A 72089-nucleotide genomic window follows, 5' to 3' on the forward strand; every position below is an offset into this window, starting at 1 on the left:
CAAAATAAAATTTATTGATAATTAAAAATTATACTGATAATAAAATTTAATGTAGTTTTTTAGACTTTGCTAGTTTTGATTTACAAATCAAGTTTTAGTTTATACGGAGTTAAACTTATGTTCATATGAAAGAGTTAATAATTAAGCAAAAGCTGAAAAACATTTAATGAAAAATTAAATGAGGAATCTATATATATATATATATATATATATATATATATATATATATATATATATATATATATATATATATATATATAATACATACGAAAATGTTTCAATAAGAATGCTTACACATGTAACTCCTAAGAGCTTAAAGCAATAAATTTATTTGTTTTTTTTAAAGAGAATTCATTTTAAATTATATAATAATTGTAATGTAATTATAATAATTAATTGCAATCATACTTTTTATAATTATAATTATAATAATGAAAATGATTAACAATGATTTATGATAATTATATATATTATATATTATACTCTTTTTTTTACTGTATACGTATTATACTTATTATTATTATTATTAAACTAATTTTTTATTAATGGATGCAAGTAGTACAAAAATTAATTGCCAATAATGAATATGAAATTGCTAAAAATATTTTATGCATAATTTTAAATAAACTTAAATGTAATTTTGATTTTCTTATTTTGCTCAATTCGTAATCTTGATATTTTTATTTTAAAATAAAAACATTTGGTCCATTTATTTTTAAAAATTCTACCATTTTAGTTTCATATTTCAAAATAAAGACATTTGGTCATTCTATTTTAAAAAATTCACAATTTTGATCCCATATTTTAAAAACTATCCATTTTAGTTCAATCTTCAATTTTATCCATATGTTTATTTCTTTGATTTCTTACATTATAATTAACTAAATTATTTTTTGATGATATATTAAATGAGTATGTTATGTCTAAAGTTCAACTATATCAAAATAAAAGAATTAAAATTTAGACAAAATTGAGGATTTGACTAAAATTGAAAATATTCTGAAATAAGATGATTAAATATATTTATTTTAAAATAGAGGAACAAAAATTATGGATTGAATAAAATATGAGGACTAAAATTGAATTTAATTCTTTTGAATAAATATCTTTGTTAACCTTTTTTGGTGTTCTTCACTATTTTTTGCTTGTGTTAAATTTACATTTATTTGCACACATAATAATTTATGCATAATTATTTGCATACAAATTAATTTTAAGATAATTTATGAACGATTATTTGCCTACAGAATAATTTAAAGGCAATTATGAAATTCAAAAATAAAAATTAATTTTTATAATATCTTCTAATTGAGCATAATTTTACAATAAACGTACATAATCATGAAATTGTTGGTATCTAATATATCTGTTTTTAATTCAAATCAAGTTGGAGAATAAAAGATGACCAAGGAATAAGAAATGACAAAAGAATGTATCTTCGAATATAATTTATCCTGGGATAAAAATATGTATCAATAATTAATTAAGTTAATATGTAAAAAGATTGATATAGATAGAAGAAATTTTAAAATTTAGAAATAAATAGAAATATCTTTTATTTGCATAATAAATTAACAAATAATTTAATTTTTATTTAATTAATTTATATGTTAAGATGCACAATTCTATTGTTTATGAAAAAACACATAATTCTATTGTGATAAAATAATAGTTTATATTTTTTTCTTAGGTGAAAGATCACATTGATACCCCCAACTTATTGTAATTAAGTAAAAAAATATTTTAAATATAAAATAAAAATATTCAACATGAAATAATCAATCATATATTTTTAAATATATTTAACTTAATTAATTTAAAATAATTAGGAGTAATATACATTTTAATTCAGATTAATTAATAACATTAATACATTTTGATACAAAGTTATAGCATATTCAAATTAAGATAAAATGTAACTAATTTATTGAGTGAACATAAATTTAATTCTTATTTTTATTATTTTTATATATTTCTTAAGATATAATAATTAATTGAATCTTCAACTGACTATTTATATTACACAATAATAATTAATAACTTAGAAATTGTTATATTTATGATACATTATTATATCTAGCACAAAAATGTTAATTTTAGTATATAATTCCAAATTTAAATTTTAAAATGTTTTATATCATTTTTCATAAATCAACATATATGTTACCTATGAAACGCGTCACATAAATTTAAGGTTTAATTTAAAAATATATAATTCAAAATGTCATTTTATAAATATTTTATTTTGATTTTTTATCATAACTAACAACTCAGATTGCAATGTTTTTTTTCCATGAATATATAAATTACTAACCTACTTAACATATAATTAATTAGTATTCCTCATATAATTAATTAGTATTTCTCTCATTGTATTTTTTTCAAAGTCTACCATATATATAACAACCATTAATAATATACAACAATAACCAATAACTAAATGGTTAGAATAAATAAGTAAAATTATAAATATTTATTATTATAATAGTATTAAAAAATATATTTTATAAAAATATTTAGAAAAAATATTTACCTGTGCATGGCACAGGTAATTTAGAAAAAATATTTTATAAAAATATTTAGAAAAAAATTATTATATATATATATATATAATTTTTTTCTACAGGGTGATGCCATATGATGGTTTCTTCTTTGTTCTCTCCAAAAAATAGTAAATATTTTTTTTTAATTCAAACAAATATAATCATGATAATTAACATGAACCATGTAAATTAGAACATTCGGATTTTATATTTATTCCATTTTTTTGAATTCCAATTTTGTGAATTTTCAGATTTTAATGGATATTAAATGCAATTAATTTATTTTTATTTGTTTTATTATTCTCTATTAAATACAATAAATTCAAACAATTTTATTACGATTACATTAAAAAAATAAATTTATCAACCCATTAAGTTTTAAAAAATGGTTTTTTTTTTTATCATAATAAATATAAAATAATTATTTAATTAGCCTAATTATATGTTTATTGATTATTCCGTTCAATTATTATCGAAAATAATTACAATTTAAACTTTCTGATGTTAAAAAATCAATTAATTAATACTTAAAAATATTTTTTTTTGCCTCAAAAGAAAGCATAAAACACATCATGAAAGTGAAAAAATTCTACTTAAGACAATATCCTTTATAATAATAATTTTTTAAAACATGTGTGCATATAAAAACACATTTAAATTAACATACCTATTAACATATATTTATTAAAATTTAAACTAAATAATTAATAATATATTAAAAAATTTAAACAATATATAAAATTATTCATATAAATTATAAAATATGAATTTAATACTTGGAAGGCAAAGCTACTAACTATATAAATGATAAAGAAGAATCCAGGTAACAACTGTTTGTTTGGGCTAGGCACTGTCTCAGTCTTTCTTTTTAATTAGGCATACATTCGTATCCAACACGGGGCCAACGTTACCTTCTACTATGCCGAGTGAGGTTACTCTAGTTTGGTAAAATTGTGAATAATTTTGTTTCATTGTTATTTTTTATTATTTGACATCGATGTTTAATTTGTTTTACATTTTTATTATGCATGTCGATTTTATATATTTAAAAGAGAAAGAAAAAAATTACCCAAATTTTTATTTAATGTAAATGGTTATAGTTATGCAAGTTCATTTTATTTTGGTGTTTAGAGTAGGTTGAGTCGATGTAATGTCAAAGGATGTTGCAACGTGTGTGAGTTGCGATTGTGATGGTAGCTATATGTATGACAATGTTTATTAGGAAGAAGTTTCATTAATAGCACCGGCCACAAGAATTCAAAGGAGTTTCCTATGTAGGTAATTCAAACTTCAAAATATCAACACTTTGGAAAATCAAGTGATTCAGGCATCACTAATTTTTAATATAAAATAAATTGTGTTAGAAGAAAAAAAAAATATTTTGAGTATCTCTAATAAAAAATTAATCATTATTTTTGATAAAACTACTTCATACCATTATCATGATTAGAAAAAAAAAAACACTTTGAAAATTAAGGGGATATCACTTTACCATTGAATACAAGGCAGAGGCTGAAAATTCAGTTGTGGATGCAATGTTGAGACGTTTTATGCTTCATTATTTACAGCGTTGAAAAACCCTCTTGGTAGATTAATTAGATTTCTTACAGACATTATAATGGGAAAATTTAAAGCTTCAATATTTGCAACAAATATATCAACCAATGCAGGATGGAGCAACTGATGACTCATTTTTTGTTTCCACAATGAAAAAGGTTGATAATGTATAAGGATTTTTTTTTTCTCTCTTGGAAAAAACTCAATGTACAAAAGTTGATAAAAAGTAATTTTATACTATCATTTAATAAAAAAATTATTATTATAAAAATTAACAAAATTATTATACATAATTGTTTACCAGAACTGAATCAATATTAATTAATTTTATATTTTAAATATTATATAATATTTTAAGTAATTTAAGTAATAAAATAATATAAATTATGCAGTAAGAAAATATAAAATTATAAATTAATATGAATGACTGTTTTATTATATATTTTATAAGATAAAAATAAAAACAATTGACAAAATAATGTATATCTATATATAATTCTTAAATTTTTATTTTTATCTATCTTAAAAATATTATAAATTACATTAAAAAAATAAGAACTAGAAAATTTTGGAAAATGTCACTTCAAACCGATTCTCTGCATTAAAGTTTTTACTAGTTTTCATTGACTTTAGACTAATTCGATCAGCTATTTACTAATCTTAAATCGACTTTTTTTTTTTTTTATAGAATTAACAAACTGAACACTAAACTAGATTCTAATTAGACTTGTCAAACTGGTTGTTGCGATTTGATTAAAACTGTGTATCATCATCCTTCGTAGAGAAGTACTTTTATCCCATTGAAAAAGGACACACGAATCAGCTAGGCTTTTTTTAACCAAAAATAAAATAAAATCAATGGTAGGTTCGTATACTGACACGATTCGGATCATTTATAGTTAACTTTCTCTTGGATTAAATCATAAATGTTCATTACATTTAACTGTCCACAACAATTTATTAATTTGTGTTATAATTGTTCGACTGGTCACAAGATTGATCCATTAATAAAGATTCACCAGTTGACATCAAAATTGTTCATTGTCAATTTGTCACTAGGTTTGGTCAATTATCCAATTTTTAAAAACATGAACTAATCTTCCAAAGAAATCAATTAATTTTCATCAAAATTAGAGTAAATTATAACAGCCTTCCCTTGACTTTTATCAAACTACACATAATATTATTATTTTTTTATTTTTCTACACTAACTTTTATTTAAGTTTGAAAATATTACAATATCACTCACTTATGTTTTTGAACTTTAAAAACATTAGATTGAAACGTCAAATTTTACACTAGCATTCTCTACAAGAAGGTAAATGTAATGATTTAAAAAATAAAATTACTTTGAATAATTACATGAAATCTCAAGAAATATTATTGTAATGTGCTCTTTAATGTACAATTGCGATTTATTTTCAAAGTAAAAAAAAAAAAACTCTTTAATATAGAGACTAAAATTGGATTCAATTGTAAGTTAATGTTTTTGGAATGTTAAACTTTTAAGATTATTCAAAATATGTATACCTACCTTACTACCTATATATATTTGACCATCTTCTACAAAGGAGGTCTTCCCTATACTCCGGAGATGCCAAAGCAAACGTGCGTCCAATAATGGAAATGTCGGTTAAGACTTAAGACTCCTAAAAAAGACTTGTGGACAATCCCCATGTTTAGCTAATTTTTAGGATTAAGAAATAGTAACAAGTTAGGCCTGGTTTTAAATTTCAGCCCCTAAAATAATATACTCTTTTTCAATTCAATTTTGGAGTACTATACTCCATAATTAATATGATATCAATCCATTCATTTCGATGTTGATCTACTTACAGCCTGCAAATGTCCAATCCTATAACTATTAGGAATGTGACCGAAGATTTTTCTTATAGAACATTAATTAATATTCCTCTTTTCCTTCAATTAGATTAGAATTGACATAGCCTTCAGGACCAATTATAATTTTGTCAAATGTGGCTGTTACGATTAGTGTTTCCATATTCGTTCCACTGGTGGCATGACGGAAAAGGAAAGAAGATACCGAATATGGCTCTAATTAACAAAGATAGCAGATAGGGATCTTATTATAAGCAATAGTCTTTTTATATATATATTTTTTCAATGACAGAAGATATATATAGGCTAATTAATCAGTGATTTATAATGCAGAGTTTAAAACGAGGAAAATGTGAATGGTTATAGTGAGGTGGCGATAAGACAGCAAGAACGTAACATGAAGATGAAGATTGAAGGGTATGTACCATGTGACTTTGTATATATCTATATTCTATGGATAGATATCCTCTAAATTCTGCTAGTTGAATCAGCAAACTATAGTGGAAGAACTCGTGGTTTGAGTATCACGACGCTTTACGTTCATGGAGGGACGCAAATCCTATAGTTCCAACTAACAACTTTTTTTTATTAAACAAAATTAAGTTATCAGCTAAAGAAGTATTTTTTTTTTAAAAAGAGAGAGTTGTTTTTCCTAAAATTAGTGAAAATAAAGTAAGCAATCTTAATTCTTGATGGCAAAATTAGTTATTGATATTTTAATCTGCCTAATTTGTTATGCATTTGAATGAATACTGATAATTATTTTTTCAGTAATGCTTATTTTAGAAAAGTCGAATACTTTAAAATTATTATTATAGAAAAATTAGAGTTTAATTTTTATATATTATCAATTAATTAAAAAATTAAATATAATCTGTAGAATAATTATTATAAAAATTAATTATTTTATCAAATAGAACAGTCATTCATTAAATAAAATTAAAAAATATTTTACATTATTAATATACCTTCTAATTAAATTCTAAACATTACTTGAAGTGCGTGATTATCCATCAACCGAGAGGAGTTTGCGTATGATTAGATAAATTTTTCCATAAGAGTATCTATAATATATAGTTATTTATCTTTTGTGACTCTTATAATATCACATAGATTTAATTCATTTAGAAAATCTATACAAAAATCCAATGCTAAGGTTACTAAAGTCAACCTTTACCTCAATTTTTCTCATTTTTATGTTGATTTTTGGCTTGAAAAGTATCTTTTTTATTAATAAAAAATAGTTAAGTAATTAAGCAGCTATGCATATATAATAAACTCCAAAAAAATGCTTCAACAATAATTTTTGTTAAGCAATGAATCTTATCTTTAAATAACTCAGGTAAGCAAATATGTTGTAGATACACTACTTAGTACTTACGGGAGGAAATAATAACATTTAAAATAATTTGAATTTTAAATCATAAAAAGGGAATTCATGAATGACATGTCAATTTTTTAAGGAATAATTAATAATTTAAAAGATTAAGTCAGTTTCTGACATTGTACATCAACTAATTTATAAAAATGTTTGAAAAATGTAACACGAAAAATAATCACCAATACGTGTTAAATCCTAGTTATGAAAAACTAATATTTAATTAAGCAGATAAGATGAGAACAAATTAACTCAACATTACATTACAAATATTATTATTATTATTATTGTTGTTGATGATGTATAAGGAAGAGGTAAGCTCTTAAATAAATCCCAATATTATAAATTTAAATTATTGTAGATTACTTTTGTGAATTATTATGAACTTGGGTGCTTTTATTAAATTAAGTAGTTCACTTTTTGGTGATTTTAGAAAGAAATGATAAGATGAGAAAAAAGTGAGAGAATAAACTTTTATATTGTTTGAGAAATGAGGAAAGTGAAAGAGAAGAGAGAAAAATTTGATGGAACCTACAAATCTCTCCCAAAATGAAGAGATTTGAGGTGAAAGAAGTGAAAAAAAAGTCTTGAGAGTCCCGTTAAGAATTAAAATAATATATTTATTACTTTATTTTAGGAGGACAGATCAAATTACACTACTGTAATTTTGATAATTATTATATTATTTTATAACTTTTAATTAAATAATATTTTTTTAAATTCACTATTGGATTGAAAGTTCTTTTCATATAGATCACATGCAAAATTTCATGTTAATATAAAATTATTTTTTCCTTAGCTCATATAGATTAAAATTAACTTAATATAAATATTTCAAAATATATTAAAATATTAATCATTTAATAATTTTTTTCTTGTTAAATTTTGATAAAATGTGACACAAAAAATATTGATGATATATAAATATAATTCAATAATTAATAAAAATCACATTATCTATCAAATTATAAAAATAATATAATACTTATTAAAGTTATACACTTCTACTTATATTTATACTAATGATCCATTTTCTTATTTTAATATAAGTATATCATAAGAGACAAATATGTCTTCATAACAAATATTCACTTTTCTTTTTCTTTTACTTCTTTCAATCTAGATAAGTAATTCTATTCATTTTCTCTTTTTTTATATTTATTTCCACTCCACTTTTTTCGTGTCAGTTTTTTTTTATTCAAACAAAGCATAATTAAATTACGCAATACTACAGGTGCCACATTTTTTAGTGATCAAAATATAGCAGACTTTGGGATGTGTTTAAAGAAGAATCAAGGTCATTTTGTCAAGGCAAAATTGATTTGTCTGTCACTAAGCCAATGGTGGTTAATACTTCAATGGCTGTGGGCTTGTTGAAAGCAATCCATAAGTAATAGAGTTGAGCTTGAAGCATGTATGTTTTGAGTTGATACTGTAAAACTGTGGTTGATAGCATTGTTCTTTTCTTAAATGAGGATTTTTTGAATTTGGTTGCATCAGTTTTCACTCTAAAAACCTCTTCAATAATACTAAGCCAAACTTCAAAATTAAATTTATAAGGCGACAAAAAAAAAGAAGTTTAGGGGCTCGTAACTCGTAAGTTTAGCTTGGGCTGCTATTTCTTTACCTAGTGATATAGTACATAACTACATATCTTCGATAGAATTGCAACTTTTCTTGAAATTCCAGTAAAAAAAAAATGAATTAAATTAGATGCGACATTTTTCATTAAAGAACACGTACGAGTCACGTACATGGCTTTTTTCTTTTGAAAAAAAAAAATCCTAAAAATTTATGAACCTCACATTCATATCCAAAAGTTGTCATCATTTAAAAAAAAAAAGATAAAATTGAAAGAATGTCTATATAACTTTTCAAAAATAAAATGGGAAAAGTTACAAAATCAGCAAACTAATTGTAAGGTGATCCACCAAAATTTTCTGTTCCATTAATTTGATTATTATTTTTTTGCGTTGATTTTTGAGATGAAAAAAATATGAATCTTATTTGGATAAATTTTTCATAACTCAAAAATAATTTATGTATAAGTTAATTTGTAGAAATTCTCTAAACATTATGAAAGAAACTTTTTAAAAAATCTTATTTAATTTCTCTAAAATTTTATTTTTACTTACCTATAAGTTAATATCAATTATTGAAGAAATTTTATTCATTTTACCTTTTTTTTCTTATAAATTCAAATTCATGAATAGTTTTTTCCCAAACAAGACCGTGATTTAATGTTAGTTTCATACGCCGGAAACAATCTTACTTGAAGTATGATCAAATATTAAAAACAATGTATTTATTTATTTTAGGTCTCCAGGAAGAAAGAAAAAAAGGAAAAAAATAAGCTATTTAGTTAAGGTATTTATGTAACTTTTATTATTAATCTATTTAGTATAGTAGTAACTGAATTGTGGTTTTTTCTTGATAATTTTTTTTGTAAAATCTTAATTTTTTTTGTTACTATTAGTTTTAAAAAAAATTCACCTCAAAATTTGCTTTAGGTTTAAAATTATGTTTGGCCTCTGTCATGATTTACAATTTATTAGGAGTTTCATGCTGAATAAAATAAAGTTAATATATTACTTGATGTGATATTAAGTCTTAGATTCTTCCACTTAATAGACTAATTTTTTTGAGTTAAACTATTATTATCTTGTGCTTAAGTTATAACAATTGTTGTCTTTATTGAGAGTTGGACTACAGAAAAAACTATCTAACTATAGTCTGGATTAAGTTCGCACATAATAAATTAGTCTTTTGGTTAAGCTCTTGTCTTGTGTTTAAGTCTTCATACATTCCCTTTTGATTAATCTTGTACCAAAAGTAAAAAACAAAATTTAAAAAATTACTTTTTCGTAAGTTTGTATGGAAGGCTGACAATTTGTTCATCTTCACGAGACATTTTGTACACATTTAAGTATTTGATTTATCAATCAAATTATACATATCAACAAAAAGAAACAATTATGAAATGTTAACAGAATAAAAAAATAGTAAGAGATTAAAAAGGAAGCCTGATGATTGAGAAAAGTGTAACAGACTTGAAAGACCAGAAACTATGTTACATGCTTATGCGTACAAAGAAGCCAACCCAAACATTATTATAATATCACACGAAAAAAAACCCAAAATCAACCCATTCTTCGTATGCATACACATAACAGCCTATCTACAAAGCAATAAAACCATGATAACATTCCGAAATCCTAAAAACTATTCAGCCTTCAACACTTTTCCTCTGCTGTGGACCCATTTGCATAGCTGGTTGTTTGGGTTTCTTAGGCTTGAACCAAAGTGCACATACCGCAAACGCTACAAAATTAATGAAACTAAGTATGGTAAGCAGTGCATAGAACAAGTCGAGCCTGCCCTTGTTTATGTTGTCTGCTAGCCACCCTTGGCCGTCTCTTGTCCCAGTAACTTTCTTAACAACCGAGACAAGGAAACTGCTGATGAAGAAACCGAGAGACAAAGTTGTGAGAAAGAGACCCGTGCTCATGGTTTTCATTCCTTTTGGCGACCTTGTTATGAAGAAATCAAGCTGGCCTGTGTATATGAATGCTTCACCAGAACCCACCAAGAAGAACTGTGGGATCAGGAGGAAAACGCTTATAGGCAGTGTTGTTGCTTGGTTTCCACCACTTACACTTTTTGCCGCGGATAACCGTTTCCTCTCGCACACTGAAGCAGCCGCCATTCCAAAAATGGAAAATACAAGCCCAATTGCTATCCTTTGTAGGTCTGTGAAACCTGGGACACATGAAAAAAATAAACATTAAATTTTGTGAGACAGGATACCAACATGCATGTTATTTGTTCAGTTCATTATATATAATGTATCAGCAGATATTAATGTTTTAGAATGTTAATTTTTTTAATAAAATTCAAAAAACTTATCGATTTTAGAGAATTCACATTCATAATAGACATAGAACTATTGTGCGTCAAATAACATTACTTTATATTTCCATTCAGTTGACTATATATTAATATATATGATCCAAAATGGTCAATCAGGCGTATGTTAAATATGTATGGGCTTCACATGCAGCTTTCTGCTTGTGCTAAATATAATAATAATAATATTACGATTAATCATGAAAAAATAATTTTATAATGTATAATGTCAACAATTATATAATATCAGAGGAAGTAAGTTTGCTTAGGGCATGGACGTACTTTGATCTCATGTAGTAGTTTCTGAAGTAACTAAATCTAATAATGCATGTGCTGTCTTGCATATATACCTGGTTTCCCGTTCCACTTTTTCCAAAGGGGCATGATGAGTCGGTCATACACAGCCAGAGTGATTAGTATTGCAGCCACAAAAAAGACTGTGAGAGAGCCAGCAGGGATTTGGAAACTCCCAATATTCCTTTCCATGGTGGAGGCTTGCTCAACTGAAAAGGTGATCATCTGTGCGTAAATGGTCCAAAATATGATGGTTGTGGCCCACACTGGCAGAAGTCTCACCATCATTTTCACCTCCTCTACCCTTGTTAGTGAGCATAATTTCCATGGGTTTGATTCAGAACCACATACATTTGTCTCAAAATCACCTTCTGCCACAATGGCAGCTTTCTCCAAGAAACTATACAATTAAAAAAAAAAAGTGTGAGGAAATTATTTAGACGTCACAATTTTGTTAAACCACGCAAAATTATTTGCTAGCTCCCACAAGGGTGAACAAAGATAATAATAAGCTTGATTAATTATTACCGGAACTGTTCGGTGTGCTCTATTCTTGAAGCCTCAGGAGTGTCCTCATACAAAGAACCAACATTGTATGGGAGTTGCCTCTTCCTTTTCTTTATTGATGCTGCTATAACTTGGAAAATGTGGACAATGGGGCTTCCCAAACTCCTCTTGTATCTGTATCTTTTAGTTCCTGATAAGAACACGATAATGGCTATGATCATAGAAACAGAACATATTCCATACGCCAAGCTGCGACTCACTTCATCTTGCAGATAGACAAGTACTGTGACAGCTGCCAGAGTTCCAAAACTGATGAAGAAGAAAAACCTGTTGAAGAAATAGGCCATTTGGGATTTCTCCTTCTCATCTTTCTCATCGAATTGGTCAGAACCAAATCCTGAAACACTGGACTTCAGGCCACCAGTTCCTAGTGCAATAAGGTACAGTGACAAGTACAAGATTCCCATTTGGAATCCGTTGGCTTGTTTGCAACTGTCACTGTTAGCATGGCAAGGTGGTGGACGTAGCCCTGGCAATTTTGTTGAGATTGCTAATGTAGCAGTACCCTGATGAAATCACCATACATATATAGTTAACACTTTCCACTTTGTACAAAGTGTAAATTACATGTACTCTTCTTTACTTTTATTACACCTGATATTCTTCTGTTTTTTAACCTTATAAAAAATGATCTCTTAATTTTTGGGCTTTTGATCGTTACACTGACTCCTCCTCTTAGGCATAAATTAACCGTTACACCGACGACTCCCCTCTAAGGAGTAAAATATGTTTCACGATCCCCACTCAGGAAGGTTTAAAGCAATGTAAAAAAATTATAAGGATATCAGGTGTAATAAAAACAAGAACTCAGGAGAAAGGTGCGTGTAATTTACTCTTAGATAAATGAATATGTCAACAAGGTTGACTTTTTATAACAAAAGTAGTCACCAGTAATTAATGTAACTAACCAGCGTTTGTATTGAAGCAAAGATTCCAATTGTCTTGTATCTGCCAAGGAAGGAATCTGCTAGAAAACCTCCCAGCAAACACAGGAGAAATGATGTGCCCATAAAGTCAGTCACAGTATTGGCTGCAGTTGAGCTTGGCAGATGCATGATTGAGATCATGTATGTTACCAGGTTCACTGCAATCCCCATGGTGGAGAGCCTCTCCACTATTTCAATCCCTGTAAGAATTTTTAGAGTTAATTACCTTCTATTAATTTATGTAACTTATTTATTCTGAAAATTAATATTGGCTTCATCTTAATCTTTTGTGCACAAAAAAGGGAATGAAAAAAGGTTTTGGAGAAGCAGGTCATGATTATCGCATGTGTCATAATATAAAATTAAAAAAATAAAGTGAATTAATTGTGTTCGTAAGTAGAGGCTGTAAGTGAAAAGTGAATTCCCTAATATATTGAAAAAAGCCGAAAATGAATGGATAAAGTAAGCTCAACTTTTAGAAAGTGAGGTAATAAAATAAGATGAAAAGGAGTAGACGAATGGGATATTGTTATATTCATTCACATCATAAAGATTGTATGTAATATTATGCTTTTCTCTTCTCCAAGTCCAAACAGAAGGTGACATATGAATTTATCCTCAATCAGAAGTATTTACATGCTTTGGTTAATTAGTATTCCACTTGGTTTGTCTCCTTCCCCAGATGCAATCATTGCCTCCAAAAATATTAGATAGAATAAAATGGAATATTACAGCAGGCTAATATGTAAAACCGTTTTTGCACCATAAACTTTTAGGAGCCTTGTCTGCTTCAAGATACTGTTGCTACGAGGAGCCGTGTTGGCCACAACAACATATATAATTCACTAGCGTCTATTTATAATGTCTTACAATCTTCTAAGGAACATATTTTGTGAATATTAAAATGGGACAAGAAAAGTATCCCCTTAAACTTTGGGGTTTATTTTTAAAACGTGTGTATACCAGAAAGATAAACAGTGAGATATAAAGATAATTAAATATGATACTGTATACCGTGTTAATTTTTTAAAACGTGTAGTAATAATTATATAACGAAACTAGCTGTTTAAAGTTTCATTTTTTATATAAAATTAATTTATATTTTTTCACACGATCAACTAAATAGAAATCATACCGGATAAAAAAGATGATAAACTTACATGAATATGTATGATTGGATAAATCTTTTAAAGTGTCGGTACATTTGAATTAATTTCATTAATTGTTTAAACCAGTTAGTGCATGTTTGAGTTTTTGTTTGCAGTAGCACCTTGACTGTTTGCAAAAACAAATCCTTCGATATCTTTTGGATTCACAGGCTGAGTAATCGATTTTCACTTAGTCTTTAAAAGTGCAAACTCCTATAGACTTTGTATGCACCAACACCCTATCACCGTTTGATGAACCACTTTTTTTTCCTGCAATATGTGAGTTGCCTTAACTTGCAGCCAAGACATGGCTTCTATAATTTGTCCAAGAAAACATGCACACCCACATGAAGGTGAAGGAAGTTATCATATTGTAGGTCTGTTGTAGTATATATTATTTGAATGTTATCTTCTCTCTAACTCTAACTCTAATGTATTACACATTCCAAAAGCAGTAGCACAAACATGAGATATAGAGAAGTCGTACAAACCTAAAATAAGAGCTGCGGGTACCCAACCACCTGTTTTGGACCTGTCTGCAGGGAAGCCTTTATAGTTCACAGCGTCTGCAACTGTCCAACTCATTTTCTCCTCCTGAAATAAAGTGACAAAATATTTATTAAAAAAAGTATATAACATTTGAAGTTACATGGTGCCATATATGGACCAAAAACTATTCAGCAACAGATCTTAACCATTTTCTTAAGTTCCACGAAGAAAAGAAACTTAAGTGCTACAATAGAGAGGCCTAGGTGGGAAGCTTTGTTCTTCTAAACTTCAACTCACAACTTAAGTTTGTGGTGAGAGGTTCCCCATTTATAGGCAAGGTGGACTCAACAAAAACCAATGACAATCTAAAAGCGACGTCCTGCCACTATTCATTTGAGACAGATCACTGTTTCTTCTTCTTTTTTTTTTTTTCCATAAAGGTAAGGATTAGGTTTGAGGCAATTTTTAGTGGAAGGTTTGAGGTAATATATATATATATATATATATATATATATATATATATATATATATATATATATATTTGCTTTATTTGTGTAGAACCTCATGGATGAATTTTAATGAGTTTGAACTTGAAGAATCACCCTATACAATTATATAAATTTGTGATGTAATTTTTTATGACAAAATAAAAATTAGATTATAGGAATCAAATCAGGGATTCATTGGTTCACCACTAGTTGGATTTTAAAACTATGCATGAAATTCAGTCTCTCATAAACTCTTATAAATACAATCAATGTTATTAGAGAGTGTAAGCATTTATATATATCATCATTTTAGTGAGATCTCTAATACTAACTTGCCTGTCAAAATGTTTGTTTTAGTTACCCTCTCATTATCGAAGTTGAAAGACCCCAGATGTTAGTCCACTCAAAAAACCTTGTCCATCCAACATTCACTATAATTCAGCTCTAGTCAATACTCCACCTTGGATATATCAGCCCAATTCAATTAATCTAAGATACATCACCAACCTTTGTTTTCTGTCAAACAGTGTTCCCATAAAAATCTTACACGTGTTCAATCATTTAATTCGTGCAACTTATCTTTGCTATCAAATAGCAGTTCTTATTTTATTTTAGCAGAAAGGATTGCCGTCAGTTGTTTTGCTTATGTTCTCTCAGCCATGCTATACATATGTTGTTTAAACTTTAGATAATTAATTTCCATTCCTTTAACGACTTTTTTTCCTTGCTGCCACGAGGCTCGGAAAACTATTGTTTAGCTAATATATCTGTCTTTCTTTCTCTCAATCATAATATTGCCGATTCAGCAGGAGGACGAGAATTAATTTGATATAAATATGCAAAAGCGGTGTAGCTTAGTGTATTCAAATACACAATGAGTTAAACAATTTGAAAACAAGTGTTGACTCAAATAATTGATACTGAGTGGGTCCCGAAAGTTGACAAAGAATCATCTCTATCTCTCAAACCGTTGCATGCGGAGCATCGACCTTAGCTGAAAGTGAAGATAGATAATAGTATCATACGAATTTTATAATAATAATAATGTACAAAGATTACTAAATACGTGAATGTGAAAATTATTCTAACTTAATCAGATAAATGTTTTGGGTTTAAATCTAAATATACAAATGCGTTAAATATTAAAGAAAAATTTTATTTTCTAAAGGGACTTTACTAGGTTCAATCAGTAGTATTGCTTCCTCTCAGAGATATGTGTAATCTAAAAAAAAAAAAAAATCGTATAAAGCATAGGCATTACCCACATAAGATCCATGTGGGAGGTATTTTGTGACGTCTCACATATATGTACTAATAATAAAATGAATAAAAAATCATAATTAATTAAAAATTTTTAAAACACATTTAAATAAAAGTTTTTTAAAAGGGTAAAAGACTTACATTCACTTTTCTAATGTTATAATAAAATTTATCCAAATAAATAATAAATCATCTCGGCTCAAAACAAGTTCGTACAAGACTTCATGCAATTAATATAGAAACCTATATCTCAATGTCACATCCTATTTGTGTTCTCGCGTCCTTTAGCATAAGGTTCTTCATAGTCATCCATCTAACCATCTGTTCCCACGAACACAAGGTTCGAGATCATCACAAGATTCAAACACAAATAGCACACGAGGAGTAAATTATCATATTCCTGGCTAATAGAGAGAAACGAGATAACATAGATATACACATCATATAAATGAAACACAACTTACTTAAACATAACTTACGTCATTCCATCACTTTATCGCGTAACATTACATCACAACACAATATGTCTCATTCATTTTCGTAACATTCACGTACTCAAGGATCAAAACACAATATTACTAAATCAATAAATATCGATCAATACACAAACATTATGCAACAAATACATTAAGACTCAATCCTATATGCAATGTGGTACCATGCTAGTGAAAAGCCTCGTCGGGAATTTAGGAGTACATGACAAGATAAACCACACACTAGTAAGTCAGGTCACTCTCACTAGGTAAAATCATAGGGAGACTAGTCAGGGTCACGCTGTTTTGCGAGAATACTCCAACTATATAGGATCGGTACAGGCTTAAAGGAGCACTCAAATCGGGTGTATTTACCCCCAAGGCCTACACTCCGAAGAGTTCGTCAGAGCCTCTCCCTCCTGATTCAGGTCCAACCTAGAAAACATTTAGCACGCATACTCTATCTATGAGTTGTACAAAACACATGAATCCTCAATTGTTCTCAAAATAATTTTATTTCGTCGCCCTTGTGATTAAACTCGTTGGGTCCTTTCAGTGGTTCCCATCACAATACTCGTCGCCCTTAAAGGGTCTTATAGTCATGTGATTGTACAATCCATAGCTCACAACTCAATGCATACAATATCTCAATGCACATATATATTACAAGTCAATACATACTCAATTTATCAAATACACTCAGTCTCAATCACAATGGTATAATCCTAATTAAACATGTTATCACACCTCATGAATCATATACACTTTACCGATGAACTATGCAATACACACGACTCCTCAATTGTTCTAAAAATAATTTTATCTTATCGCGCTTGTGATTAAACTCGTCGGGTCCCCTCAGTGGATCCTATCACAATACTCGTCGCGCAAAAACTCGTCGCCCTTAAAGGGTCTTATAATTGTGTGATTGCACAGTTCATAACTTTCAACTCAATACATACATCTCAATACACATGTATTTCACTACCATCACAGGTTTAATTTGTCACTTACTCACAATTTGAATTACAATTTCATAATCTCAATGTAATAGTTTATATAAAATGCTTTTCACAACATGGAGAGTAAAATCTCTCAAATAATTTCATAATCATTTTAAAATCAATGAATCAAATCATAGGTCAAAAATATGAAAACACTAAGAGCACTCAAGTTTATCAACCAATTCGCATTAGGACATCAATTGGTCCATCAACACAACAATATCGTATTTATAATTGTAACGAAAAATTATAATTCAATAAACATTTCAAAATAAATCCCAATTTAATCCCCTAAGAATTCCTACACATGTTTATTTTAACCTCAATTGCGATAAACTCATCTCTTATCTCTAAGCGGGCTCATGTGTGTATTCTAACAGCGATAACGGTATCTCTAGTAATTTCCTGAGATTCCTCAAGCTTTTCCTTTGATTTACTCTGATAGGGTTTCCAAACGTTAGAGAGAAGAAGAAGAGATTAAAGCTTTCATATTGTCTTTGTGCGATTCAATTTTCTCTCTCCATGAATATTATACATCAAATCCCAACGGTGAAAGTGTGCGGAATTGAATTGCAAACCAGATGTCCAAATTTCATGATGATCCAATGGTTAAAGAGGTCAGGATCATAGTTTTACTAAACAGGTTTTGAGTCTCTACAAGAAAAGAAAGAGCTATGATGCGAAGGACATTTCTCTTAGCTCCAACATTTTTTTTGCAATTTCCAACGGTGAGAATGCTCAAAAATGAGTTACGAATCTGGTGCTGAAATATCACGATAATCCAACGGTTAATAAATCCGAGATTGTTGGTTTATTAAAACAAATTTGAGTGTATGCGGGAAATAGATAAGGTTTTGAAGGGAAAAAGAGTAAACGAGATTGAGAGGAAGGGAAGGCTTAAAGTATGGTGAATTTGTTATAGCTAGGATACTCACAACCTATTATTTACTCTATTTATTTATTTTTATTATTTTATAAAAAGAAACTTTATTTTATTTCGTATCAAATAAATAAATCAAATGATTTTTTCTTCAAACCATTATTTTAATATAGTTATTTCTCTTTATTTATTTAATTATAAAAATCTCACCATTTTTTAAAATTTTATTTCTTTTTTTTAAACTAAAAACCCTTTTTAATTTATTTATAAAAAATAGAATGTTACATATTTCACGTGCAAGGCACTGACTCACGTACCAACAGGCAGCACCAAGATAATTATGGCGTTGCCGTCCAACCATTAGACCAACATGATAAAATCGGAATCCTACTGTTCCAAATAGAGAATGGCCAATCAAACACTCAATCCCCTTTGTGGATCGCCATTCCCCTGCACCTTCTTCCTACCACTAAAAAAACTAGTAAACAATTCATGTGTGATGGCAAAAAATACGAGACTTACAACAACAGCAAACATGTGTAGCAGCTACAAAGAATTTTGTTCATTAGTTTTTATAACTCAATTATCCCAACCACTTCACAAGATCCATATCTTTTTTATTATCATGATTCACGAGCCAGCCATTGCACATCCCAGTATGAAGACTCCAAGTGATTAAGACTCAATAATTATTTTATATTTGTATTCCTTTATACTAATTACTTTATTTTTTGTTGTTGTTTCAATTCAATTTGTTTCGTACCCTAAAGTTATGTGGGTTGTTTCTCTCTCTTTTTTATTTTTGTAAGATTTTGTATTGGCGGTACTTCTAGTAGGTTCTTAAATCCCCCACTACAGGTAAAGTCCACCCACTTGTGAGCTTATTTTGCCAACTAAGCCACACCTGTGCTTGTGGGTTGTGTCTATCATTATGTTTTCACATAATTCAATCATACAGAGTACTCTGCCTTCTAAATTTTGAGCTCATGATTCCCAAGTTCTATTTCCTAGCTAAGATTGTTGGAAGGGTCAAAGGGTTAATTATCAATTTTCAGTTTTTTTCCTTTGAACAATCAATTTTTTACAATTTATTGAATGTAGACAATTGAATTACTAAAAGCAGTGCATTATGGAGAAAATTGCTCGAGTAAACTTTTGACCATGAAAACAATTTTAAAAAAAAAGATGGGGCAGTTTAATTGTGAATTAGAATATTCGTACAAAAGAAACCAACCATCTCCAAGTTCGTTAAGGACGATGATATTATAGGAAAGATTCACATTATGATTCTTCTTCAATCCCATCAGACTTCCCATTTGCCAATATTAATATAGGTCCACACCTTATGATTTTTCTTCAGCTATTTTTTTTTTCATTTGATAAAACAATAATAAAAGCACTACTTCAGATATTCCATAAAAAAGGACAAGGGCATATCCTTCCAAATCTTTACGTATTCTCCAACATGCCTGCATTTATCTCCTTCAATGTCTATCTTGATAATGTTGGTTTCATTGACAATTTTTTCTCCAATCACTTTGGGATGGCATATGCTTAGATATTATTATTATTATCATCATCATAAAACCAAAGCATAAGTGGCAGCAAACCGTTGTAAACAAACCCAAAAGCTGACAAATTTTGAGGATGTGCTGGTTGTATTTGTATACCTCTACTGCTTCCTATACAAGTTGTCAGGTGTAAATTGGCTACCATAAACAATATCCTAAATGTGATTTTGAAAAGGCTTACAAGTTCCAATCAATGAGGGCCACGATGTTCATTGTTGTGATTTGCTTATTCTCATTAGTGGCAAGCAAATAAATTATTTTCTTATGTGATAAGCCTCCCCGTGATGGGAAAACAAACAACTGGCGATAATGCAGAACATGTGCAACTGGGGATGGTGTTAAAAACCTGCAATTTCATGAGTCGATCAAAATAAATGTTTTTAAATTTGGATAATCGGTCAAACCACTGGTTAAAAGTTTAATGATTTAACCGTATTTGAATTATAATCAAATTAATAATAATAATAATAGAAAAAGATAATGCCATACCATCATAATATTAAAGATTAAAAAATAAAATATTATTCATAGGTTCTTAACATTTAAAGTATATAGAAAAATTTAAATCAAATATATTATAATATTTAAGTCTAAAGTTTCAACAATAAATATTACATTTATTAATAATAACATTTATATTTAAAATATAAAAAAAATGGCAAATGTTTTAAGTTAATTTTTCATTTTTAAGAAAATGTAGATATGGTGTTCTATTAAGTATTTTTTATTGACTCATTGTGAATCGGCATTTTCCCAAATTTTTTTGTTATTTTTAACGGTTTTTTTGTTGGATCTCTGCTTCTTTAATTGGTTTTTTTTTTGTAATCCTTGAACCAATTATCTGATTGATTTTGGGTCCGACCGATTGATTTGGTTTGATAAATTGGTTTTTAAAAACTATGATACAAAAATAAGGTTAGTTGGTTTGATTTAAAAAAATTCTAAATCCTCTTATCATATTTTTTCTTCTAAAATTAACAATTCATTTTTTATTTAAAAAAAAAGTAAATAATCACAGTCACGAGAAAATCAATAGTTTTGTGCATATACATAACAAAGTATGAATAAACAAATACTCCTACGTTTCTGTAAAAATTAAAAAATAAAAATAAATACTCATGTGACTCCTATCCAACAGCATTTAACAAATCCCTTAGAATCCTCTAAAAAAAACAAAATCCCTTAAAATTAATGTAATTTTACTATAACACCCTAGAAAATTAAATATCACCCTAAGAATGAGAATAAATAACTTAATATTTGTTATATATGAGTAAATTACCTCCCTGAAATTGTAAGACCCAATTAAATTAGTCTATAATATTAAGAAAATAATAATATATTTATCTAAATTATAGATTTGTAATGTTTAGTCTTTTTAGCAGGTTGCGTTAATTTTTTTTAATTATCATGACATTAGTATATAATATTTATTAATTTTGTTAATAATTAATTTTTTATACGACATCCAAAATTATTTGGTGTGTGTATTCCTATAAAAACGATGACACTCGTTTGCGTATTTCTTTAGGTGATGAACTTGAAGAGAATTTAGGATCCACGCTAGAAAATGGATTCCAAACATACTAAATTGATTAACAATATACAATATAGAAAATTATTTTTATCATTTTTTTTTAATATCCTATACTCCCTTTATTTTTATTTATAAGACATTGTTGATTGATTTATAGTTATTAAGAAAATTAGTTAAATTTAGGTCTTAACATTAACTTGGTATGTAATTATAATTTTTTTTTTCAAATTTACCTTAACATTATTGGTAGCCGATTTATCTTCTCAAAAGGAGAAAAAAAAGAGAGAATTTAGTAACATTCAATTATAGATAAAAAATAAATAAAAACATTTTAGTATAAAATAATTAAATGAAATCTTACAAAAAAGTATAATAAAAAATTTCAAATTATGTCTTAAATTTTAATTGACCGACTCTCGCAATTTCAATTTTCAAGAACCAGATCAATATTTTACTCTTGTCATATTTTCAATAATCTCGTATCTAAAAGTAATTTTATATCATCAGAACAAAATTGGATTTTAAACTAATTTTTAAAATTATTTTCAAATATGAGTTGATTCTTTTGTCATCAATTTTTAAAATAATTTTTTCAATAATATTTAAAATTAAGTAATATTTTTAGTCAGGCATATTTATATTGACTTATTTTAGCCAAAAAAAAAAATTAAACTTCTTAATAAAACGTTTTTGTTTAAAAGATCATTTTTAGACACGATATTACTTATTGGTTTTTAAAAGACCACAGTTATATTTCACAAAAAATAATTCTATTCAAACTAGATAAAGAGAAAACTATAATTACAAAAAAAAAAAAATTCCTCTTCCAAATATTTTATGCACTAATCATTCCTTTCACCAATAAAGAAGAATGGATCTTCAATAGCAACTAGATCTGACCGACGCATCAGTTTAAAAGAGTCTATATTGATAATGGAACAACAAAAACAGAATCATCACCACTCAGATGGTTCATGCTTGGATGTAACTTTATTCCTGATTAAATCGGAATAATTCTTTTCACACATACTCACATTATCTATCTATGTGTACTTAATATTTTTATGTTATTATTAATTTTATATGTAAAGTAATTTTTACATTATCTATGTCTACCTAACATTTTTTTAATTGGATTCTTGAACTTTTATTTATTTTTAATTAGGTTTTGTAGTTAATTAATGATAGAGACTTAAGTAAAAACAAATAAAAATTTAGAAACTCATTTTTAAAAAATAAATGGCTTAATTAAAAATTATTAAATGTTTCAAGAACCTATGGATTAATTTAACCAAAAATTTAAGACTATTTCTACTATATTTATTATTTCTGAAGATATATGATTTGATCATTACTTAAAAGTAATGTTTTTCTCTTATATATTTTTATTGTCAAGTTTTACTTAATTTAAATATATCTATGATACAAATGTGAATGCAGGAAAGGAAAAATGAATATGTTATTTGGATTTTGGTTTGTAGATGAAGTAACAAACAAAAACAATTTGTACGAAATAAAGGGCACAACAAATAGTCAAATACGAAAGAAACACTAAATCAAGAACCGATAGACTTGATAAGACTTTCACATTCCCACGGCAAAAGCAACAAACATCCCATGGATGTCTACAAACAGACCCTGTGTAACACTCAAGGCATCCTGTGTCACTAAAATGCAGACTAGTGATAATTGAAGTATTAAAGTAATAATTATATAACTTTTTTTAGACAACACACACATATTTATATATATTCAGACATCATGTGGTAGGTAATGCATTATTTGAGCAATATGTAATCTTATTATTGTTAAAAGTTGCCAATAATTTGTTGACTTTCACTCCAAAATGCATAGGCAACAACCCACCTTAAACAGTCGGCTAAGAATAGACCTCGACTTTACGATGAAAACTGTGTTCTTTGAAGTTTTAACTACGTACAGAGTCTCTTACTCACAAATGTCTCTAAAGTATTAGTTAGGAAATTAATGTTAATTTTAAAAATACATTACAAATATATCAGTAAAATTTATGATAAAATACATTTAAAAGTTATAATTTGTTTTAAATATATCATCTACATTGCAATGACGCTAAATCGCAGACAGCATCATAAAAGGGTGTAATTCAATTTGTTTTCCCCTAGCCTTTTTATGACCCCTTTTTGTATTGAACCAAGATGTGCTTCACGGACTCTGAAGAAACATGAATCCTTTTTTTTTTTTGGGTCGAAACATAAAGTGAGTTGAAACAATACAATCATTCACCTCTGTGTTCATCATTCAATCAAATAGCAGATTAGTATTTGTTATATGATAAAAAAAACCGGGAATCACCGACCCAAAGATCGATATTCTGCTAGTGACATGTAGCAATCAGTGCAGCCACCACTGTATTGTGACGTTTTTAATTTTGTATGTTGAGTAGATAAAGTATTCAGGTACTCTATTACAATTCTCAGATAACAACCAACATAAAATTGCATTGAACAATACACTGTTTCAATTTAAGACATCACTCATACTCATCACAAAAATACCACTCGCAAATAACCTTTAATGGTATAAAAGAAAATCAACTTAGGTTTACATAAACCCTATTGGGTAACCAAAACAGCTCGTCCAGTCAAAGCCTCAGAAGGAGCAATTGGCACAGCTCAAGAAGCCCATCATACCGATTTTGATTTTTTCAGATCAAAAGCTTCTCAATAGCATCCTGCAAACCAACCAAATGCTCAGAATACACGGTTCAATAATATGTGAAAATAAATAATGCAGTTGGCATTTGGTAGCTCCAGGCAAATCATGAAAGAAAAATAAAGTGCATGCATACCTTTAGTTGCTGGATTTGAGATTTCAATTGACTCCCTTCATTAGTTGTCACAGAACAAGCAATCACTGGCCTGGTGACCCCACATGCACGCCCAAGTGCTTGTTTTGAAGGGACAAACACGTAGGGCACATTCTAAAAAATTCAAATGAATAATTCATATGATTAATAGGCCAATACAAAAAAGAAAAAAAAAATCTGGGTAACATCGAGTTAAAACAGATCAGCAGGAATGGTTAAGATTTTCATTACATTAGTTTTTTGTTTGTTTGTGGGTAACAAATTTACAATAGATATCGTGAGAATTGAGACCTAGTGAGAGATCACGGGGAAAATAAGTTATGTGTGAGCACGAGCACTGAATCTCACTTGAGAGACCAAACGTGGCATTAGGTGTGACTACACTAGGATATAAATATGCAAGTGGGTAGAATATTATATTATATTCTGTTATTGTTACGAAGAAACTTGGCAAAGCTACAACACAAATAACATAACATTATGTATACAAATAATGGCAAATTAGAGCAAATAACCAGAAATGAAACAACATCTCATAAGAATGCACGTGATGAGAAAATAAAGATACCTTATCCTCGGCGAGTAGAGGAAGATGGAGAAGAATTTCAAGGGGTTCAGTATCAGCAGCCATGACAACAAATTCAGAGATACCTCTGTTCAGGGTTTTAGTGGCTACAATGCAACAAATACATTATTTACTTATAGCACAAACAGTGAGAAGTAATAATAAAATGAAAGAAAGATAGCTATATACCTTCATTAGCACCTTTTTTGAGCTGCTTGTAGTTGGCAGCTTGTTGAACAAGATCTAGTATGGTTATTGAGAGTTGGGCATCGGCCAAAGGGTAAGCTTTGGGGTTCACTGTCTCTCCTGTCTGCAGTTTGCACATACGCGAACACAAGAAAGAAAGATCATTAGTTCAGCAATCAATTTAACATTTAAACTGTTAATCGAAATTGACTTGGATGGGAAAAGAGAAAGAAAAAGATGGTACCATTGTTGATCGAACGGAAGCTAGGGTTTTTCCTTCGTGCAGAACGAGAATACACAACTGAGCCGTTACGAGGAACATCAAACTTTGGGCTTTTATGTCGTCGCATGATGCTCCTTGCTGGATTTTTCTTTCAGCTCAAGCCCACTAAGCCTAATACAACTTTTGATTTAAACCTCCGCTAATTATTAAGTATACCCGCTTCGTATTTTTTTATTTTATTATCAAAGTACTCTTATTTTTGCACCCGATTTCCATTATTCTTTAAACTTTTTTTTCATCTATTCTTCATCATTCTTTAAATCTTATTTTTGCACCCATCATCTTTATCATTCTTTTAACTCTTTACTTCTTTTTTCTCCCCTTTATTTTTAATCTATAAAAAATAATAGAATTTTACCATAATTTCATTATCTTCGTTAAATACAAGATATGATTTAATGTGTTTAAGTATGTTTTTCCATTAGTGATATTGTGTGTGGTTTAGTCAACAAATTATCAATAATATGGGGGTGTTTAACATCCATTGACTTTGTTTTTGGTCATTAACCCTCCTAGTATAAAAAAGAAAAAACTTATCGTACATTTTCAAAGTGCAAGTGGTCATTGCGTTTTCAAGGTAAGATTGAACTTGTTTTTCTTTTTCTTCTTCTTTTTTTTAGTATTACCAGAACGAAGTATGAGTCTCTTAATTGTTGCAGGACAGAGGGATTGAGGTTAGAAGTTATTATAAAATGTTGTTTGTGTATCTAACACTTTATGCCTATGGTAATGGAAGAAGAAACTATTTTTAGTATTTTTAAAATAAAGTTTATCAATCTAATAATATAACCAGGTGATATTATAACAACAATTCTTTTTTTGCATAATTTAGAAATTTTTAAATATTTAATTAATTAATAATTATTTAGTTGTATTTTAAACAATATATTATATGATAAAATAAAGTGGAATAAGTATCAATTAAATTTAAATAATATAAAAAAATTAATATCTACTTTGTGCAAATTTTGAATTCAACTATTCCATGAATGGAATTTATTTTTGGCAAAATAATATTAAAAGTTTCATTTTATAAGAATTTAATATTTGATATCAATTAATCTTGGTTTAGCACAATAAAATATAATTACTACTTTATTTTTATTATACTCTCATAGAAGCACGTGTTTTTAATGTTCGACTTATATAATTTGGATTCAAAATTTTTATCAATTAAATTTAAATTTAAATCATTTTTAAATTACTTTACTAAAAAAATCAATTTTTTATATATAAAAAACAAGTTTTTCATTAAAGTTAAAAGTTTTTTTTTTCTTACGTAAAATGTATTGCAGATACTTTACTTACAGACCCTTTTTTTAAAAAAAATTTTTGTCAACACAGTACAAAAGAGCCAACCCAGGCCCCAAAAGACCCAAGACTCCTAATAGTAAGCGAATGAAGGAAACCCTAAATTGCAGAGGAAACGGTGCAAAATAAGCCCAACAACAAAAGACAACTAACGAGGAAACAACGTTACTTTCTTCATTATCGTGCAACATAGCACAAAACCCTTAAGCCGTTAAGCACCTTCAACGCCGCCGTAGTTTGTTATTGGTTTGGTTTGATGGAGATGGAGGGTGAGAAACAGCACAAGTTTGATGTGGACCTCGGCAACCTCATGGCTTTCGATTCCTATCACACCTTCCCTTCTCAACCATCTCTTTCCAGGTACCTTCTTCTTCTTCTTCTACTTCTTCTTTTTCGTTTTTTGACACTGCCCTTACTCACGTTAATTGAACACAGGGAGGACCTCATCAAACAGTGTTTACTGAAAGGCACTCACTTGGTTCAAGCTATCGCAGATGCCCTCTTTATCTTACCATCGACCGAAGATTTGGATGGACCCCTTGTCACCTTGCCTCCCCCACTCACTAAATTGCCTAGAGAAAAACATGTAACCCCTCACTCCAATCTCTTCTTTTAAATTCAATAAATTATTATTTTTTAGTTGTTCCTTTAATCTTGAAATTCTCTGCATAATCTCAATCTTTATCCCCTATTGTATTGCAACTTTCCAAGGGCTAAATAAAACCCTCTTCCTCTATGTATGTGTTGGCATTGATATTAGCTTTTCACTTGTCTTCATTTTATCTTTGTTCTGTACTTCTAGTATTTTGCTATGTCTAGTCGGTTTAAACATTGGGTCATCGATTTTTGTGATGCTTTCAGCTGCCAAAACCAAAGCCTCCTACTAAATGGGAAGCTTTTGCCAAAAAGAAAGGTTAGTCTATTCGTGCTTCTGCGCGTGTGACTCTCAAATGATTTACAGCATGTAATCTCGATGCTGTTTATGCAGTTTGTGTTTGGATTAGTGTTGTTTTTTAGTTTTTTTACAAGTTCAATGCCTGAATCTTAATCCTGTGTTATTTTGCAGGCATACAGAAACGGAAGAAAGACAAAATTGTATATGACGAGCAGTCTGGAACCTGGAAACGCAGACATGGGTATGATCGTGCAAATGATGAAGAAGCTATACCTATCATTGAGGCAAAACCAACTGATGGTAAGTGATTGAACATGCCTTTCTTCACGAACTGCTATTATGTTTCTCTTGATGCCCATGTATAAGGTGTAGACCCTCTTCTTTGAGTTGCACTGTAGGGAACCAACAGAACTACTACGCATGTTAGGAATAGGATAAAACTTTAACATAGGCCAATTCTTCGTAGACTTGTATACTCAACAGTACTGATTGAAAGGAATCCTATTTAGAATTGACTCTTTTGAAGATCCATATAAAATGGAAACATTTAGATATATCAGAGGGCATGCTCAATGCTTAATCATAACATATAGTTGGCCTTGTGGGTTTCCAAGAGCATGTTATTTTGGAATTTGGAATTTGGAATAAAAATTTGGAATTTTGGGGCACATTGTTATTTTGAATATGAAGATTCTTGCATGTGATAATCTGGATAAAGTTATTTCAGATCATATATAAATGTTATGTAAACCTATTATGGCTGATGTTATTATTATTTTTCTGACTTATTTGAACATTTCCATCTTTTCATGAGTGTATACTTGTAATTCATATTTTTCTGGGGGTACTTTTGTACAGTAATCACAGCTATTAGTATGGCGTATCAATAATGGATGGTGTGAACATTTTTGCAGATCCAGAAGAGGATCCTTTTGCCAAAAGGAAAGAAAATAAGAAGAATAGAATTGAAAAACAGGAGAAAAATCGATTACAGAACTTGAAAGAAGCTGCAAAATTTGGTGCTTTACCAAGGTTTGTCAAGTACCTTTTTTTCCAATTAACCTTGAAGCTTTTGCAGCATGGGATCCTATTTGTTTCTGTTCATCAGAATATTCATCATTGGCTTTTAGCTGTGCTTATTTTGTGGATCATTGACTGTATTCCTGAATGAAATCAATAGAGACGGGGTCAGACCTTAGCCTTTTATTTTGCCATTGGAGTCATATATCTCACCTTGGGCCATTGCCTACTTTCTTTTCTAGAGGACTCTACTGAAGTTGCTTCTGCTGAACTTAACAAAAACCTAATGAGATATGCATATCCTTTTTATGCTTTTGTCTTGGGTCAATACTGCTTTTTATTTATTACTCCAAAGCCATATTTACTTTTGGTTACTGATATGCAATATTCTCAATGGACAATCTTATCCTTGTTATTGGTGACACCTCAACTTCATTTGATTGTTTATCTCTGTCCTTCCTCACATTTGGTAATGTCCCCAACTTTCGGAGGACTAAATAATCTAAAGGCAACCGCCTCTCAAAAAATAGTGTTTTATTAGGTCTGAATTCTAGAATGGAGCCTTTCTCGTGTCTAATAATGGATGTAGGTGCCTCTCAAAAAATAGTGCCAACTTTGCCTAGTTTGTTTGAGGGTTTTGAACTAGTGTTTAATTAATTAATTTATTTATTCGATATATATATCTTTTATTTTGCTACCCATTGCAAATATTCATGCTACATTCTCTCTTGTATTGAAATCTGAACAAATTATAATGCAGCCATGTTCAGTTGGCTGCTACAGCTTTGCCTATAACAGGAACTCAAGCAGCGCCCAAGAAAGTTACAAAGGATGAACTAGGTAATGTAGCAGGAATTGCAGCAACTGCAACAGCCAGTGGGGGAAAGTTTGACAAGAAATTGGCAGGTGAAAAGCCTCAGAAACATGAAGGAAAATATCGGAAGGTTGTGCGCTGTGCTCTCGCTGATATATGTTTCTCTTGTCCGTGTAAATTATTATATATAGAAGCACCCAATTTTTAACTAAATTGGCTAATCAACTTCTTTTGTTTTGTTTTCATCTAGTTCCTGCCAGTGGTGGAAGGAACCGGGATAGGATCCCTGGAGAGGGAGCAAACTGAAAAAATATTGAACAAGATCATCTCCAAGAATTCTCATAACATACTCAACGTTGAAAAGGTACTTGCATTAGAGTCCTATAGTAGTAGTGACTTGGATTTCTCAAATATACCAGTTTTTATTAACTTTTTTTTTTGTCAAAATTGATCTCTGTATTCTAGGCTGTCACGATGCACAATGTGAAGAAAGAGAAGAAACGACGGAGCGAGAAAGGAAAGGCTTCAGCAACTACTGACAAGAAATTGAAAACTCAGAAAAAGTCTTTTAAAAAGGGAAGCTCCAAGAAAGGCAAGGCGAAAGGAAAATAGTTTAGATTTTATAAGAAAAAGTTTTGTAGAGTTCTTGGAAACTCTGTTTACTGGTTTCAATTTTTGTAGACGATAATTTCATGTATCAATCGCCATCCTTTTTTTATTTACCATCTATGATTAATTCAGCTCTATTAATTGACAATTTTTTTAAAAAAGTACTTTTAATTTATGAAATCAATGCCTAAATATATGTCACGCATAAGGTTATTAAACTTGAGAGTTTATGCATACTCGTGAGAGTTTTATAAACTCAATTTGTAGATTCAATTGGTAGACTCGTAAGAGTTTATTTCATATGAAAATAATAACAAAATATCTCTGAATAATATACTAATTAAATATTTCAATAATATAATAAAATAAAACAGTAAATTATAAAGTTTAAAATATTTAAAAAATCAAGTTTAATAATAATACATCACTACTAAATAACCTTATAGAGGTTATAATAATGATAAATTATTCTCAGGATTTGTTTGTATTTGAGAATAACATGTTAAATGAAGGTATATTGAATGCTAAATAGAAAATAATAAAAATAACTTATATTTTGATCTAATTTTTTTAACTTACTATCTGGTTGACTCGATAATAAATTCGAGAATTTAACGAGTTTACTTAGAGTTTATTCAACAAAAAATATAAATCAGAATTTGCTTTGGCTCTGTCACTCATCCGAGTTAGGCATAGTAGCACTGCAAATTACACCATCTCTTCCTCTCTTCCCTTCGTTGTGTTGTCTTCTTTGCTGAGGCAGAGAAAGAATAGAGTTTCTAGCTTGTGTTCTTCATCAAAATTCTCCACCCAACAAAAATTCTCAACTTTACATTTGGTTTGGTCTTCGTTGTTCCCGTTGAATTATTCGTTTTCAGCTAATTTAGTTTATTTCATCTCCTAAATTTGCATATTCTTACATGCCCGTTTCATCTTAACCATCTCCATCCTTATAAAACTTCCAAAGCTTCAATTTTAAACAGAGAAGCAACTTCGTATATTGGTATTGAAAACTTGGTATTCATGGGTAGAGGTAGGTTGCAAGTGCAAGGTGTTGAATCTGGAAATAATGATGTAGCAATATGTAGTTCTGGAATCAAGTTGGGACGGTATTCACTTGAGAGTAAAGTTCGTCCAACTAGTTTATTTGCAGGCGTTGGTCAAGCAGGATTTGGTTTTGGGATTTCACCAAATCCTCCAACTGCTACTACTAGAGACAGCGGCACCAAACCTCCATTGATTAATTCTTCCACGAAATATGTTTTAATGCCTGAAACGGGTCTTTGAAGCAGCACGGGGTTTCAAGGGTATTGAGTGGTGAGGCAGTTGAAGTTGATGAGGAAGGCCATGGCATGAAGAAGGGAAAAAAGATGAAGGGGTTTAAATTAAAGTTTAAGATTGGAATCCATCATTGAGGTTGATGAGTGGGCAATTGCTGGTGCAGTGTCAAGAACATCAGTGGCACCGTTGGAGACCATAAGGACCCATTTGATGGTGGGGAGCTGTGGACATAGTACAATTCAAGTGTTTCAATCTATTATGGAGAACGATGGATGGAAGGGCTGGTTCAGAGGCAATTCTATGAACATCATCGGAGTTGCGCAAGCAAGGCCATTGAGGTGAGTAGACATGATGCTTTTTAATACTAGATATCATCATAAATGGGAGTTTTTGGATAACTGATGTCACTAAATTCTTTATCTCACATTTCCATTATTTGGAATGACTTGATTATTTGGTTTCTTATCCATGAAAGATCAAATTATGGCCTAGTTTGCTGGAATGAACATGGACTGTTATGGACCTATGGTTTAACACACTGAAGATGACATCACTTTAATTTCTGAAATAATTAAAGTTCCTGTTCCTGTATACCCTGCTGCTTCGGAATTTTCCTTTTCTTTCTCTAAATATCTGATTGGTTATTGATATACATATTTAGCATATGGGTGCATATTTTGCATATTATTCATCACTTTTGTACTTCAATGTTGGCTGACTGACAGATAGTATAATTATCATTACCACTTGTTAAACTAGGGGTCAATCATTTCATTTTGTAGCCTAAAACTTCATTTCATTGGTTAATGACATTAGGTGGAACATGCAGTTATTTGCATATGACACTGTCAAGAAGCAACTATCTCCGAAACCTGGAGAGCAGCCAAAAATCCCAATTCCCCCCTAATCAATTGCAGGTGCTGTTGCTGGTGTTAGCTCAACCCTATGTACATACCTCTTGAACTACTCAAAACTCGCCTTACTGTTCAGGTATGGCTCATAGAGCTCTAGTGATCTTGCTCTCATTTATGCTCCAATTGATGTAAATTCATGCCACTACTCAAATTGCAGAGAGGGGTGTACAAGAACTTACTTGACGCATTCGTGAGAATTATTCAAGAGGAAGGTCCTGCAGAATTATACAGAGGCCTCACCTCTAGTCTAATTGGTGTAGTCCCTTATGCTGCCGCAAACTACCTTGCTTATGACACACTTAGAAAAGCTTACAAGAAAGCTTTCAAAAAGTAAGAGATTGGGAATGTGATGACTCTTCTAATTGGATCAGCTGCTGGTGCAATTTCGAGCAGTGCAACATTTCCACTTGAGGTGGCTTGTGAGCATATGCAAGCTGGGGCACTAAATGGAAGACAATATAGGAACTTGCTTCATGCCCTTGTGAGTATACTTGAAAAGGAGGGAGTTGGTGGCTTGTATAGAGGCTTGTGACTAAGTTGCTTAAAATTGGTTCCTGCTGCTGGGATTTCTTTCATGTGCTACGAAGCTTGCAAGAGGGTACTTGTTGAAAATGAACAAGATTAATAACAAGTGGATGACTGCAGATTCTTTGCATGGGATTTATTGGCATTGTTTTGTGGTTAGGAAAAGGGAACTAATTTGTCGAGCTAATTTTTGGTTTTGCAGATTTTGCTTTTCCTTGCATATTTGACCATTTCAACTAGGGTGTTTTTTTTTTTATTATTATTATTATTAGTGGGAAAATAACCAGGGTGTTTCTTTAAAGTTGTATTGATTACTGACTCTGATTTATTTTACAATCAATTGTCTTTCATATTTTGTCTTTGGTCTTGGCTGAGAATACACAAGTTGTAAGAGAGTTTTATCTGTTGCAATATTGAAAGATCGCGCGATAACCGAAGACCATGTTTCCGAGAGGTCAATAAGTGCATAACCGACGTGAAAATCAGAAGCTATGGACTAAGGTGAAAATAACGTGATTGGTTGTGGAAATGAATTGCACCAATCATCTTTAATATGGTTGTTTAACCTTATTTTTATCGGGATATATTACACAAACTCTTCTTAAAATTATAAAATTGTCTCAATTTATACTTATATAAAGTATATTAAATTAATTATTATTTCCTGATAACTAATTGAAAATATATAACTAAAATTATCTAAGTGCAAATTTAATTTTTAATTTTTATCGATGTTTATTTTTATTATACTTTTCTTAATCTTATTTTAAAGATTTATTTTGATTCATTTTCTTTTAAACTTGGGACATGATTTTGATCCATTTTTTCACTAATTTAAGACACAAATTTTGCTCTATATGATTTACCTACACAAACTAACAAATTCTGTTGTTCTAACAAAAGAAAAGCCTACATTATAAAAAATAAACCTTTTTTGTAAAAGGTGTAAGAAATAAAGCTACTAACTGGAAAATAATATTAAATTTATCAATTTTTCCATTGTTCATTAAACTCACTTTACACACTATCATCACCTATATCAATTGAATCTTATAGGTAGAAATTATGAGTGTTGAATCTATAATAATATATAAAAGAGATATTTTCTTTTCGTGTACATATTTTTTTATATATATTTTGGCTCCTGAAATATTCTGCAACTGCAATATATGCATCATCAATTAAAGAATAAAATGGGAAATTAAATGAATAAATGGGAAAAAAAAGAACGCGTACACAAAAAGTAAGTGATGAGAACGTAACTGTTCATTCTCTTTGTGCTTCATGTTTTTTCCATCCCACAAACTAACACAATTGTTCCATTTTCAATTTAATCTGCCCGACTACAGAATAAAAAAAACTCCTAATTTCTACTAGTTATATAACAAGTTCGTTCCAAAATAAAAAACAATCATCTTTTAAATGAATCTAATCAGCACACATTTAAAAAATAGAGAAGGAAAATGACTAAAAGTGTGACTTAGCCATTATTTTACCATTTATTTAATTTAATGCTTTATCCAAAATAGTAAAAATTTATCAAAGTCACTTTAAATTTAATTAATTTAATTTAAATATAAAACCAAATTAAGTGATTGAATTTTATAATTCTCTAACAAAAAATTCAAATTGCGTAAAAAAAATAATTATCTTCAAAGTAAATCCGATCAAATTCAGAAACATCCTTAGTCATAGTTACACAATAAAATGACATTAGATTGAAAAGTTGATCAATATATTCCGTAACTAAAAAGATCTAAATTAACAAAAAACATAAACACAGTACATCCAAAAAAAAATATCATCGTAGTAGCCATAGAACCAGTAGAGACACGCAGCATAGTGTAAAACATACAAATGTTTACTACTTGAAAGACTAGCAATTTCCCTCCAAAATTACTATTAGGCCAGTATATATACATATATAAGGTAGGGTACCCCGCTAAAGCAAAAAAGATGCAGCGAACAACTATACAAGTCTAGTCCCATCCAGTGGCAACAATAGATGCATAACCAAGAGGCCCATCTTCTTCAACCCTACCAGCTCCATTCAACTCACAAAAATCAGTGTGATTATAATAACTGCCCGCAGATGCAATATTCAAAGTGTCAAAAGAGGAATCTATGTTGGAGTTTTGGATGTCATAGGAGGCATCATCAGCAGTGTAATAAGACTCTACAGCATGATCTGCATTGACATTTGTACTGTAACAGTTGTTATTCTCCACCTCTGCTTCAATAACATTTCGGAAATCACGACCACCATAACTCCCACCACTGCTGTAACGCTGAGCTCCATAGCCTTGACTACCCCCACCAGATGATGAACCCTCTGCATATTGGTTGAGCCAAGATGGAACTTCTTGATTTGCTTCCTGCAAGAGTCCTATAAGCGACTTTGCAATAGGGCTATTCTTATCGCTGAAGAAGGCAGTAGCTAAACCAGATTTGCCTGCACGGCCTGTTCTTCCAATTCTATGTACGTAGTTATCAATGTCTCTGGGCAAGTCAAAGTTTATAACATGAGCCACATGCGGGATATCCAAACCCCGTGAAGCAACATCAGTTGCAACCAAAATGGGAGTCACACCAGATTTGAAGGATCTTAAAGCCCGTTCCCTTTCCTAAACATACAATGTAACAAGAATCACTGAATTAAAAATAAATCTCTCACTTGGACAAATACAGCATAAAATTATTGTGCAAAAGCAGAAAACCATTAGCAGCAATAGAGCAAACTACACTACCACCCATCAACGTTTCTTGGGAATACACATGACCCCTCTACTTCTTTAAGGTATACAGCAACCCCCTAAAATAAAGGGTACACTGATATATTTTTTGTTACTTGGGTACGAGCGAGTCAATGTAATGTAAGGAGTGTTAGTGTATTTAGCTAGCATTAATGGAGGGACTAAAAAAGGAAGGAATACATAAAAGTGTACCTAAGCAATAAAGATAAACCTATAGCGATAAGGCATAAGCGAAGAAGGAACACGAATAACAAAAGAAGAAATAAATGGGAAGGTAAAACATGCAAACCATTTGAACTTTGTCACCATGTATGGCAACAGCTGAAAAGCCACTTCTCAACAACCAACCTTCCAAAACATCCGCTCCTCTCTTAGTTTCAACAAATACAAGAGTCAAAGCATGCTGCATTGCAGAAGACAGAGAGCTACACAAAATCAAGTATCCAACAAACAACACTTAAGAAACAATTGTCAATGGAGCAAAAACAAACACTTCGTACCTTCCCATTGAACCCATGCACACTTTGACGTCGTAGATGTTTAATAAGATGGTCCCTTTTGTCCATATCCTGTACAGGCTCAATCTTCTGCACAATCAGTTCAGTACTCGATCCAACCCTTCCAACAGACAGGAATATGTAGTTGGATAAAAAGTCCGATGCTAGCTTCTGCATCACCAATGAAACAATACATCAAAAGGAGGTAATTCATAACAAAAAAAAAAAACAGTATTAAAGCATATAGAAAACATTATTATTATTACTATTATAAGCAAATATTAACTAAAGCATGGGCAATGAACTACGTAATTTACCTGTATACCATTAGGAAACGTGGCACTAAACAACAATGTCTGTCTAATACCCGGCGGGGGCATATGCATTTGCTCCACAATCTTACGTATTTGATGCTCAAAACCCATGTCCAACATACGATCAGCCTCATCCAAAGCAAGATACTTTATCTTTGTCAACGAAACCCTTTCTCTTTCAATAATATCCACCAAACGCCCAGGAGTCGCAACCAATATATCAACACCTTTCTTCAAAAGGCGCAGCTGTCTCCATTTTTGAAAAGTTAGAACTTAAAAGCAACCAAGTTAAAGAAAAAAAAAATAAAGATAATAGAACATCCACTTTCTAGAAGGGCCTATGTAATGGAAAGCACGCACCTGCTGAGTAATAGGAGCCCCACCATAGGCAACCACAACCTTCACTCCAGTTTGATACGCGAATTTATTGGCTTCGTCGCGTATCTAAGAAATATCATAAATAAATATTCAACCAGTTTTGAATTTATTTAAAAAAGAAAAAGAAACTAACAGCATAAAACAAAAAGACAGAGAGCAGAAATAAGTATATAAATAAACCTGGCATGATAACTCCCTGGTAGGAGAAAGAATAAGTGCGGCGGGGTATGCAATAGCGGCACCAGGAGATGGCATTGATGAAAACCCAGAACGATAACGACCCTTCAAAATCCCAGATATAATGGGGAAGCAAAACGCAGCCGTTTTGCCCGAACCAGTCTGTGCGCACGCCATAAGGTCGCGTCCCGCACTCACGATGGGAATCGCGTGGCGCTGAACTGGCGTGGGCTTCACGTACTTGCAACGCTCGATGTTCCTCTTCAAGCCTTCGTCCAAGTCCGCTTCATTGAAGGTGTTCACCGGCGCAGGCACGTCCTTCCCACTAGCCTCCACCGGTACGGACTCGTACGCCTCGAAGTTAATAGCGTCACCGTTTCGTGCTTCGTCTGCAGGGAGGAGCCGGGAAGAGGGATCGCGGGGGCGAGAAAAACCACCACGGCCACGGCCACCGCCACGTGGTCTAGCGCCACGGCGGAGTCGTGGAGGGACACAGGGCGAGGCATAAGACGAGGGCATGGTTAGTAGTAGTGAAGAAAAAACAGTGTAGTAAGGAAGAGTATTGTAGTATAAGTAGGAATGAGAGAGTGGCTCTGAAAACGACGGGTCAGGTGCAGAAAAGAAGACAGAGGAGGAGGAGGAGGAGGAGGAGGGAGAGGAGTGGGGTCCACTTTGTGGTGACGTGGGAGGGGAGCATCACGTGAAATATCTTTTCCGTAGTGAACAGGTGTAGAAAGGGGATTGGAGGAAAAGTGGTTATTTGCAGGGTCTGAAGATGAAATAAATGTTGGCGTGTTTAATACTATTCCATTATTCCAAAACCCAACCCTTCTGTCCCAGACGCAAAACTACGCTTCAGGAATACAAGTAACGTTTCATCTCATCAGTATTTTTTTTTATTTAATTATATGTTGATATATATTAGATAAATATTATTTTTTATTGGTAAGAAATAATTTTTTTTTTACCTAAAATACATATTTTTAAGAATCTCTCATTCTCGGGTCAATTTATTTTAATGAAAAAGAAATTATAAGAAATAATTTTTTCACCTCTTAGGATATATGAAAGCAACATTAGAGACATTTTTTTTATTTTTTAAACACACAATTAATCTTCATGTTACTGTAATCTTTTTTCATCGTAAATGTATAATTAAAATCCGAGTAAAATTAATACACTCGGGAATCAAATGGTGTATATTTACATTTTGAATAACTAATTAATTAGGTACATGTTTACGTTTTGAATGACTAATTAATTTCTTTTCAATTTTCAACCGAGCCCGTTTTCATTTTCAAGAAAACGTAACATTTTTTTTGTTTTTTTATTTTTGGCATTATTTTGAAAATATTTCTAAATAAAAAAATATTTCGAAAGTACTTATAAATTTAGAAAACCTTTACTCCCCATGATCGTGATCCTAATCAGGTTTTATCATATAACGTTTATTTTGCTATTTTTGCCTTACTACTGAAGGTTGGGTCAACTAATAAATAAAATGTTTCGTACATTTAATGGACGAGTTTGTTTAAACTAAAAAAAAAAAAAAACTTTAAACCAAATGATTTCTATATAAGTATTTTTTTTTAAAAAAATATGGTTTATTCCTTAAAATAAACAGAAAATTACTTTTTTAAAATAAAAATAGTTTAACCGAACATACTAAAAGTAAATAAATAATTACTTACTTAAAATAAATATTTATTTCAACAAATAAGTTTAAATCAAATCATCATATAACGTATCCCTCATTTTGGGCCAGGGCATGGACATAGCTGGGTCATGGGTATGGGTTTGCGAGAACCCCATTCATTTTTATTCAGTATCAAACTTCTTGCACTCCTACTATTACTTAAAGCACTTCCCATTCATTTTCATTCATTAGTTGTTGCTAATCCTATTATTTACTTCTTCAGCATGCAGCCGTAAACTGCCAGAGTCGAGACCAATTTAATGGCATACCCAATCCAAATTGCCAAAACCATACAAAAACAGAGAGAATAAATATAGGACAAATTCATCTCTCTATCTCCCTCATCACTTTCTTTCTTACCTATATCTACCCTTTCATTTTAATTTTCATTGACTATATTTCTCTCCTTTATACCAAACACGACCCTAATGTAAGAGATTCCATGTGCTTAACTCAATCAAATAAGTCTGCATTTTAAGTAGTGCTAAGCTCCCCACAGTAGTCCACCGGGTAAACAAGCAAAACTGAAAATGCAAAAATGCTTGCTATGATATCATTAACTGAAGGCGTCCAATTGATAGAACTGAAAACTTTCCCCACAAGTCCTATATCTCTACCTGTAGCAACTAAGACCAGCCGCATTACCATCACTCTAACCTAATGTAATTGTATGGATGAAAAGAATTTTTTAGCTCTCACTGTTAGCACCAGTTTAGGAAAGCATAACATGTAATACAACATGCTACTTGGAGACAAAACTTCAAACCACATAGCAAGGGCTACCAATCAATCATTGACATGTGTTAGAAACTCTTTATCTAAGTCAGTACTATTCCTCACTTGAATCATGAGGCTTAATCTGTACGGAGTTCATCGTAATATTGAGGCCGCAGCGTCCCAAAAATGAGGCAAGGGATTACTACCATGCAAGCCATAAATAGTGTAAACTGCAGAACACAGAGCAATGAGGTGGTTAGCACAATTTTACCTTTTGGTTGTACTACATAAAACAAGAATGAAAACACAATAAATGTAAAACAAAACTGTTGATATACCAGAAGAGGAAGTGTCAAGAAACTCCATATTGGCCACAAAGCAAAGGAGAACCTAGAGAGGCAAGGGATACTGAGTCAGCAAAACAAGGAAACAGTTAAACATAACATACAATTGAAACAAAAGACGGAAGATCTGGTCATTGCTTACAAGCAGAAGGAGATGATTCCAAATACTGTGGCGAATGGCAACACAGAGATGCTTGTTATTTCCCATTTTTTTAATCCCCATTTTTCATCAAACCTTCGAGCACTCCAGGCCAAGGTAGTTGTATAAATGAAAATCATTATATTCAAACCAATACCGATCATCCCAAGATATAAAGGCGGTCTGCAATAAAATTAAGGAGAAGATCATGAAAATTGTGATACTGATATAAAGTCAAGTAATAGAATCTAATCTATCAGAATCACAACAACTATAAAATTTGCAGATTTCTTCATTAGTGTTCAAAGTTAGACATCTTCAAACAGGTACAGCCATACTCATCATTATGCATCATCAAAACAGGTACAGGATCATGTTATGAGATACAGAGTATGGACTACTTTTATGTTCAGGATTGATGATTTAATCTTTTGCATGCATGCCCTGCCTTGTGGTCTGGTCTTATGACTTGTAATGTTCGCTTCCAATTAATTAGACAACAATCAATAAGTTGTTTGAAAGCCAAGTTAGAGGAATAACAATGTAAAAAAATATGGACACAAATATCCTAATTGAAAAATAACCATAGACTAGAGCTTCTCCGAGTAAAACATGCAAATAAATATCATTCCCTCTCCTCCATCCATTAAATAGACCAAAAGGCTAACCTGGTTTTTATTTTATAATGAGAAGCATATGCTAATAAATACATTTTGGTTTTCTATAATTTCTACACCTTCTAAAATGTACAGCTATAGGATAAGACTAAATTTATTGATCATTACGTACAATTCTATTAAGATATTGTATAGAAGTGAGATTTCTTCAAATTTTTTTTATTTCAGAATAAAAAATAAAAAGATTTTGAACTGGATAACACATTTTGGCTTATGCATTGCCATGACAATTAAGTAAGAAAGCACACTTGAATACAACACTCCCCGACTGTTCATAGCTCACAATGTTGTGAACTTAATAGTAAGCAAGACCAACAGGGTCTTGAACTGATGATATTGAAAACATTTGCTGCTATCATGGTTGGTACAATAAAAATTCGTGAATAGTCCGCACATAAGCAACGTTTTAATAATGAACTTTGAGATAATTGAAAGTACCACTGGCAGTTCATAAGTATAATTCAAACCACATCAAGCATGAGACTGCAATTTGAATGCTGTTACCTTTTAATTCGGTTGTCATGGCACAATAGATATATCAAATTGGAATGTTGATCACCAAAGTATAGAATGAAAGCAGCAGAAGCAAGCCAAAGGAAATTTTCCAGCATCTCAATCCACGTCCTAGGCGGAGGACTCGGGGCCAAAAAGGGGCGGTGCCTTGAGCATGCATCATCCTCTAGGTCATCACCACTGCTTGCATACCCCTGGCTATGCCTCTGCCTCATTAATCCACCTCCCCCACGCGGGGTTCCACCAGACATTGCAATGCAACAAACAGATTACACTAACACCACCTACCAACTAGTAACAACACAAACCACCACAACCTGTCTAGATCCTCACCCTTCTATTCCCAAGACCAGCCATCCAATTATGCAATACAAACAACAATCTTCCACAAAATTAACAAATAAAACATCTCTGATCTAATTTAATCACTCCAAAAAAAAATTCCAGTGATCTATTGTACAGTTCCCAAATCCTAATCACGCACTACCAAGCAACCCCTTTTGGATGATAATGAAATTCATGATCTACTACAAATTCACACAACACAATATCAGACACACCCAACCGGGGCATAGAAATCACCGCCACATATAAAAATCTCAACCTACGAATCCGGTGAAAGAAAAGGACCTTTAAACAATGACCCTCGCCAACCTCCAAAAGCCACGTATGCAATTAAATCTCTTCCAATCCAATCTAATAATAATAAATAAAAAGGGAAAAAATGCGAATTGGGAATTCAATAATCTAGCAGAACTGAAGAGCCATTACAAGAAATTGGAGGACACCCAGTTGAAGTGGAGGGGCAAAAACACTGAATCTTAAAGAAAGATAGGATTTTGATTTGATTTGAGTGAATCTGCGATTGGGTGGGTGAAGTGATGAGTAAGGCAGTTGTTGGGTGAGGGCGCGCGCACATGCGTGAGCGTTTTTTTCTCTCCTGAGAAAGTAGGAAATGAAATAGGAAAGAAAGACAAAGAGGACAAAGGTATCAGAGTTACTTTACGGTACTCTTGTTCCAAGTTCCTCCATCAAAATCAAAATCAAAATAAACATTAAGATTTGTTGATGTAAGTAAGGGAGATTCGTTTCGTGTGTCTATTTAGGAAGCCTCCGAATCTTCCTCCAACTATTTTTAATTTCAATTTTTTATTGAAAAAAGTATACATGGAAGCTTAATGATACATGATGACAATTAGATTAGATCAAAGTCTAATTCTCTTCTTGGCAACAATGGCCTAACTAGTAAAAAGTTTTTTCTTTATATTATTTCTAATTATTTTCTTTTATGTATATATTTGTTTTTCTCTAATTGTTATCTCTTTTAATTTATTCTTTCCATTTATAACTAAATTCAATAAATTTCTAAAAAAAAAGTCAATAACTAAAAGTAACTATATTGTAATTTCAATTTTTCATTATAAATTTAAAATGTAATTGATAATTGACATATTCAATGGTTTTTTGGAGTAATTACATTTATATATTTAATTTTTTTATTATACTGTCACTCTTTTCTTTATCTATTTTTTAATTTCTCATCATATTATTTATCATAATTACTATTTTTTTTCCTCATATCTCGTTCTTCTTTTTACCTATACATCTCAAAATATGTACTCATTTTCTCCTATCGTGTCTATGAAGGCAAAATTACAGGAGACAGATAATGAGAATGAAATGAGAAGAAATACTAAAAAGGGAAGTTGTTGAAGAGGATCAGGATCATTCATTGAGAAAAAAATCATCTCTGATTATATACTTTTTTTAACCAATCTCAGAAGATATACTTAACTATTAAAATAAGGATTTATAATAATATACTTTTTTCCATAAATATTGAGATGAATTTCAAGATTATATATTTTCTGGATTTTACAGCTATAATTATGTTGTTATTTAAAAGTATTGTTTTACATCTTAAAGAAATTAATTTTCAATTGCTAATTGAGAAACTTCAATAATGGACTTAAAGAAATTATTTAATTCGAATGTATTAAGTCAACAAAGCTTTGCCACAGCATTAATGTTTATTAAATTAAAAGTTACGACGAGTAGTGTGTTAATAATGCATTTACACTTAAAACTTTATTGGCTCTATGCACATGAGCTGGGTCTCCTCTATTTATATGTTTGGTTTATTTTTTAAAAGATAATTTTGAGAGCTGTTAGAAAATTAGTTTTTTTATATATAAAATCAATTACAAATAAATTAAATTAGTATGAAATATTAAAATTGGCTGACTTATGATGACTAATTTATGTTAGAGAGAAATTGGCTAATTAATTTTAGTGGAACCCTTTTCTCAATTACATATTAAATGCTCTTAATAAAATTCAAATAATTTAAACACATATTGATAGTTAAAAAAATATATTAAATACATTTAGAAATGGAATAGAAATAAGAAAAAGCATCAAGATTCGATCCGTTAATTTACGCAATTTTGCAAATAATCATTTGCTTGGTTTCATATTAGAACCAAATAATGCGGATTCAAAATGCAAGAAATCACACACATGTGAAAAAAGATAACAACGGGTTGTTTCGCTCAAGTAGAATGCATTATACCTTTTATATATAAAAGGCAGGAAGTATGGAATATTCATTTTCTCGCCTAAACGGAGGATATAATAGATAATTTATTATAATAGCTGATAATTAATTAAACACTATTAAAAATAAATAATTTTTTTATGAAACCATTTAATAGATAGTTGCACACATGTTTTGAAAATTGAAATCAAGTACATTCTTCTTCGCAGGAAATGTGTGACTCTTCATTCTCCATGTTGTATTAATGGTGGGGGTCATGGTGTGAAAAATATTTCCATTTTCAATGATAAGGAGGAGCTTTGGAGTGAAGTGATGAGGTCAAAATATAAAGGGGGGAGTGGAGAGGGTTTAAGAGGGAGGAGTGCCCACCAAATTCTTCCATTTGGTGGAAATACATAAATGTTTCTTATGATGAGGTTTGTATTAAAGGGTGATTTGAGATTTTTTTTATCGAGTTAGATCTTCTCTTTTCTTAAAATTCCTAAACTACACCACTTTGCATGTTATATCCCAAAATGCACCAGTTTTAAGCTTCATTGAGAAGTCATAATTTGTTACCTCGACTTTTGAACAGTGGACCAGAACCATCAATTTAGGCCCATTATCAGATTGTTCCCATTTAGTGTTTAGGATCACAAGAGGGGAGATAATTGGATCATTATCGACTGATGTGGCTAGTAGCTCGACAGTTAGATTGGCCTAATCAGTTAACAGTTGAAACAATTTGGGAAGTGAGCAATGAAACACTAGGTGAATGCGTGACGGGTGGGAGTTACAATTGATAAGCGACTGGACCAATCTTTTGCACTATTTGAAATGGACCATAGAAGCGCTTGCTTAATTTAGAAGTTGTTGTCCCTGTAATAGACGTTTTTCGGCGGGGTTGAAGTTTAACAAATACCCAATCACCTTCCCGAAAATTGACATCACATCGATTGTTATCAGCAAAATGCTTCATAGTTTGTTGAGCTTTGATAAGCTTCTTCTTCAAATTAGCGAATACAACTTCTCGGTCAACAAGAAAGTCATCCATGGCATCAATGTGGGATGTTTCTGCTATATAATCAGGAATATTGGGAGGTTTCTTCCCAAAGGTGATCTTGTAAGGTGACAACCTTGTTCTTGAATGAATGAATGTATTATATGACCATTCTGCCCACATTAGGAACTTTCCCCATGTCAAAGGTTGAGGATGAACAAAAGTTTGCAAATATTGTTCTATTATGCGATTCAAAGGTCGAGCATAAATCACTTTTAAAATAACTAAGTTTACGAGAATTAATTCAAAGAAACTTTCGATTTTAATCAAAATTTATATATTTTTTAGCTTCTGGTCATTTAAAAAAAAACTATAACAAATACATTAATTAATCTAACTTGTAGGGGATTATATGATATACTATGGCAAACAAATAAAGTGAGTAAAAGATGATAAGGTTAGGTGTGACATATTTTTTATTTTTTATTTTTAAGAAAGGTGTGGACATCTTTTAATGATAAAAAAGGTGTGAGGCATTTTCTTTTCTTTCTTATTTTGAATAAAAAAATAAAATTTGTATTTTGAACATAATTTTATTATTGTGCTTATAATTATCAAGAGTCGTATATTGAAAAATTGAAAGAGATTATATTTATTTAATTACGGATAAAAATTCATAAGCTTGAAAAATTTAATATCATCTATGAATTAAAATTTCAGTAACTGTTGCCAGTATTAAAAGGACTACTAAATAAATAAAATTAGAATTTATTATAATGTGTATTAAAAATCATTACGTAAGTAAATTGAATAAATTAATTAGATTAATTGATAGTTAGCTTAAATAAATTAGGTTTGCTCATCAAAAAATAATTTTGGTTTGGATAGTATTTTCTTTTTTTTAATTATTATTATTATTTTCTTCATTGGACTGAAACATTTTCCTGAAGTCCAATTAGTTGCGTAGTTGACTAGGTTTTAATTATGCAGCAGGCTGGGCTACTACCCCTCTTCGGCCCATTGATGCAATCAGATTTTATCTTTTTCTTTTTTCGTTTAGTCTACTAGGCTACAGATGCTATGACCCAATAATTATATTGCATTCCTTTCTCTCTTGCACTGGGTCAACTGGGTTTCTTTTTCCAGCCAAAAACTCATTGCACTTAAGCATGGTGCTACTGTGTGATACCTGTGTGGCTACCTTTCATTTTTTTATATATAGTTGATATTACTTTAATACTGATATGAATTAATAAATAGATGTAAATTATATTTTGTAATCATTAAAAATTCATTTCTATTAGATTTTTTATGGAAATTTCTATTAGATAATAACACTAAAAAAAGGCAGCATCAATCAAACGGAAGATCACTTAAATTTGTAGGTGTTTTACTAAAATGATTCGTAAATTGATGATAACTTTCTTTAGTTCCTTTATTTTTCTTCATGTAATAGTTTATTTTAATTAAAAAAATAGAAAGTTAAACCTTCATTACGAGGATGCTAGTTCAAAGAAAATTCATAGTTGGTAGCTTTCTCTGCATGTGGTATTAACAGCTATCGTTTCTTAATGCTTATCCATAATTTCGATCCCTCAGCACTGACATGTTTTTGTCCACTCCAAAAAGTAATAGACCAAGACAAACACAAAACTTGCGTGTCGGAAAACAAGATAAGTGTTACTTGCTGTCGAGACCTGATTCATCAACACGAAATCTACGTGTAACAAAATCCTTCTTTGAATCCAAAGAGAATCCAAATCCAAAGTTGAAACATGAAACTTGTAACACATGCAGAAGAAAATAGTTGCATATTTTTACCAAGTCCCTATAAATAGAAGCACGCATAGCTAGCCATAGGACAACATCACTTTCTCTATCCCCATCCAGAATATTCTTTCATTTCTTTGATTCGCTTAACACTTTTTGCACCGCCATACAACCTTTCAGCACCTGCTTCTCGTTTTGTTTTGTTCTTCATTGTTCTGTCATTGTCATTGACAGAAGCTAAAAGGCAAAGACGGAATGGCCAATCCCCTGCAACTCAAGTCATTGAATCATATCTCAATTGTGTGTGCATCAGTGGAGAAATCCGTTGATTTTTACGTGAACGTTCTTGGGTTTTCTCCTATTAAGAGACCTAGTTCTTTAGACTTCAATGGTGCATGGTATGTTTAACCATTTGTATATATCATTGCAAAAACTTCATAGACATGTTTCTTCAGTTGAAAAACCAATCTGACCAATTTTTTAGTTAATTCAACATGCTATGTAAAAGCAGAAAGATCCCGTTATTGTTATGTATAGAAATTGAATACTAATTGGCTTTTGTTTGATAATGATCCTGGTAGGTTATTCAATTATGGCATTGGCATACACCTTCTCCAATCAGAAAACCCAGAAGGCATGCCCAAGACTGCTCCCATTAATCCCAAGGACAACCACATTTCTTTCCAAGTATTTTTCTCTCTTCCTATATATATGTATAAAGAGAAATGCTTGGAAGACTCACATACTCTTTTGAATATATTTTTTTATTGGTTTAAATTGATTAAAAATAACAAAAAAAATTAAATTGTGAGTCTGATGACATATCTAATGATTATTTTTTAAAATTTTATAGTTTTTAATGAATTTTAATCAATTTTTAGAGGGTGTATCAAATAGGGTGTTACTAACACTCCTCCTAAAGAGAATCATTTAAACTTAAACGCAAAGTCATATCTGTGTATACTTACGGAACAAATTGTGCATTGTTGTAGTGTGAAAGTATAGCAGCGGTGGAGAAAAGACTGCAGCAAATGAAAATAGAGTACGTGAAAAACAGAGTAGAGGAAAGTGGAACCTACGTTGATCAGCTATTCTTCCACGACCCAGATGGCATGATGATTGAAATCTGCAACTGTGACAACATCCCTGTGGTGCCTTTAACAGAGGACAAAGTATGGTCATGCTCACGCTTCAATTGCAATATTCAAAATCACCAGCAGCAGATTCAACAAATGATACCAATGTAGTAAACAAGTTGCAATGACATGCCTGCCTTCAATCCCCGTTAATTCTTGTATATAACGATCACATGTAAACCATGTTGTGTGTTAGCAATAGTAATAAATTTTTCTGAAGAAAGTATAATTAGTAAAACTTTTTCTTTTCATCGTTTTTCTCTTTTGTTGAGTTGGGACTTGGGGTGAATGGGTGACGGTGATCCATTCCTATAGTTCTAGCATGTATTCTAGACTGCATATGAATTGATAACCCATTTGGATTGGCTTCCCCTTCATGTGCAAGGGAGGTTGATTTAACCTTTTATAGTTTCTTAGCCAATGTTTAATGAGAGAATTAAAACAATAATTTTGGGAAAATTTGACAGAGATCAATGCTACAGCACACGATGTCTAGATTTTTAAGGAATTAATGGTAGATGAAGAAATGTGTTGAATTTCTTGAAATACCAACAGTGGTATGGTTATTGAACAGCTAAGAATTTCGTGGCAGACACACAACACGTCTAATGAAGATCAAAATAAAATTCAGTCGTGAGGGTCTATGGGAGAATGCTACACAGTGTAAACGTGAAGCAAGCAACTAACAAGCGCTGTGTTTCAAAATAAAGCAAATGGGGTACCATGGATGGAGAAACAATTGATTCAATGGACAGATAAAATGAAAGATCCTTTAAAAATAGGTTTGGTTATGCTACTCATGTACAAGTAAGTTCACTAAAGAGTGAAAGGATGTAGGGGTGAAAATGATAACATATCGGAATATAAAATAGAAAAATGTTAGACATTCTTTAACACAATCTTATGAATGCACTCTCTCTCTGATTATTTGAAATTTTTTTGAAAATTATAAAAGTTTATGATTCTCACAACTTATTTGATCATCTCTCATGATTTGGTACTTTTCAATAAAATTAAATTAATGATAAAAGTGTGCTAGGAGAAAAGTGTCTTGCTAGCATTCCTCACTGAAATAATAAAACTAAAGAACGAAATAAAAGTTTGAACGGTTACCTGTCCATGAGCAAGTAAAGAAAAACAAGTCTCTTCGAAAATGTTCTGAAGTGAATATTATGGTCGTTAAAACATCCCTTTGTGATGGAATTTGCTACATGAAAAAGGAGATGGGGAAATTATAAAGTATTATGATTCCATATTTGAAAATATGAAAATCGCAGTTGCAGACTGAAGATGGTGAAAGTGAAGAAGAAGGGGCTCCCTTCGGTCCAAAACAACATGAAGTTCATGCAGGGTGTTTTGGGCTGCAAGGGAACTCCTATTTCTGCAGCTTTCACAGTTCAAAGAGTATAAATGGACGAGAGTGCAGGTAAGAAGGAAAATGGGCTCCTTTATATTGACTTTGTTTAACTTTGATTCAATTAATGGTCAAAATAATTTAGTTCAATTAAATTTCTTGCATCTAGAAAACAAAAATTAGGTACTCATTTATAACTGAACCTAGCGCGTTACTAAGCATAAAGTACCTTCTTTTTGACAATTCGAGTTTTGCTAGTCCCTTAAGGTATAGTACCTAAGGCCAGGATAGGCATAGCTGTAAAATGATGGTTCATGACTTGTTCGAGCCTCTTTCCTTACTACCAAAATAAAAGATCATGATTCAAAAGTAAACTAATCAATTTTCGTTATTGATAAAAAAAATTCAATTGATAGTAATAGATGCATGTACATAATAAATTGTGCATGCAATTAAATATCAATAGTTATTTTTCTAATCAATAATTTAATTTGTATACTTTACTTTTACTTATTTTAGTCTGTCAAAAAAAACTTTTACTTATTTCAGGAATCTATTCTAAAATTAAAATATAGATGTTGGATGAGGTTTTAACTTTTAATATTAATAACTTGAGTGAAATTGAGTTCAATTTTGTTATGCAAGATTTAGAATTTGAATATTATGAATAAATAAAAAAATGTGATTGAAAAAATATCTTATTAAATGTAATTAGTCAAATTCTTTAATGAACATTAGTTATTAATAAAATTGGTGAATGTAAATACTCTATATTAATGTTACAGTGACAACAATATTTAAAGATATAATACTTAAATAAAAGTCAACAAATATTATCTAACAAAAGTTAACATTCTCATAAGCAATATAAACTAGAGCACTTAAAATTTTCATTTCTCTATAACCATCAAAGAGGAATAAATCCACTCCATTTCTTTCATTTTTTATAAGCTTTTAGAAAAATAAATGTAATGGAGATAATATACAATTTATAGAGAGTGATTTTTTTTTTTCAAAAGCCTAGTAATAAAAGAAATGAAGAAAAAAGGAAATAGAGAGGATATATACTCCTATATTTGACTTTGAAAGTTACAAGTAAGTGGTTATGCACTTATGCTAGGTCAATTATTGAGTAACTTTTGAAATTGTGAGACATGGCTCTGGTAGTCTCTGAAATTATAAAAATAAAATTAAAATTTATCAGTCAAATTAGTCTTTATCACTAATTCTATTTTTTACTGCATCATTAATTCTGTTATGGGCTATAATAATAATAATTTGAAAATTTTAAAGACTAATAATAATAATAATAAATAAATAAATAAGATGAACATATTAGAGATTAAAATGACGTAATTTAAATTTAAGAATTTTTTTAATATTTTTTAATTTCCAGAACTATATCAACACTCACTACTAGAAAAGTGGCATTTAGCGACTGAAATCACTGACCGAAATAATTTCGTCGCGATTAGCAACCAAGATGCTTCTATCACAACTTACCATCGAAGTTGCGACCGAAATTATTTATCGTGACTAACTTACATCAACAACTGATTTAGCAACCAAAATGAAGTGTTGCAGAAAATTTTGGTAATAATTTCGGTTGCGAAATATCTATAAATCAAAACTAATTTAGCAACTGAACTAGCGATCGAAGTAAACTTGGAGATAGCAACCGAATTTAATTTGATCGCTAGTATATGATGGTAGCGACCAAATATATTTCCGGTCGCTATATAACAATTTTGAGGTCTGCAACTGAATTTATTATTTTCTACAATATTTATGAAACTAAATTTTTAATTTATTTTAACTCATAATACATATAAAATATACTTAAATACATTTTATAGTTCAAAGGTATTGAAATTAATATAGTAGTAATATTTTTAAATTAGCAAACAAATATATATATATATATATATAATATTTTGTAAATCATAATAAATATATAATATTTTTTATTATACTATGATAATTTGTAATAAAATTAAAAATTTAACATTTACATTTTTTGATTAATATAAAAAATCATGCTTATCATTAGTCTTTTAATTTATGCTTTGTTCAAAATAATTATTTATTTTATATACTTATTTGAATATTATAATAAATCAATACCCTTTATATCATGAAAATAAGTAATGATCAAATTTTGTAAAATTAAGTATTTTAAAATCCGAGTTCTCTTATATTTCAAAATTCATTATCTGAGTCACTCATTCTAATCATTGATGGTTAAATTTTAAATATTTAGACTAAAGAGTTGACCAATATTTTCTTAAAAAAATAAGAACTTATAAAATGTTATATATTCAAAATTCACTATACGAGTTGTTAATTTTAACAATTAACCGCTAAATCTTAAACATTAACTAGACTAAAAAATTGATTAATATTTTTTAAAAAAATAAAAGCTTTAAAAATACTTATGAAAAAACTAGAACCATGTTCCTTAGAATGAAAAAGACATGACTACGTTAGCAAAGCCATGTATATTTTATAGAAAGAGTAGGGATATTAGGTTGTTGCTCCAACAATAATGATCCTATTATTTTAGAAGGATACGCAAGTTGACCACTATTTATGTTGGGCCATAGTTGTAAGCTGTAACTAACGGTTTTTTTTTTCATTTTGTTTTTTATCTTAATATTTTATAGAGGAATTGCTGATTAGATTGTTAAAACAACTTGTAAATCATGATATCTGTTACAACACTGTTCACATATTTGTTTTTTTGGGGCAGTTTAGTTGCATCTGTACAGTTATAATTTAATTGATAGGATTGTGTGAATCAACTTCAGCCAGCCCAGACGAAAAGGAAAGGCCAAAAATGACAACATATACATATGCTGTGCTAGTGTATATACACAAAAAACCGTACCACAAATTACCAAGCTATCACTCTCTTTCTCATAAATGTTCAACCACAAGTGACCTGGTCGTTATTGCTTGTTGATTTAACCCTCAAACGATCTCAATCCAATAACTTTCAAGCATTTGGTGCATGTTGATAAAGAGGGAGGGATGAGTTGAGGCTACAAAGTAGCAGATACGAGATAGTGATCCTTTTATGAGGGGGTACCCAACAAATAGGTGATGAGAAGGGTAGGGGTCCATGGATGCTGGCTTGTCTAGAAGCAAGTCACTGGGATACAAATATGCCCCAGAGACTAATGATTAGTCCCCTCCCCCACAATGGCCATCATTATTTGATTTTAAAGCACGAGACACCGATATATATCAAATCTTAGGTAAAATTAATATTTATATTAATATAACATTACCATTTCTTATATATCCTTTACCGCAGGCAGAAACACATGGGTTTGCCTTTATAAACATGTCACCTTCTTCCGAATGAGCATTATTTTAATAATTGGTCTTCCAACTGCTCGTGATTCCAAATACATATATAGTTACATACTCTGCCAAACATTTATAAGTATACTAATCTCGATGCCTCGTTAGTGGCCAATTGGATCTAATCTAGAAATTACAATTATTATTCATTGAGTCTTGGAGGAGTGCCTCAGAAATGGCTAACCAAGACAAGCAACACAAGAGAGCGTTCATGTACATTTACAAAGGTGGCACAGTAAACCAGAGAAAGAAAGAGTTGGAGCATGGTGTGGGACAGGACAAGAAATCCAAATCACGCAGTTGGTTGCACAGGATTTCAAGAACTCGAATTTTTAATGATGGCCACAGAGACTTGGACATTGGAGCAAGAGGAGAAGGAGAATTTGTTGAAGCAAGGAAATCAATGTCTTGCTTGGAGTTAGGATCACCAGCAGGAGGGTATGTTGAGGGAAGAAAATCGGTGTCTTTCATAGAGGCAGCAGCATCACCAGCCGCGATTGGAAGCATAGTTGAGGAGAGAAGAAAGTCAGTGTCCCACATCGAGAAGAACTTTGCAGTAGCGGGAATGGTTGAAGCACGAAAGTCGGTGTCCCACATCGAAACGTTGTCCTCTGTGATTGCGTATCTTCAAGTTAAGGTTTTGGTCTCGGACATGCCAAGCTTCATGCAAGTGCATGCCTTTCGTTGTGCGAGAAGGACTTATGATAGCTTGGAGAAGTTTAGCGCAAAACACATCGCTCATAACATAAAGAAGGTATGCTTTAATTTCATCCCTCCATTGATGACCATTGAATTTACAAGTTAGTAAATTTGATTTCACCAACATTCCCTAAGTTATGGTCATGTAGGGGCATAGGGATGGGTAAAGTTAAAGACTAATCTTTTCATGTATTGGAATTTATTTAAGAATATGATGTTATTTTACATACACATATCCAATAATCAAAAACTTTGACTATATGTTTAAGGAGTTAAGTAGTTATCTATCAATTATAACTATCTATACATAGGTCAATTAGTGTAAGATTATTTTAACTCAATTAATGTTTTTGAGCTCAAATCTTGAGTATGTAATTATAATAAATAGTTAAAAGCATAACTTTATAACGCATAATGATTTTATCCCACTCAAAATGGATCGTGTCCTGTAAAAAATAACTGTTTTATGAAGAAAAAAAATCATACCTAACTATATTGATTGTAGTATTGTTAGTTGAATAAACTTTGAGAACAATCCAGAAAAGTGATTGAGATTATTTTCTTGGTGTTCTTTTTGGAACTATGCTTCTTGAATGATTGAGATTTGTTCAAATTCAATGAACCCCACAAAAGAATTAATGGTGAAAGCAGACTAGACGAACCGTGTGTTGACATTTTCTAACTCTCTTCCAGCCTTCCTTTCTTTGTTTATTGGACAGAAATAGAATATTTGAAACTAGTCCATTACAATGGAAATCACTGGCTTAGCAAAAACCTGTTACTGGATCTTTCGATCTTGACCGTCCACAAAATAACAAGATTAAGTTGAGTCTTTTGTCAAGATCAAATCTTAATTAAAAAATTCTCCAACAGCCCATGTGTCAAACCCTCGTACCCCTGATATTATACCTAATCATGGATTATTTTGGTCTCAGAAAAAAGGTGCATTTCAATTAATAATGTTATTTATCTTCTACAGAGCCTAACCCATGTGCACAACAGAAACGGGGTTGGTTTATTTATTTATATTTGGTCAGCTAGATCTATAAAATATAATGCTTCTTTCTCCTACTTTTTTTAACAGTTGATAAAATTATTTATTTATCTACAATGTATTCCTGGTATGTTCACGTGCAGGAATTTGACAAAGCGTATGGTCCGGTCTGGCATTGCATTGTAGGCTCAAATTTTGGTTCATTCGTGACACACTCAACGGGGTGTTTTCTTTATTTTTCTATGGAAAATTTATATATACTACTGTTCAAGACCAAAGTTAAGAAGGCGTTGGATTAAGGTGCATGTAATTATACATATAAGATTTAGCAACGACTTTTTATGCTGGCAAAATTTGTATTCATCATTTCGATCAGATGTCTTGTCTGTACATGAAAATTAAAATGTAATCAAGTTTCATTCATACAAATATTCATGTCCTCTTTTGGTTTTGCATTTTCTTTTTTAGAAATGTGACGAATTAGTGACAGCCTAAATTTTGTAATCTTATACAACTGGATTTCATTTTCTCATTGACTGGGAAATGTGAACCCAGCTCATTCGGTATTTTTAAATGAAGTCCTTGTAATAAGAGACATAAGCGAAGTTCAAACGATTCTTGTTTCTTTTTTAACAATGTTCATAGTTCATACATTATATATTCTTCTAAATACGATACCAAATAGTAAGGGTGAAAAAAAAAATTAACCTTTTGGGGATGAAAACCAAAGAATTTTTTTTATAAAGAATAAAATCAAAACTAGATCATTTTAAAGGGACTAAAATCCTATTTAATCATTTTTTTTATTATTCTATGTGGCTAAATCTATCCCTAACACTATGGCAAATCTTATGTTTTGACCAACCTGTGTTTTTACCAAATTTTGATGAAATTAGACTTCTCTATTCAATTAAGTTTACTATTACTTTAAATAATACATTAGGAAATAGTCACTCTCTACACAATTTTAATTAATTGATATGATGTATTTAAATTAAATTATTATATTGTTATTTTTAGGGTAAAAACATCTTCAGTTATTGCTATTGTTTCCTTGTAGATAAATTATTCATTATTACTCCTTTCGTTTTTAAGTGCCAGATTTTTTTAAGAAAATATTCCTATTTAACTACCAGTTTCAAAGTTAAGGAGAACTGGAGAGCATTATCTTTTTTATAAATAATTTGAAAGTTTAAAGATAAAACTTTAGTGGATACTTACTTGACAAAAGTTTCTACCCTTTCATCTACAAAAAAAATTATGTATTTCTAACGATCTTTTTTTAATGATAATACATTTTGTGAACCAATAGTAAACTTGTGCTGCCTACAGCCACAGGTATTAAACACGTTCTGCAGAGAGAGAAAGGGATTAGGATAGAATTAGTACTACTTTATAAGAACATGCAATGGGAAAAGTGAAATATAAGTCCAAAATAAATATATATATATATATATATATATATATATATATATATATATATATATATTTTATGCATTAAAGTGTAAAATTGTTTTATGTTCTCATTCAATTATAAATTATCGTTTAAATTATTTTAAGATAATTATTTTAAAAACTAATAAATTTATCATATATGAAATCATGTAATTAAATGAATGTGTAAAATATTTTATAGTTTCAAAACATAGCCCTTTTTTCTCAATTAAAAAAGAATTATTTACAATTTCACTAAAAATCAAAACGATGCAGTGAGAATAATAGATTTCCTTGGTTAGAGAGTAAAAAATCTTAAACGACAATTATAATGAAATATAGAGAGTATTTACTATTTAGTATACTCAATGAGTGTAACTTAGTTAGTAACACACCTTGAATTTGTGGTGGAAGACCTATGGATTCAATCTCCACAAAATATACTTTTAGAGATGAGCAATGAATTTTGAATGTGATTGCTCATATCAATAATTAGTTTCATAATCAACTCAAATGATCAAAGCATGTGGGGATGGGGATACCTCAGGATCCCATCAGGGTGCCAAAAATCATAGTTTATGTGTGAATAAACCTCAAACAAAAAATTATTCTCATAGTCGAACTAAAAGGTTGAGACTTCTAAGGATATCTCAGGATTCTACCAGGAGTCAAAGGCTTTAATCACAATGATTACCAAAAAAGAGAAAGTATTTAGTACTTTTTAAAAATAATTGAAATTATTATTTATTTCCATACATTTTTGTTATATTATTTGTTTCAAATTTACATTACTTAACAAAGTTGTTCTTTTTAGTATAATGTTTAAAGTGTGCTCATGTTCGACAAATGGGTTTAAGCCCACAAGCTACCCACTAAATCCACAACTCACACGATATATGGGCCCTACTTTTTAAATATTGTTTTAATTGTGGGTCTTATGAGCACAACCCATTTGACCGGTGGGTTAAATGGGCTACTTCGTGGGTCCGTGTGAGCTTTTTAGAACATATTTAAAAAAATTTGTGTATTTAAAATTTGCATTTGACACCTAACCGTTGATACTTGACATTTTGTTTTATCTGTGAGAATCAAAAATATTGTTAGGGAGTTTACAACAATTGAGACATCTTTATTCAACCAAGTGAGATATACTTCTTTGACCTTGATATTTGACATTTAAGTATTTTTTATACGGTTCAATGGTTTGGTGAATGCCAATATAATATTTTGATTTAGTATAAAATTATAGATTAAGTAATTATGACGTAGGAAAATTAATGTTGTTTAGGTGATTTAAGATGCATATTTTGAGCAAATATTTTTTTATATCAGACAATTCACAGTTAGTTTTTAAAATGAGTGAAATTTTACATTTAAATTTTTTTATTTTATCTTTCTTGTTAAATGCGGATTGACCTGGAAATTCGCAGGCTATGCGAGGTGGGGGTAGACTCGCTAAAAATGAGCCCGTTTGGAATGCAAGCTTAATCGGTTGAGGACTTTGCGAAGAGACTTATCTGCATGCTGTAACTCTATGTATATATATGGATGCATGTGTTTTATTTTTTTTAAGAATTTCATTTTTATAATTTTTAAATTTGATTTAAATTAAGAAAATATTCATAATGCACATGTACTTGTCAGTTTGATGAGAAATCACCTTTTAATAAATTAATATTATAATCAAAATTTTGAAACACTGATATGATGAAATTTTAAATAAAATAATCTCTCTAATTCGACCATAAAAAATTTATAGTATAAACACACATCAATGTCTAAGAATGTAAAAAATCACTTCAGTTTCGAAAATCATAAAAGTAGTCATATACATTAATTTTTTTAGTGACTAATATCATCTTTTGATAGTTTTTACATTATTGGAAACTAATGTATTTCACTTGTAATATTGTAATCCCATGTCTCATTGCTTATGAGAGATTCTACGTCCTTCCTGAATGATTTTGATGTTTTTAATTCTTTTAACCAATTAAATTATATGTTATATTCTCATTAATTATTTTTTTAAAATTAGTTATTGATTATTATTTAAAAAAAATTAAAATTGTATTTTTTAAATTAAAAATATGATCAAAGATAACTTTTGAAGTTTGAATTCTAAAATCTTTTTAATTACTTTTAACATTCTTTTTAAAAATCTTTTGGGATTTAGGGTTTAAATTTTTTTTGTATTGTTTCTTAAGCACATGTTTTATAAAAAGTATTGAAAATTACTAACAAGATTTTAGAGTTTAGACTTTTAAAGTTATTATTAATCATATTTTTATAAATTTTTAAAAAAATAATAATCAAGGACTAATTAAAAAAACCAAAAAATAATTAATAAGAAAATAACAATTAACAATGTCAAAATCCTCCAAATTATTAAAAACGTACATGGTAGAAACTCTCATTGCTGAAAAAAAAATTTCTTTGAACTAAGTAAATACATTAAAACAAAAACAAACTAATATAGTATGAACAGTCTGTTTCATTGAAGAGTTGCAAAAATTTCTCTTACCTCGAGCATAGTAATAATTTCCATTACTTAATAATTGATTGTTTTAATCTAAACCTGTCTATTTTCATTTAAGATCAATATAAATGTCATTCTCTATCTATTATATAAGAGGACTAGTGGCATTCTATTAATGCCGGTCCACTACTGTATGTCACTGCGACCAGATGGTTGGCCACAACTTGTAGATGTTACCGCCACTTATCATGGTATAGACAAATACCGAAATTCTTTTTCCTATTATTTTAATTAGTTTTTTTTTTATAATTTTTAATTTTTACGTAAGCTCAAAAGTAACTAAACAATATACGAAACATTTCCTGATGTACGTATAATTTTTTTTAAAAATAAATATACCCTTTACAAAAAATATATAAATTTCTTATCATTGGTTTAAAATAGTATTCTTTTAACCCATATATTTGGGACAATGCTCAATTCAATTATTTTTAGTGTGTAAAATTTTCTTGAAAAAATAATAATCATATATTAAAAATGAAATTAATCTTTGACCTTTGACTCAGTAAAATAGTAGACGCCCATCACACCCATGATCCCTTTCCAAAAAGAAAATAAAAGTTTCAATACTTTTGTAATTTATTATATATGTTGTCTCAATATAACCTACTAGCTTTGGCTTAATGGTGGGAGACTGATTAAATGCACGGAGACTTAGTTTTGATCTCCGTGCCACCATTTACAAAAAAGAATAAAAAATGTTATCTCAATATTTGTTATTTTTTTATATTTAACTGTTATGACTTTTCTATTTTAAAAATGACCTTTTTACTTTACGTGTACTCAATTTTAAATCATTACATGTGTGTAACTGTGTATACGTATTTGTAGAAGTCTTAAAAACTTGATTTAGAGGACACGTACCGTCCTTTTCATTGTTCATGTCATGTGGATTTTAGTTGTTATCGACACGCTTGTGAATTGTCAAATGTACGTTTTGTTATTTGGTTATATTCTTTTAGAAGCTAAAACCAATTCAATTAGCTTACTTTAAGACAAAGCAATAAACAATTATCTTGAAACGTTATAGTTTTCATCTTGTTTGACTTCAGCAGCAGCAAAAGCCAAACACCTAATCGCAAACACTGTACCCAAAAAAACCGCAAGCAAAATGATAACTATGTATTGTTCAAGATACTCACGTAATAGTGTCATGTTTATTGGTACAAAAAATACATGTTTACCCGCTTATATATTGGTATAAGTACAGAATTACATGTTTACATGTTTACTCAATATTGTAATTAAGCCATTTCGAATATTTCTCCTTCAATCCTATGCCCAAAAGGACCAGTCCATAGGTTTTATATAGAAGAACAGGCATATTGTTATTTCGTAGTCCTGAATTGTGTCTCAATATATACAATTAATATTCTGGATTAAAAAATCCTTAATTGACCATAGATAAGCAGTTTTGCAAGAAGAAGCAGCAAAAGGTATACTGAAATTTAGAAAAGATTATCATCACATGCCATAGAAAGTACGTTTTTAAAATTAACCATTGGGATTATGTTGTAGTGTAGAATCTCCAACCCTGTTTAGGTGTAATTCGAGTATGCTTAATTATTACATACCGAGATACATATCACATGTCTAAGGAATTTACAAATAATCCAAAACCACAAAATTAAAACAGAGACAAACAAGAAGCGGCACTAATTTACAAGTTGGAGAAAATAAGAAAGAAATATGATCATCACCTAGTACGTCTTTTAGATTTGGTGGGTTTGGCAGAAACTGGTTTCCGAAAGAGAGCACAGAAGCCACAAGTTGCTAGCTTGGGAGAAGGAGGGTCCATGGCTTGTGGTGCAACGTTGACCGTCCGATAAGGTCGCTGCAACGTGGCTCTTGATCCATCACCACTCTCTTGTTTGTTTTCATTCTCAATCCCAGCGATGAATTTGTCATCCCACACCAATCCCGAAGACCCTTGTCTTCTGAATGATGTTACTGACCTTTGCAACTCAGTCATCTCTCTCTCTCTCTCTTTGATATGGTTGAATTGAATCAATTTGAAGGGAGAGAGATTTTGAACCCCAACTCTTTATAAGTTATATGATGATGTTTGACCTTTGATATAATGACAAATACAATAATATATATAATAAATAAGAAAATCACTAGGGGAATCTAATTCGCTGGGTTTGGTAACGCTCATAGCTAGGTTAAAGTTTTAGGCAATCTTAACTTTAATCACATACCACTTTTTTGACTCAAAATACAGCAAGCAAGACTTCAATTTTGCAGTGTTATCCAATTATGTAACTACTATAATATTTATTGTGAAAATTACAAGAGAGCACAAAAAAAGTTACAGGAGTGTAATTTTCCATCTCCCAATAATAAATTTTCTCCTTTTAACTTTTTAAGTAATCCCCCAAGATCCTCGTTAACATATGCCAAGACATTATTACATGATGCGGCTTCTTGTGGACTCAGTCATTTTTTTATAAATATATAATTATGTGTTGTGTGGAAATTTCAATCATAATAATTTTTAAGGTAAGAAGAAATACACGTCATGTAATATGTTGGAATGGAATGAACAATTGACTTAATGAGGATCTCTTTACCTACTTTAGACAAAAATTTTGTTGGAAGAAATGAATGATTGATGGAAGAAATGCCTCCTAGATGAGAAGAAATGCTTCCAAAGTCAATCTTGATGGAAGTCTATCCTACATATTGGCTCCAACCAATGTTTCCTGTCACTCCTAGATGAGAATAAATGCCTTGCCTCAAATTCCTCTGCGTGTTAGAGTTGAAAAAAAATTCAGATTTATGGAAGTTGATGAGCTATCTAGAGTTCTTGCCATAAGTGTCTAGGATGCTTTTTTAATTATACTTATTGTCTCTTGGATCATCAAAGTTGTAAAAATAAAAAACAATCATCAACAAATAAAAGGTGTGTGAGGGTTGGAGTATCTTTACACACCTTTATCCCAAAGATATCTCCTCTTCTCATTATTTTATAAAGATTGAATTTTTTTTAATATAAAAGATGAATAGATAAAGGAACATTGAATTCCTTTATCTAAGCTCTTTTTTTTTTAAAATTATTTATCCTATAGAATTATCATTGACCATCACAAAATATTGAAAAGTCTAAAGAGAGAATCTTATACCGTTAATCCATTTTCCTTCAAAATCCATTTTTCTCAAAAGACAAAAAAGATAGTTCCAATTTATTGTGAAACGCTTTACTAATATCAACTTTTAAAACAATCTCTCCAACCTTTCCTTTGTTTTTATACTAATTTTTGGACCCGTGCAATGCACGTGTTATTTTAATATTATATAATAATTATTATGAATATAAATATTTCATAGAAAGAAATAGTGTTATGATAACTTATAGGATAAACCAAGTTGGACAACAAACCAAATTTACTAAATTAAAGAAACAAACCCAATTTGTCCAAAAACTATCTATTAGATGTACAACAAACCAAAAAATGTTATCCAAGTTTTGTGTGTATTTTCTATGTTCATGAAGACAAATGTCTGCAATACATGACACGTGTCTCTTGTCTTCATGAGGTCAACCAACTTTCAAAATCTGTTTTACAGGGATGCACATATTCTTAACTCGTGTATTTTCTTATATTAAAAAAATACAATAAAATATGTTCAAGAGATTAGAAATACAAATTTGACACAACCTCTTTGTTAAACTGGAAAAAAAAGTCTAAAAACGTAGAGGAGAGGAGCATCAAAAGAAATGTCTAATTATAGGTATGTATTATAATAATTAATGTGATTCTAAACAAATTCTTAATCCCCGTCAATTAAGTAAAAATTTTCCTACTTCCTTTTATCAAGAAATGAAAATCCTCATGTGTTATATTTCATATATAATTATATTAAATTATTACAACAATAATTAAAAAATATAAAACTATAATATAGTATATTTTCTTTCTAGAAATTTAAATTTTAAGACGACATAAAAATTTAGATAATAGAGAAGTTAATAATGTTTGTTTTAAATTGATTTAAATAAGAAATAAATAATTATTTTCCTAAATTTGTTTTTTACTCTAATTTTTCATAGAGAAATTAATGTAAAATTTTTTTTAAGGGATTTCCTAGACTATCAATGATAGGAAACAACAGGATCTTGAAACCTATGGTTCTCACAAACAATCAATAAACAACAATAGATAATGATGTGTACCTTTCTCCATAGGAAGACTTGTACCTTTCTCCATAGGAACTTCTCTCCGGTGCACTTTGATTTCCTTGAAAGAGGAGAGAAATAAGATTTCACTTCCTTTGGCCTTTCTTTTCTGCCTCTCTCCGTTAGTGATGACTATCAGTGAGAGAGAACACTTTTCTGGTCAGGAAGGGGACCTTATTTCACGTTAGTGGGTATTAAGCCCCTTTTATAACCACTACTCCCATCAAGTAGCAGTTAACCTAGAAACTTCTCCTATTAAGCTCAATTACAATTTAGCCCTTAATCGTTAATTATTTATTTATTAGTCCTTACATAAGTCACATATCTCTCACATGAGACATTAATTCTAACATTCTCCCACTTGGCTCATGTGACATTAATAAACATTATGGACTAAATAAATAAATAGATTAACTAACATAATGCGCATTAAAAATTGACTAAATTGTTCTATACATTGGGTACATCATAATTTCATGATTAAGAATAAGAACCAATTTGAGTCATGGCGGTTGTACATCAACTAATCGACATAGTCCCTTCCATGTACTACAAATTAGTCTTCTCCTTAATATGACCATTAGTTAGGAGTACATAATTGGTCCAACATAATGTCTTCATTCAAGACAAAACCTGTTAACATTACTCTAACACAAACATGCATGCAAACATAGAGAACAGGTAATCAGAAACATATTATAATTGAGCTCAGAGTGTCAGCAAAATTACATAAGGTAAATTACACTTAATGATCATCAATAACAATAATGCTCATACTTTCAACATGTTCTATAAATGTCTTGGGCGGTAATCCCTTTGTCAAAGGGTCAGCTATCATAAGTTTTGTGCTAATATGTTCTATTGACACTCTTTGTTTCTGAACTTCTTCCTTCACGACAAAGTACCTCAATTTCATATGCTTAGCACCCTTAGAGTACTTGTCGTTCTTACAAAAAATATTGCTGCGAAGTTATCACAATACATTTTCAGCGGCTTAGCAATATTGTCGACAATTCCAAGCCCTGAAATAAAGTTCCGCAGCCAATTAGCCTGAATTGTAGCCTCAAAACATACTACAAATTCAGCTCTCAGATGCAACAACAACTGATGCATACAAAATTACTTTCATTTGTTTTCGTTCCATATCATTTCTAGGACATTGTGTGAGACTAAATCTGTCTCATTTCTAAATTAGAATAGGCGATGTTAAACACCTTTCCATCTTGAATTTCTCTAGCACTTTATCGATATATGTACTTTCTGAGATAAGCCTAACAATCCTTATGATCTATTATGGAATATTTCAATCCCTATCACATAGCTTACCTCACCCATATCTTTCACTTCAAAGTTTCTAGAGATAAATTTCTTAGTCTCATGAAGAAGACCAAGATCGTTAGCTGCAAGCAAGATATCATCAATATACAAAATTAGAAAATAACCTTACTCCCACTGACCTTCAGATACATACACCGATAAACAATATTTTCCTTAAATCTAAAGGAAATAATGGTATCATTAAACCTCAAATACCATTGGCGGGAAGCTTGCTTTAAGACTGTATATTGATTTCTTTAGTATACACACCATGTGTTCATTTCCTTCAACTGAGAACCCCATTGGTTGGTCCATACAAACATTCTTCTCTAAATCTCCATTAAGAAAGGTTGTTTTCACATCCATCTGATGTAGCTCCAAGTCATAATGGGCTACTAATGCCATAATAATCCTGAAAGAATCCTTTCGTGAGATGGGTGAAAACGTCTCTTTATAATCAATGTCATCTTTCTTAGTAAATCCCTTAGCAACAAGTCTAGCCTTGTAACGTTGAAGGTTGCCATGAGAGTCACATTTAGTCTTGAAGACCCACTTACAACCAACTCTCTTACAACCCTTTGGTAATTCTACAAGGTCCCAAATTATGTTCCATGGAATCTATTTCTTCTTTCATGACATTTAACCACTTCTCAGAACTATCACAACTTACAACTTGTGAAAACAAAACTGGATCATTATCATTAATGCTTAAGTTTGTTTTTGTTTCATGTAGGTATACCACATAATCATTCGAAATAGCTGGTATCCTTTTCTCTTTGAGACCTTCTTAATGCTACTTCTTGTGGTTCCTCCATAATAGGTTCATTATACATCATGGGTTCATTATTGTGTTGCTCCTCTTCATTAATTTTGTAGCAATAACTGAAGGAGCAATCACGTTACTGTTAGAGGCATAAGCTAAAAGGACTTACACTCTAACTTCTTTAATTTCCATTTCTCGTGGATCTATACTCCCACTGATTTCATCATTTCCAATGAACCTTGCATTTCCAGTTTTGACAATTCTCATACTATGATTAGAACAATAAAACATATACCCTTTTAACTTTTTTTGGATAACCAATGAAATATCCACTGATTGTTCTTGCATCCAATTTTCTTTCTTGCGGATTATAAATCCTTATTTCTGCCTGGCAACCCCAAACATGCAGGTGCCTTATACTAGGTATCCTATTTGTACACAGTTCAAAAGATGTCTTTGGAACTGCCTTACTAGGAACCCTGTTCAACAAATACATGGAAGTTTTCAAGGCATACATCCACAAAGATACGGGTAAAGTCTAATTGATTAACATACTCCTAACCATATCCATTAAAGTTCTATTACGCCTTTCTGATACACCATTTTGTTGTGGTGTACCGGGAATTGTGTATTGCACACAAATGCACGTTTCTGAACAAGCTTAGCAAATGGACCTGGGTGTTGCCCAGTTTCATCATATCTTCTGTAATACTTATCACCTCTATCATATCTAATAATTTTCACATTTATGTCTAATTGCCCTTTTACTTCATTGTAGTAAATTTCTAAGGCATCCATTGCCTAAGAAATCTCGGGCAGTAAGTAGACATAACTGTAACGTGAATAATCATCAATAATGGTGATAAAGTATCATTCATTTCCGAAAGAACTAACATCAAAAGGTCCACAAATATCAGTATGCATAATTTCAAGAAGCTGAGTGCTTCTTGTAGCTCCTTTCTTTGTATGTTTTGTTTGTTTTCCTTTAATACAACCCACACAAATATTTAGATCCGCAAAATCTAGATAAGGAAGAATTTCATTTTTTATTAATCTTTCCATCCTTTCTCTAGAAATGTGACCTAAACGTTTATGCCACAAGAAAGCAGATCGTTCATTCACTAAACTATGTTTAGTGCCAACATTATGATGCAGAGTTAAAACAGTTTCAACATACAAACTGTTTATTTCCAATTTATATAAACCATCACAAGAATATCAGTACCAATGAGATGATTATGCTTAAATAAATTGAAACATTCATTACCAAATTAAAAGAGTATCCAGTAACATCAAGTTTAGATAATGAAACTAAATGACTAGATAAACTAGGTACATAAAGAGTTTCCAGTAAATCTAAATGATGTCCAGTGTCGAGTTTTACGCAATAAGTCTCGACTGCTTACACTAGAGTTTCACTCTATTCCCCATGAAAATGAACTTCTCATTTGGGCTTATGGTTTGGATTGTAAGGAATCTCTGCATAATGTTAGAAACATGAGTCATACATCCAGAATTAATCCATCATGTATCATGGAAAACTTTAGTTAAGTTTGATTCAAAACATACACGAGCATTAAGCTCACTTTTCTTTTCGAACCAAGACTTGCACTTTAGATAATCCTTATGGAAATGTTTGGATTTCCTACAAAATTAACAATTATTTCCCTTTGATACCTTCCTTTGGATTTGCAAAGAGTCGTTATTGTTCTTTAATGACCCTTTGCCTTTATCATGCTTCTTCATAAATTTCTTTTCAAGCTCCTTGATTTCCTTGGTGGCTTACATAATGAACTGAGTGACTTCCTTGATTCTTAAGCCTTATTTTTTTTTTCTGAACTAACATACTGTGCAATCCATGCACATTCCATTTATCTTTCATGGTATTATAGTTCATTTAGAACGGGCCAAACTCAGACGGTAATGAGTTTAGAACAAACTGAACAAGAAAGTTCTCATTCACAGCCATTATATTCCCAAGGTCTTAAGTCTTGCTGCAATGTTTGTCATCTCAATGACATGTTCATACATAGTACGTGAACCATCAAACTTCATGGTGGTCAATGTACTCATTAATGTCCCAGCAACAGACTTATCAGCTGTTTGAGAACACTCTCCCACTAATCACATAAACTTTTTAGCACTTTCGATTTTAGGGAGAGTTGTCTTAATACTGTTTGCAACAGTCATTCTCATCAACATTAGGCTGAGTCTGTTAGATCTTTCCCAAGTTTTATAATGGACTTTCTCTTCATTGCTACTAGCATCAATAAAAGTAACAAACTTTTCTTCCAACATAGCAAGATCATGATCCAAAACACTAAGGTGAAATTGGACTTGTTCATTTCAGTCAGAGAAGTTAAGCCTATTAAAATTGGCTCAGATGATACATAAGAATCCAATGAATTCAAAACATGTATTACATAATAAAGTTCACATAAGTGTTTTGAGACATAAAATACATGTCATACATATGATTCATTTAGATAACGGTTAATGTATATTGATGTTCTCCTTTGGGTGATACACCAACACACAACATACAAACATAATGATGCTAATAAAATTTTAACATTATTTGACAATTAAATATGCACCAATTAGTAATATCTATTTCCTTTGGGCATATAAATAAAACTAATGATACACACAAATTGCCTACAATTATATTCATTAATTATAAGAACAACTAATCAACCTTTGGGCGATCCATAAATGCCTTATAACAATGAATTTCAATTACCCATAAACCAATAATCATATAATTTAGCATCCATTATTCTATGAGTAATTGGAATAATCATTAAGTTGGAATTAAATAATCTTACAAATTTGGTCACTTTGGTGACTAACAAATTCAACATACATTTAATTCCAACCAAGTATAATTGAAATAATCATTAATTTGGAATTAAATAACCTTACAAATTTGACCACTTTGGTGACTAACAAATTCAACATACATTTAATTCCAACCAAATATGTATGGTCTGCACATACTTATTGCTATTAACAATTCATAGTCATTCTATTAATTTCATTCCAGGCCATAAAATAATATTTGCATTTATTTGTGTTTTTGCATTCAAACACGTTCAAGCAAATATGTAGCATATACATATATTTACTGCTACCAATAATTGCAAAACATTCACATTAATTTAATTACAGAATATAAACTTTCAATCCTTTAATCACCTTCAACAATAATTTTTTTTTTTTTGAAAAAAAAAGGATCAAGTGGGATTGGAAATAGCAAACATAAGGTTGCAAATAGCAATTTCCAAAATTTCATATTCTTCCCTACAATAAACGTACCTGCGCAGCTTTTCAAAATTGGAATTGAATCTTTACGTTAATGGCACGCTTCCTTTCTTTCACCATTAGAAGTAAAAACTTTCTCCAAATTTAATATATACATGTCGTGTAGCTTTCTCTCCGATAATCATAAGTTTTCAAATAATCTTTCTCCAAAAATTGGTATTCAACAATAACAAAATATTGCCAATAAAACAATACATGCAGCGGAAAATAAAATTCCTAAATTTCATAATTAGGATTTATGCATAATTGGAAGAAATTAAATTATCCCTAAATTTCATAATTAGGATTCATACATAATTGAGAGAAATTAAATCATTCTTGGAGAATCATAAATTTCATAACCAGGCTCTGATACCACATGTAAAATTTTTTTTAAGGGATTTCCTAGACTATCAATGATAGGAAATACAGGATCTTGAAACCTATGGTTCTCACAAACAATCAATAAACAACAATAGATAATGATGTGTACCTTTCTCCATAGGAAGACTTGTACCTTTCTCCATAGGAACTTCTCTCCGGTGCACTTTGATTTCCTTGAAAGAGGAGAGAAATAAGATTTCACTTCCTTTGGCCTTTCTTTTCTGCCTCTCTCCGTTAGTGATGACTATCAGTGAGAGAGAATACTTTTCTGGTCAGGAAGGGGACCTTATTTCACGTTAGTGGGTATTAAGCCCCTTTTATAACCACTACTCCCATCAAGTAGCAGTTAACCTAGAAACTTCTCCTATTAAGCTCAATTACAATTTAGCCCTTAATCGTTAATTATTTATTTATTAGTCCTTACATAAGTCACATATCTCTCACATGAGACATTAATTCTAACAATTAATAATCATAGTTTGATTGATTTAAGTTACTCTTTGTTATTTAATTATCTATATATATATATATATATATATATTAATTAGATTGAATAAACTTTAATTTTAATAAAAAAATATTTAATAAAAAGTTCATCTCCATGAATTGAGTAAAGGGATATAATTTGTATCATTACTAAAAAAAAGTTCCTTTCCACAAACTAAATATAAATTTTTTTACTTATTTAAAAAAATCATCTTCATATTTTATATTTTAAATATAACTTATATTTTTTTGACTAATAAAAAAACATAATTTTTATCTTTAGTAAAAAAAAAAAAGTTACTCCATGTAAATTTAGTATAGATGTTCAAATATATAATTCTATCTTTACTAAAGAAAATTTATCTCCATAAATTAAGCATAAATTTTGTTGCTTTAAAAAAATCATATTCATATTTTATATTTTAAATATAATTTCTATTTTTTGGTACTAATAACAAAAATATATAATTTTAATCTTCAGTATAAATAAAAGTTCCACCCCGAAAATTAAGTATAGATTTTTTTAATTGTTTTAAAAAATCATCTTCATATTTTATATTTTATATATAATTTTTATCTTTAGTAAAACTGTTTCTTCCCATAAATTAAATAAATTTTTTTACTTTCTTGAAAAAAAATAATTTTTATATTTATATTTTATTTTTTCTATGTAATTACTATCTTTAGGGAAAAGTTCCTCTTCATAAATTAAATAAAGATTTCTTACTTTTTAAAAATAATTTTCATATTTTGTATTTTATATATAATTTTTATCTTTAGTGAAAAAGTTCATTCTCATATATTAAGTATTGATATTCTTACTTGCTTTAAAAAAATATTTTTCATATTTTATATATAATTTCTATTTTTATTAAAAAAAAATTCTCCCCATAAATTAAGTATAAATTTTCTTACTTGTTTTTTTTTTAAATATCTTTAAGGAAGTACCCAAGTTCAATTCTTAACAAAAATAATTTTCAACCAAGTATTTTATATTTAATTTCTATCTTTAGTAAAAAAAATTACTCCCCGTAAATTTGGTATATAATTTTTTTTACTTGCTTTAAAAAGTCATCTACATATTTTATATATAATTTTTATCTCTAGTAAAGAAGTTCCTCCTAATAAATTTAGTATACATCTTCTTACTTACTTTTGAAAAAATCATCATCACATGATATATTTTACATTTAATTTATATTTTTAATAAAAAGTTCCTCTCCATATATTAATTAAAAATTTTCTTACTTGCTTTAAAAAAATCATCTTCATATTTTATATTTGAATATATAATTTTTATCTTTGGTTAGAATATATCTTCCCATTAATTAAGTATAGATTTTCTTACCTGCCTTAAGAAAATCATCTTCATCTTTTATATTTTAATATATAATTTCTATATTTAGTAAAATAGTTCCTCCCCTTAAATTAAGTATAAAGTTTCTTACTTGCTTTAAAACAAATTTATGTTTTATATTTTCTGTTATTTATGTCCTTAGGAAAAAAGTTTCTCTCCATAAATTAAGTATAGATTTTATTACTTTCCTTAAAACAATCATTTGCATATTTTATACTTAATTTACATGGAGAAAAAGAGGAAAGAAAAACCCCACTTCCTAATTTTACTTATAAATTTTATATATTAATTTTACTTATACTTTGTATCTTAGATAAAATAAAATATTCAATGAATTAGTTAAGTGAGGATATAATAAGTAAGAAATAAAAAAAATATTTACATTATTCTCATTTTTTATATTTTATTCATATTCTTCTGTCAAAAAATATTTTATCCATATTCTCTATATTAAATAAAACAAAGTATTCAAAAAATTAGTTAAATAAAAAAAAGAAAGAAAAAGTACATTATAAATATTATAAAAATGAATTAAAATAAAATTCTTTTATCATAATGATCTATATGTTAATTTGATTTCAAGTAAATTGTTCATCACTCTAAATCAAGTGTAAGTTTTTCTACTTGCTTTCATTAAAAAAAATTGTTCATCCTTGTATTTTATATTTTACATATATTTTATATTTAATAAATTTACATATACACAATATAAAAAAGGTTAAAATTTGTCCAAGTAAAATTTTTTCTTAAGAATTTACCTATATGAGTAAGAAGATAATAAATAAAAAAAATGCATAATAAGTTGCTTATAAATTGATTTTAGACATTAATTTTACTTATACTTTCTATGTTAAATAAAATAAAATATTCAATAAATTAGTTGAGTGAAAAGGTAAAAAGCAACAAAAAGATCATTTACACAATTCTCATTCATTATATTTTATTTATATTTTCTATATTAAATAACACAGAGTATTCAACACAAATTTATAAAGCAACAAAAAAAAAAACATTTATATTATAATAAGTTAAAAAATAAACAAAGATCTCAACACTTTAATATCATATTTTGATTGGTTTGGTGAATCTGTTTATTGAGTAGTAGTACTTTTGAATGTAACAGTAAACAACATGTGTAACAAAAAAAAAAGTCTAGTATCTTTTATTTGCAAGGTTGATGGTGACAAACTTTTATTTTTTAAGACTCATTATTAGTATATCAAAATATGTTGGCACTTAATCACAATATTAAGTAATGTAGTAACTGTTGATGCATGCTATTTTATAGAACTATTTTTGGAATAGAGCATCTATTGAGGGAACTTAGCATTAGACATAGAATCAATTATTCTTGCCCAGAACAGTGGAGACCTTTTGTTGAATAACTTTGTTATTCACGGATAAAAAATAATGATGACAATGGGGAGAAATAGAAGCAAATTTTATTTATCATCCTTAAAATATATGAATCATTCAAACATTCTTGGCTTGACATTCGTAAATAAAAATCCAGGTAACAAAGCAAGTAAAAAACATACTATACAATTCCTGTGAAACCAAATCACTTTAGTAGCCCACCCCATGTGCACCAAGAGAAGGAAATCCCCCGACCTTTGATTCTAGTAACAGGATTATTAGCGGGTGATGGAGCTAGTGCGCCATTGGTTGGTCAGAGAGTTTTCAAGTTGGAATTTTATTTTGAAACAAGAAAAAGAAAAAGAAAGAAAAATCAGTTATCCTATAATATAAGATCATTTAATCAGTTTTTAAAGAGATTTACATTGCAAAAGCATATGCAATAGCCTTATAGCCCCTCTAAATGCAAAACGCGTCTATAAATGAATGATTTAATGAATAAAGACATTAAAGTTCCAACTAATTATGGAGAGCTTTTGGTAGAAAAGTTGGCAAATGCTCATCTATATAAGTTGATAGAGAAGTTGGTTATTTCATGCTCATCCAGTGACTGCAATCACCACATAGTAAAAATGTAAAACCTAAATTGTTTGTTCATGTTTTAACACAGATTTGATTCCCAACTTTCATGTATTATTTGTTCCATGTGAAGGATCGAATGCAACCTTAAACTCATAGACTATAGTCAAAATAACTTCTTAAATCACATTAAACTGAACCTCATTCATAACTCTTCATCTAA

The 72089-nt window shown here is 30.1% G+C and overlaps 8 protein-coding genes and 1 pseudogene across 9 annotated transcripts; 4 read left to right on the plus strand and 5 right to left on the minus strand.

Annotated features, from left to right (window-relative positions):
- Positions 1-10320: 10320 nt before the first annotated feature.
- On the minus strand, positions 10321-14983 carry LOC114374458 (protein NRT1/ PTR FAMILY 6.2-like). The gene is made up of 6 exons (XM_028332099.1): positions 14854-14983; positions 14650-14752; positions 12993-13210; positions 12046-12590; positions 11574-11917; positions 10321-11076 (listed from the first exon to the last, which is right to left on the minus strand). The coding sequence occupies exons 1-6, from the start codon at positions 14854-14856 to the stop codon at positions 10544-10546; spliced, it is 1746 nt and encodes a 581-aa protein (XP_028187900.1). The 5' UTR covers positions 14857-14983; the 3' UTR covers positions 10321-10543.
- Positions 14984-24220: 9237 nt separating this feature from the next.
- On the minus strand, positions 24221-25825 carry LOC114374581 (NHP2-like protein 1). Its single transcript, XM_028332242.1, has 5 exons — positions 25704-25825; positions 25463-25583; positions 25277-25380; positions 24691-24822; positions 24221-24573 (listed from the first exon to the last, which is right to left on the minus strand). The coding sequence occupies exons 1-5, from the start codon at positions 25779-25781 to the stop codon at positions 24547-24549; spliced, it is 462 nt and encodes a 153-aa protein (XP_028188043.1). The 5' UTR covers positions 25782-25825; the 3' UTR covers positions 24221-24546.
- A 1316-nt stretch (positions 25826-27141) lies between these two features.
- LOC114373059 (ribosome biogenesis regulatory protein homolog) lies at positions 27142-30539 on the plus strand. Its single transcript, XM_028330606.1, has 8 exons — positions 27142-27413; positions 27489-27639; positions 27915-27966; positions 28120-28248; positions 28863-28980; positions 29729-29912; positions 30033-30146; positions 30248-30539. Exons 1-8 carry the CDS (start codon positions 27310-27312, stop codon positions 30392-30394), a joined length of 999 nt encoding a protein of 332 aa, XP_028186407.1. The 5' UTR covers positions 27142-27309; the 3' UTR covers positions 30395-30539.
- An 875-nt stretch (positions 30540-31414) lies between these two features.
- On the plus strand, positions 31415-33466 carry LOC114373246 (annotated as a pseudogene).
- A 1442-nt stretch (positions 33467-34908) lies between these two features.
- Positions 34909-38103, minus strand: LOC114375685 (DEAD-box ATP-dependent RNA helicase 52B-like). The gene is made up of 6 exons (XM_028333536.1): positions 37234-38103; positions 37036-37119; positions 36679-36921; positions 36365-36532; positions 36154-36267; positions 34909-35735 (listed from the first exon to the last, which is right to left on the minus strand). Exons 1-6 carry the CDS (start codon positions 37747-37749, stop codon positions 35091-35093), a joined length of 1770 nt encoding a protein of 589 aa, XP_028189337.1. The 5' UTR covers positions 37750-38103; the 3' UTR covers positions 34909-35090.
- Positions 38104-39374: 1271 nt separating this feature from the next.
- LOC114374312 lies at positions 39375-42447 on the minus strand. Of its 2 annotated transcripts, none has more exons than XM_028331944.1 (4): positions 41308-42447; positions 40130-40309; positions 39982-40051; positions 39375-39873 (listed from the first exon to the last, which is right to left on the minus strand). In XM_028331944.1, exons 1-4 carry the CDS (start codon positions 41565-41567, stop codon positions 39781-39783), a joined length of 603 nt encoding a protein of 200 aa, XP_028187745.1. In that variant the 5' UTR covers positions 41568-42447; the 3' UTR covers positions 39375-39780. The 2 variants fall into 2 exon arrangements, with proteins under 2 accessions (XP_028187745.1, XP_028187746.1); XM_028331945.1 differs by having other exon boundaries at positions 39982-40033; positions 41308-42444.
- A 4112-nt stretch (positions 42448-46559) lies between these two features.
- LOC114374877 (uncharacterized protein YwkD-like) lies at positions 46560-48158 on the plus strand. Its single transcript, XM_028332593.1, has 3 exons — positions 46560-47020; positions 47204-47309; positions 47615-48158. Exons 1-3 carry the CDS (start codon positions 46878-46880, stop codon positions 47867-47869), a joined length of 504 nt encoding a protein of 167 aa, XP_028188394.1. The 5' UTR covers positions 46560-46877; the 3' UTR covers positions 47870-48158.
- A 4268-nt stretch (positions 48159-52426) lies between these two features.
- Positions 52427-54626, plus strand: LOC114374840. Its single transcript, XM_028332545.1, has 2 exons — positions 52427-53232; positions 54315-54626. Exons 1-2 carry the CDS (start codon positions 52654-52656, stop codon positions 54468-54470), a joined length of 735 nt encoding a protein of 244 aa, XP_028188346.1. The 5' UTR covers positions 52427-52653; the 3' UTR covers positions 54471-54626.
- Positions 54627-59580: 4954 nt separating this feature from the next.
- LOC114375218 (uncharacterized protein At1g15400-like) lies at positions 59581-60186 on the minus strand. The gene has a single exon (XM_028332988.1). It carries the CDS (start codon positions 60111-60113, stop codon positions 59838-59840), a length of 276 nt encoding a protein of 91 aa, XP_028188789.1. The 5' UTR covers positions 60114-60186; the 3' UTR covers positions 59581-59837.
- Between the last annotated feature and the right edge of the window lie 11903 nt (positions 60187-72089).

Source organism: Glycine soja, chromosome 11 (assembly GCF_004193775.1).
Source record: "Glycine soja cultivar W05 chromosome 11, ASM419377v2, whole genome shotgun sequence".
NCBI classification, from domain to species: domain Eukaryota; kingdom Viridiplantae; phylum Streptophyta; class Magnoliopsida; order Fabales; family Fabaceae; genus Glycine; species Glycine soja.

Bases quoted from the DNA above. Each gene is read 5' to 3' on its own strand.
- LOC114374458 (XM_028332099.1), bottom strand. The intron at 12,591-12,992 runs GTTAGTTACATT...TGATTTCATCAG, and splicing joins TTGCTTCAATACAAACGCTG to GGTACTGCTACATTAGCAAT. The intron at 11,918-12,045 runs GTAATAATTAAT...TTAATTGTATAG, and splicing joins GAGCACACCGAACAGTTCCG to TTTCTTGGAGAAAGCTGCCA.
- LOC114374581 (XM_028332242.1), bottom strand. From the start codon at position 25,781: ATGTTCCTCGTAACGGCTCAGTTGTGTATTCTCGTTCTGCACGAAGGA. The intron at 25,381-25,462 runs GTATATAGCTAT...GTTGCATTGTAG, and splicing joins CAAAAAAGGTGCTAATGAAG to CCACTAAAACCCTGAACAGA. The intron at 24,823-25,276 runs GTATCTTTATTT...TGAATTTTTTAG, and splicing joins CTCTACTCGCCGAGGATAAG to AATGTGCCCTACGTGTTTGT.
- LOC114373059 (XM_028330606.1), top strand. From the start codon at position 27,310: ATGGAGATGGAGGGTGAGAAACAGCACAAGTTTGATGTGGACCTCGGC. The intron at 28,981-29,728 runs GTTTGTCAAGTA...ATTATAATGCAG, and splicing joins AAATTTGGTGCTTTACCAAG to CCATGTTCAGTTGGCTGCTA. The intron at 30,147-30,247 runs GTACTTGCATTA...TCTGTATTCTAG, and splicing joins ACATACTCAACGTTGAAAAG to GCTGTCACGATGCACAATGT.
- LOC114375685 (XM_028333536.1), bottom strand. From the start codon at position 37,749: ATGCCCTCGTCTTATGCCTCGCCCTGTGTCCCTCCACGACTCCGCCGT. The intron at 36,922-37,035 runs GTGCGTGCTTTC...AAATGGAGACAG, and splicing joins GGGCTCCTATTACTCAGCAG to CTGCGCCTTTTGAAGAAAGG. The intron at 36,533-36,678 runs GTAAATTACGTA...TTGGTGATGCAG, and splicing joins CGTTTCCTAATGGTATACAG to AAGCTAGCATCGGACTTTTT.
- LOC114374312 (XM_028331944.1), bottom strand. From the start codon at position 41,567: ATGTCTGGTGGAACCCCGCGTGGGGGAGGTGGATTAATGAGGCAGAGG. The intron at 40,052-40,129 runs GTAAGCAATGAC...TTGCTGACTCAG, and splicing joins GGAATCATCTCCTTCTGCTT to TATCCCTTGCCTCTCTAGGT. The intron at 39,874-39,981 runs GTATATCAACAG...TGTGTTCTGCAG, and splicing joins TCTTGACACTTCCTCTTCTG to TTTACACTATTTATGGCTTG.
- LOC114374877 (XM_028332593.1), top strand. From the start codon at position 46,878: ATGGCCAATCCCCTGCAACTCAAGTCATTGAATCATATCTCAATTGTG. The intron at 47,021-47,203 runs GTATGTTTAACC...TGATCCTGGTAG, and splicing joins TTAGACTTCAATGGTGCATG to GTTATTCAATTATGGCATTG. The intron at 47,310-47,614 runs GTATTTTTCTCT...GCATTGTTGTAG, and splicing joins ACAACCACATTTCTTTCCAA to TGTGAAAGTATAGCAGCGGT.
- LOC114374840 (XM_028332545.1), top strand. From the start codon at position 52,654: ATGGCTAACCAAGACAAGCAACACAAGAGAGCGTTCATGTACATTTAC. The intron at 53,233-54,314 runs GTATGCTTTAAT...GTTCACGTGCAG, and splicing joins TCGCTCATAACATAAAGAAG to GAATTTGACAAAGCGTATGG.
- LOC114375218 (XM_028332988.1), bottom strand. From the start codon at position 60,113: ATGACTGAGTTGCAAAGGTCAGTAACATCATTCAGAAGACAAGGGTCT.